We start from the raw sequence: 72,089 nt of genomic DNA, 5'->3' as shown, positions 1-72,089 counted from the left end.
AGGCGGCTGAGCTGAGCACATGCAACCACTGCTGTAGATTTAAGGGAGTGAGGTTAAAGGTAAATGAAATGCAAACAGAAAAACAAAAACAAAAGACAGCGATGCTTTCCTAAATTCAATACTATATCAACCACACAAGATTCCTCTGGGTAAGGCAGACAACTCAGCATTCCACAACCAGTCAGGATTCATAACCAAAAACCAAAACTAAAAAAATCCTGGCAGCCAGTCAGTTAATGCAGAATGCTGTGGCACGACTGCTGACATGAGTGAGATCCATTCAACACATAATACCTCCTCTCTGAAATCTGCATTGGTTGCTGATTTGCTACCAGGCCAACTTCAAGCTGTGCTTTCCATGTTACAGGTGCCACATAGTACTTGTTCTGCTCTTGTAAGAAATCAATTCTGTAATGTGGCAGCACCTAAGCTTTGGAACTCCTTGCCTATTGACATTAGGCAGACGCCTCTTTTCAACACCTGCTAAAATCAGTTTTGTTTAGGCAAGCCTATCTAGCCATGTAGAAGCTATTGTGTTCTTAAATCTGTTTTTAACTCATTGTTGGTTTTATTATTTTGAATGTTTTTAAATACCTGTCTTTAAGAGTTTTTGCCAATGATTTATTGTTTTAATTCTTTCTGTAACCCACTTTGAGATTTTTTACAATAAAGCTGTATATAAATGTTGTAAATAAAATATATAAATAAATTTTGGAGTCACTGTGGCCATTCAGTCTCTTCCCACTTTTAGGAACAAAGAAATCTGCCTTATACTGACTCAGGCCATTTGGTACCACATAGCTCAGTACTGATGACATGCACTAACATTGGCTCTCCAGGATTCCAGGTAACAGTCTTTTCCGGAAATTGAATTCTGGACCTTTGCATGCAAAGCATATGCCCTACCACTGAGCTACAACCCTTCCCCTGCTTAAAAAAGTATCTTTTAAAATAGTTCTTTTCAATTCACTCTTGAATGCACATCATACCTAGGGCAGATCCACACCATCCATTTAAAGCACATTCAACATCCATTTGAAGCACATGAATCCCACCACAGAATCATGGGAATTGCAGTTTGTTAAGGGTGGTGAGAACTATAACTATGAGGGGGAAACTACACTTCCCAGATTCTTTAGGGGAAGTCATACACTTTAAATGCGAGTTGGATGTGCTTTAAATGTATTGTGTGAATCTACTGAATAAATTTTGCCTGCATGTAAATTGTTTTAATTAATTTTCCAAAATGGAAATGAGCTATAAAGTGTAGTGGGTGACCATGGACTACTCACCACTTGTCAGCCTATCTGCCCCTCAGAATGAAAACAATGGAGACCCATGACCACCCCAAGGAAGAAGGGCACACTTAAAATGTAGAGTAAGTATTGTACAACCATAGTGTGAAATCAGATGCTTATTGGGACACAGTATGAAAAAATATTTATATAAGCATGACTATGAAATCTGTTTATTATTTGCACAACCTGTAAAGATATTTATAGTGCAATCCTATGTTTGTTTACTCAGAAGCAAGTCCCAATGTATTCAGTGGGGCTTACTCGAACAGGGAAATGTCCAGAGAATTGCAACCTCAAGTGATAAGGAACTTGTTCTTTTAACAAGCCTTTTGAGACCTTATCCCAGTCTGTGTCTGGGTTGGAATTGCTTTTTAATAGGTTTTAAAATATTTTCTTTTTTTTTAAAAAAAGATGTTTTTAAAGCTTTAAAAATATTTTAAAGATATTTTAAAGATATTTTAAAGTCTGTTTTTTTATTATTTTTAAAGTGTTTTTAGTGCTTTTGTTTGCCACCCTGGGCTCCTACAGGGAGGAAGGGCAGGATATAAATCAAATAATAAATAAATAATAAATAAACAAACTTCATTCACCCAACCCAAAATTCAAAATCATGCCACTTTAAGCTGTTTTGCAGCTATTTATACTTGTTTTATGGTTATTGGATTTTAAAGGGATTTATTCCTTATTGTGAGCTGCCTTGGTTTCCAATCACCAACCCTACCTCACAAGGTTGTTGGAAAGACTCCATACACACACACTTGCAGGTGTAAAAATACACCACATATAATAGTTTATTGTCAAACCAGTTGGTCATTGCAGAACATTTTTTTAAAAAAATCTGTATTAGTTTCCTACATAATAAAAACTGTGATACCTAAGTAAGCCCTGCCTAATTGCTTTAAAAATAGAATTGGAGGGGGAGAGAAAGATTTACAACACAAACACAATTCTTTGCTATGTTCACTCAAAAGTCCCATTAATTTACAGCACAATCCTAACCATGTCTACTCAAAAGCAAGTCCTATTAAAATCATTGGGGTTTACTCCAGGTACATGGGATTAGCATTGCTTTACTCCCAGAAAAGCAAGTATTGGATTAAATACTTTCATATTGCAAAGGTTTTCAAAGTACTGCCCTCTGCAACAGCCCAGGGTCTGACTCTTGCACACAAGAGAAAAAAACCCTGAAAGCCATATACTTACTTACTCAAACTGAAAATCTCATAACCACCATTTTCTGATGTTGCAATGAGGTCTAGACACTACCTGGGTCAACAAATCACAACCCTGGCTTCACTTATTGGCTACAATCCTGAAAGGGTGGGGGGGTTAGAGTTACGAGCTACTATAAACAGATTTAACAGTTGCGGGGGCAGCTGACATTTTCATGTATATCTCAGGAACCAGACCACCTAGAAACTTTATTTATTTTTTAAATGAAAGCTGAGGGTCTGGAGATTAAGGTGAGTCTCCCAGAGATCTGGAGGGGACCCCCAAAAGCCAGATTATCCAGCAAAAACCTGGACACCTTTTAACCCTACCTTGAACCCACCTCTGCAGGTAAATTATCCATTTGGTAGGAATACCCATAGGACTTGGCATTACACAAAAGTCTCTAGCTTGTTAGCTCCCTCCTATCCCCTTCTACTTCCCTGAGTGCTCTAGTTTCCCATTTAGTGCAGACCATCATTTGCCTTTACAGCTGAATCAGAAAACCATGGTTAGTGATTTCCCTCAAAATAAGCAATCCAAACTAACAACATTGAGGCATTATGTTATCTGCATTAAAATAAACTAATGAAGAATAGTTCAGGGTGCATGCACTGGCCCCACTTTCAACTTTCTTGGCTTCACTTCTAAGCTTCACATGATCAGAGTGAAGGCCTGAATGGGGCTTCTGAGTACATTCAGCTGAATATGATTAGAAGTCTCTGTGTAACTTGGAACCATGATAACACAGGGTTCCCAGCTGTGGCAAAGCTTCTAGGCACATTCAACCATGCATCCTTAAAATACTCCTTCAGACTTTTATGTGATCAGAAGTGAAGCTGGTAGGGATGGACATGTTGGATGCAGAAGCAGCATCAACCCACCCTCCGATCCCCTAAAGTTGCTTTTAACATAGGTAACATACTGGATGACTAAAGCTACTGTGGTTTCTAATTTTGGTTTGGAGGGCAAGTGCAAACTGTAGTCTGCCACTACAACTGTAATGGCAAAGTATGGTTTGCATTAATAGACGAATGGGGAGAGAATCAGAGAGTACAAATAGTGAAAAGAGGGGGAGCAGAAAATGCACAAACCTAAGACTTGTTCATGTAACATCAAACCATGGTTTTGGCATCACATATGAACAAAGCTGCTGAGAACCATAAAACTCCCTCTGGCCCAGTTTACATGCAACACTAAAACAAACCATGGCTTAATGTGAATAAGCAAATCTGTGGACTCCCAGAGAAAGGGTTACAGCAGCTTTTCTCCTCCAGTCCTATTGTTGCTGTGGTGCTGTGAGCTAAACCATGGTTTACTTAGCAATATATCTGGACCAGGCTCATAGTCTATCATCACCAGTATTGCTCCAATATTCATTATTTTACACTTACTTAATTTGAATCACATTTACTCTTTTAATGCCATTCTCCCCAATTTGGCGAGACCCTTTTGGAGCATCCTCTGCAAATTTGACCAGCACACTGCTTACCACAAACTCTGGATTATTTATGAATATTATTTAAAGCACCTAGGGGACCTCTCTTCTTATATCCTTTCATTGTGAGAGCTATCTATTCCTACTTCCTGCTTCCTGCTCTTTAACCTATTGATCCATAGGAGGGCCCATAATCTTATCCCAGCACGGCTAAATTTATTCAGGAGCCTTTGGTGAGGGAGTTTGATTTATCAATATTATAAGCTGACTTCGTTTATACATACAGTATAAATAAACAGAAACTTGTCGTTAGTGTGAACAAGCTCTCAAGATCAGTTTCTGTCTCTTAATAACTTGCATATTGTTAAAACTGCAGCTATAAGTTGCATTTTAAACATTGTTTGAACTAAACTATTTGTCATTTGAGTATCTTATTTCTAATCCACTAATATCACTAAAAAGGGATAATATCAAATCTACTATGTTATTTAATTTGATACTTGAGAACAGGAATATCATAGTATAGTAATCAGAGCTTGGAAGATTACTTTGAAAAAGTAATAAATTACAGTTACAGTTACATGGCCCCCAAAAAGTAGTAATTACAGTTACAATTGCTATGAAAGTAACTGATTACTTTACTTTTACTCAAAAGTAATTACTACAATTACATTTTAGTTACTTTTTTCCCAAACAAAATTGCCTACAAGGTGCTGGCCTTGGCTGCTGCACATCTAAGTAGTCTAAAACAACATTAAAAACAAGCACACACAAACAGAGGGTAGTAGAATATATATTTTTTATCTGTAAGATTAACAGAATGGCATTAACAGAATCTCACATCCCCTCACCCCACCCCCAGCAACGATGATACCCCAACACACATATTTTTGTATATATATATTGCCTCCAGCTCTTTTCTCCTTCCACTCCTGTCAATTTTTAAACAATTGTTTTCTCCACGCCGTCTCGCTCTCCACCCCTCCCTCATTGCCTCCTAAGCACCCACAGAGCATGAAGGAAGAACAACGCTGCACAGAAGCCCAATTTGAAGCACATGATTTTTATTCACAAATCAGAGGAGCAGAAGTCTTCCCCTGCTCCCCCCCAAGTAATGTGCAAAAGTAATGCTGGAAACATTACAATTACTCCTCAAAAGTAATGAAGTTACTACTCATTCTATTACCAGCAAAATGTAATAAAGTTACCCACTCGTTACTCAAAAAGTAATAAATTACAAGTAATTCGTTACTTGTAACTAGTTACTTCCAAGCTCTGATAGTAATTAATGTTACTATATAAGTTGTTACTATATAAGTTGTTGAGTTGTTTGTTAGCTATGCATTTGGACACCTCTCAAGATTTTCTAACCAAATTTTGCATGATGGTTCCTAAAATTGAGGAGCAGATTTTTATCTATGTTTGGATATATTTGGATGCCACTTTGAATCAAGATGGAGACTGAACCTTTGAAAACTGCCCTATTTTTTTTGTTATTGTTTCTTAGCATTCCTGATCACTGCCGGGTAAGGTCACTAGTATTATATAATATTATTTTACTATCTATATTAGTGGTTACTTAAAGGCACCATCAAAGAAACCAGCTGCTTCTTTCATTTTCCTGTAATGTTTTTAAAAAATGTATATAATCTCTTTTGGCAAATTAAAATCAGTACTAAGTCTATTCAATTTTTTCATTCGTTTATCTTAACAAAAGTATATCAAGTCCAATAGGATGATCTTAAATCCATTCCATTTAGTGGATAGATTGTCTTTCATCGATAAAGTGCTAAATGTGGAGGGGATGATTATACACAATTCATATAATAGAAAGGAGAAAAATGAAGAGAACTACATTATCAGAGTCAAATTCTCTGATGGGAGGGACTAAAAAGAAAATGCTTACATATAATTCCAAATAATTCATACTGTTATGGAATTCAATAATGGTGAGGTTGCTCTGTCATCTGTGAAATAAAGGGCCAGCAGACTGCAGCAAAGTCTTTTGGATTAGCTTTATCTCTCCGGACTTTCAGATGATGTGTAAGTTTTTCTGAGACAGCAATAAAAATAAGTTTTTTATACCATTTGTTCAATGTCAAATTATGTGCATCTTTCCAATGTTGTGTTATTACTAGATGAGCTGCAACCAACATAAAAATAACAAATTCCTTCAGTCTAAGATCCTCTACCTGGTGGGAGTATCGAAAGAAAGCACATAATGTGTTTTTGTTGATATTACTGCTAATTACTTAAGACTTCTAGAACTTCTTTCCCCTTCAAAGGCTCACTTTTGAACGTTTCAATTTTTCCTACAGTTGTCCCAGTCCTTTGTCTGTAGTAGATTCCTCTTCAAGTTTATTTTATGTTCTCGGAGAATGCAGTAAAGAAAGAATTTCACCCCCAAAATTAAAAAACCATTACCTGACAGTGACAAATTAATAGGGAATTAAACACACATGGTAATTTTAATCATCCACATTACTAGGAATAGATTTTTCTTTTGAAACTGCTTTCAAGAGTGGAATTTCTCAGCACATATGAACCATGGGATATATTTGAGGGAAGCCAGATTATGATTAGCATGTGTGTGCGCACACACATACACACACACACAGTGGAGACTGTGGCAAGGTGACGTCATTTGGAAAGGCAACAGCCTGTGAACCAAGTGTCAGAGGCTCTTAAACTGCTTCCGAAGTGTTTCAACACTAGGATAAGAACTTGGAGGTTTCTTGCTTTTTGAACATGTAATATTTGCCCAGCATGAGTTGAAAGCTGTGTAAGGATGATAGCTACTATGAGTGCTTGCTGCTAACTTTTTGCTTATGGTAATTTCCTAATAACCAATTGATTTCTGTAGCTAATACGGCAATTTGTTAAAGCTCTTGAGACAAGAAAAGATTAAAAGAAAGGAAACGAGCCTATGTGGATGTCCAAAGATCACATTTATGAACAGTGGGGTGGCCAACAACAGAATTTTCTGGAGTGCAGAAATGATGCTTTACTTTCAGATCATGAAGTTTGGGCACACCACAGAGTACAAACAACTCTCTGAGGGCATCAGGCATTTCATTAAACAGAACTGATGTGGCTTAATTTTAAAACCAATACTGCTGTCATTCTTGCACAGTTAGCTCCATTTACACTGTACAGGATTATTGAGGGCTGCTACTCATACTTAGTTTGTAAATTGGTATCCATTTTCAACAGATAAGAAAAACAAACAACTAATAGCATGATGCTAAGTACTGTTGTCTGAGGTCTACTCCATACACACTAGAATGAGGTGGTTGCACACTATGGTGCTGGAATGGACTGAATTCCCTCACACCGTGAGCAGGGGGAGGGTTGTCACATTCTTAATGTTTTCCCATATTAAAACTCAATGCAAAAAAAAAATCTCTAGCAAAGAAGAAGAAAAAGAAGCAGGCAAAGGACTGAACTAGAGTCCTGGTATACTAGTTTTCTATTTGTAGAGAGGGTTGTTTTTTTTTTTTAACTATGGGGGCATTCAAAAGTGGTATATCCCTTCATTGCTATCTGACATGGTACCAGCTCAGCATGGCACCTCTACTTTACCACTTTCATCTGCTGTTTGTGTAGACTTAGCCGGAAGCAGCAGCTCCAATATTCTAGCGACAGGCTCTTCAAATCCATCCAGGCACAAGACAGCTTGCTGCCCTGCCCAGACTCCACTTCAGCCACAGCAAAACAAGCTACAAGCTTGAGAGTCAGTGTGGTGTAAACGGAGAGGGCTGGGAACCTCAGGCACAGGGGCTGAAGGTGGCCCTCCAGGCCTCTCTGTTTGGTCTTTGGAACTCTCCCCAGGCCATACCCCTCACTGGCCCTACTTTGCACCCCACGTGTTTTTGCCTGGCTGGAATGTGTATTTGAACTCCCATAATGCCTCTTCTTTGTCTGGATGGAGGCTAAAGAGGAGCATGTGAGTGTGTGTATAAACTAGCCTACTGTACAAAAAGAAAATTAACATTCATTGCTCCATTCACTTTTGCCTTTGGCTCTGCCCACCCCACGTGGCCCTTGGAAGGTTGCACAGGTTCCACAGAATGGAATGTGGCACTTGGGCTGAAAAAGGTGGTATCAGAGTAGGACTGAGGAGACTTGAGAAACATCCACAATATACATTTAAAGCAGTATGATACCACTTTAAGAGTTATTATTATTATTATTATTATTATTATTATTATTAATAATAATAATAATAATAATAATAATAATAATAATAATAATAATAATAATATTACATTTGTATACCACCCCATAGCCGAAGCTCTCTGGGCAGTTTACAACAATTATTGTTATGGCTTCCCCTAAAGAATCATGGGAAGTGTACTCCATTAAGGTGTTGAGAGTTATTAGGAGACCCCTATTCCCCTCACAGAGCTGCAATTCCGAGTTCCCAAGGAAGAGGGACTGATTGTTAAATCACTCTGAGAACTGTAGCTCTGTGAGGGGAATAGGGGTCTCCTAACAACTCTCAGCACAATTATCAAACTACAGCTTCCAGGATTCTTGGGCCTCTCAGCCTAACCTATCTCACAGGGTTGTTATGAGGATAAAATGTCAAGGGGGAGAACCATGTTTTTATGCCACCTTGAGCTCCTTGGAGGAAAGGCAGGATATAAATGCAATAATAAATACATACATAAATAACTACTAAAGTGGTATAATAGTGTTTTAAATATAAGGTGTGGATGTGACCCCAGGTTCAAATCCCATTCAGCCATGAAGCTCATTGTCTGAACTTGGGCTAATTGCTAACCTTAACCCACTTTACAGGGTTGTTGTTAAATGGGGAGGGGAAGAACTATGTATACTACTTTGAGCTCCTTGAAAGAATGGCAGTGGAATGAATAAATAAATAAATAAGCCATTACTTTCAGCAGTGCCTCTTCAGACCAAGCACAGGCTGTTTATACTACCAGGCTCTTACAAAAGGCAGTAACATAATCTGTCCAACCATTACAATGTTGTTATGATAATATCCCATATCAGTTTCACTGTGTGGTTTTAGAGTTTCTGCAATGAGCCAATGAGAAAAGAAGAAACTCCTCTTGCCATAACAACCTCTCTCCTTGTCGTTCAGACTCCATTCTCAAAAGGTAGAAGAAACCTCAGGGGTTTTTTTTAAGTGTGCTGAAGGAAGTATTTACGACACAACATTTTTTTCTTCCTCTGATCTCTGTGTGTGCAGAGGAGCACGTATTTGGCTGGCTGTGCTGGATCTTTAATTACTGTGATTAGACATGGTAACAGATCAATTGTGCATGCTGTGATTATGAGGCTAGCTATACCAAACATGCACAAAACCACTGCAGAATGTATAACAGTGTGACCCTAAGGAAGTCACTATGATGCTCATGCAATATATATACATATAAAGGAAAACTCACAATATTACTATGAATGAGTGCTGACATATGCAGTTATCAATCTGGCGACTTACCCTCTCCTTCCCATCCTTTCTTTCCCCACTTTAGTAGACTATTCTTCGTGCTTACTTTCCTTTGTGTGCCTCTAGTTCTCAGAACAAGATCACAGAATGATGGTGAAGGATTTTAGGGGTCATCTAGTCCAGTCCCTTGCTTAGTGTGGGATCAGTTCAGGATTACATGAGGAAGGCCTCCATATAGGAATGCAAGCAAGTCAATCAATCACTTTTCCTTTACTGTGTTACTGGCCTGTTTTTTGCAGGTAACATAGCAGAGCCATTACAGTCTGGTGCTGACTCATGTTTTCCAAATTAATATAATGTTACTCATTATGCTGGGAGATCTATGATTTGTGACCTTTAAAAAACAAACTCAGGTCCAGAAGCAGCATTCCATCACTGAGTAGGGCAATGAGTTCTTGCCTAGGAGGAGCATCAGATCTGCCCATAAATCTCAGCGGGGATCAACTAAAAGCATTAGAAGCATTTTCATCAGTAACCCATCCCTTGAAGGCACATAACAACAACAAAACCCAAAAGAGCAGGCTGATGGCTTGGTAAGAGGCATTGATGTCCAGCGAATTGAAAAGAGGTCCAAGCTGTTGCGGGCAAATGCTTCGTAAAGTGTTGAAACCACTATATATTTAGAATATATACCTGTCTCTTCATCCTGATTGTCCTAGGAGCAGATTCATCTGTACCTTAATAATAATAATAATAAAAATAAATGGGAAGGCAGCTGTGTCCTTTTTGCCCATCTCAGGATGCTGCTTGAGCTGCCATGTGCACAAAGCAGTGCAATTCATACTGCTGAAGCTAAAGTACAATTATTTATAGGCCCAAGCTGCTACAGAAGGCTGGAACAATTTTTTTAACTTGGGGGAATCTCATTATGAGAAAGCTGAAGAATGTCCGTAAATGCAAATGTCTATAAATGCATCAAATTAACATATGATGAGAAGTAGCCATCATTTAGGCTTGTTTTTATGATTTGTTTTTAAGGCACCATTCAAAAATCAGTAAACAATATACAAGAGACTGGATGCATATGCAAAGAATACAGTAAAATAGTCCTATTCAGGCATTTGTCTTCGAGGCTAAATAAACATGCAAAGAGGAGAGTGGGAACGAGCACACTGGCTTTGCCTCCCCGTCACTGTCAACACTGCCAATGAGTTAGAGGGCAACTGTCTGCAATGGAGAACCTGCTGTAGTCATGTAGGCTTCCCATGTGATAGGCTAATATGCTACAAGTAAAATGCTTTAAAAATAAGTTCCCAAGTTTAAAAAACATATTTTTAAAAAACTATAATACTAGAAATGATAACCACCAAACTTTAACACCAGAAGTTACATTGGACGCCATCACACCATCCATGATACTTATAAATAGAGGTTTATTGGTGAAGTAAGTATGCATCACAGCAGAGCGGTTACATGCAGTGCCATATATCTATCAGTAGGATTTAGTGTTTGGTTTCTGAAACACTAGTGCACAATATGGAAGAGGAGGGTGTTGAAGAAAAGCATGTTCAAAAATAAACCTAGATCTTAACACAATCAAATGTGATTTATAGCAAGTCTCAATGTCTCTCTTTTCAAATTTAAGCACCAGCGCTGGGAGCTGTTCTTTGAGTTGCCACTATAAATCAAGAAGGACAGGCAAAACCCTTCCAAGACAAGGAAATACACTTATTGAATTTCAGTTGCTCAGAGTCCAAATTGACACTATTTACATACAAGACATGATTTATTCCTTGCAGATTTCCCCATTTAATGTGTTGTTACTTTTCAAGCCTGGAACATACCACTGTAAATAAGAACACTTGTACACCCAGGTGTTGTGAGATATGCCTATTACACACAGAGGATTATTTTAAGCATAACAGATAATTGAAATGTGAGCAGGACATTGAAGATCCAGAAGGTACATGAGGAGTGCTAGTGTCAAAGGAAATCATCACTCCAAATACTTTCAAGTTATAAGAGCAAGATCACATACTAAAAACTGTGGAGTTAGCAAATTGTACTGCAGCACCACAGTGAAAACTGAGAAGTTGGAGGCATATACTGTATCAAAGTATGGTCTGAAGGCACATGAGGCTACCTCCTTGCTGAAGATACAGAGGTCTGAATCTGGCCAGTGCCTGGATGGGAGACTGCCTTGGAACCACACCTTGACTTCCAGAATGGAAGCAAAGTGGGATACAAAAGTAATAGAATATGTTTTGCTGTGGACCACACTACAGTGATCCCCTAATGCACCATGTTCTGCAGTTGACTCAAGAAAAACAAAAACTGGGTGTGAACCTTGTCCATATTAGCTACTAATTTGCTTCATGAAAAACGAAAGCAGTAAAATATGTTTTATTTTATTTTTTTAAAAAGTTTGGGAAACAGTGGTGAGGCCTTGATAGTTTTTTGTTGTTCATTTTGTTTCTGATTTCTACCTCACAGGCATGCCACAGAATGGGATTATCTACACTGCCTGCGCTATATGCAGATGAATTCAAGGCCCGAATCCAAAGTATTGTTGCATCCAAGAGGATGCTCTTGTACTAAGGACATGTCAGAGCCTGGATTTGTTATCACTGAAACAGAATGACTATCAAAAATTCCCAATGTGATGGTTCCATAAGTCTGAAAGCCCAAAAAAGTCTAGGATCTTTCCTGGGTACAGATGAGGCCATAAGGAAGAGAGTGCCAGTGAATGTGCAGACTGCAAATTCCGAACTGCCTCCTTTCATTAAAGTTCGGCAGAGCTGATACAGAAGAATATAACAATTGGCCCCAACTTTGTCCTTTTGAAGTCCTGTCTTCAAGTAAATTCAAGGCACTTTTGTCGTAATAAATAAATGAGAAGTAATCAGTGGTGGCCGCATTATCGATTTCCAGAAAGAGCAATTCGGGACAGGGTTGGACAGGCCCAGATGAATTTTTTTCCTCGACAAAGACCGGGTCCATCCAGGTGAATGAATGGAGATAGCTCCAGTCAGCGTTTTCGAGCTTTTTTTGTGACTCACGTCTGTCGTTCCCAGCAAGAGAGGGCACGTAACAACCCCAGATTCCAGCCGTTCCCTGCACGTCCAGTGCTGCCCGGGAGCTTTTCGTGCGCTCCGTTGGATCCCGCGTGTTCCCAGCCCGTGTCCCCAAGGGATGGCTGGGGGAGGCGGCGGCACGAGAGGAAGGCGGGAGGCGGGGGGACGCGCCGCTCGCTCCCATTGGTACGTGTGCACGCTCCCGAGCGGCATGTCCTCGGTAGTATCCGGTAGTGTGGGGCGAACATGGCATTTCCCGCGTGGGGCTCGGGCAAGGCCAGAAGCAGCATGTCGTCTCCGTGGTAAGGCAATGCCGCCTGCCCGGGAGGAGGACCTGATCTGTCCGCCGATGGCCTCCGGCTGGGAAGCAGAACAGCCCCTGGCCAAGCTCAGTGGAGACTCAGTAGAAAACACGAGGAGGATTTTCATCCGTCACCCGCCCGAGAGCGGCGAGGAGGGCGGCCGCGAGGAGCAGCCCGACGGGCCGGTTGGAGACTGCCTAGGAAGCATCCTGTGCTCCTCGAACTCAGGGGAGGCCCAAGCCGTCGAGGGCGTCTTGCCCTCCGCCAGCCCCCCGCCTCTTAAGAAAGCTCCTCTCAGAGAGCACCGCAGAGATGCTCAGAGGCTAGTCTTACACTATGTAGTGCCTTGCATGAACGCCTATGGCTTGTGCATTGTTGACCACTTCCTGGGAGCCAGGATGGCCGAGAAAATCTTCCAAGAAGTCCTGGCTTTGCACCTGAGTGACAAATTCCAGGACGGAGCCTTGGCGAGTCAGAAGTCGGGCTGCAGCAAAGCCATTCGCGGGGACAAGATTTTGTGGGTAGAGGGCAGTGAACCGGGCTGTGAAAACATAGGCTACCTCCTGAAAAGAATGGATAAGCTCATCATGTACGGAGATGGGAAGCTGGGGCATTACAAAATTAGAGGAAGACACAAGGTTAGTAAGCCTCAAGTATCGAGGACCCTTGTGGGTCCCTACCAAAGTTGCCTCTTGGCTTCTCCAGAGTTTCTGATCTCTCTCGCTGCCATTTCTCGAACGCGGAATCTTAACTGTGTCATTCCTGGGCACTCTTGCATGCTGTAACTTAAGCTTGGCATCTAGGCAACCGCCCAATTCCTATCCCTACTTTGTTCGCTTTGTAAAATACATTTGAACCTTGGTAGGGCTCACAACGTCGCGGGTCACGTGGATTTTCATATCTGCGAACTGCACAGGTAGGGAGTAACCTCACGACACTAAGGGCAGCTTCCTCTGTTTCTACTTTTCTCTCCGCCTTCATCAAAAGCTCACCATGGGATTTCTGAACGATAGTTTTAAGGAGAGAGAATTCTGAAACACGTCGCGCGTGTGTGTGTATAAACCTCAAATGTCTGATTTAAATGACGCTGCCGTTTGTATTGTTATGTTGAAACAGTAGTTGCACACGGAAGGTGGGCATATTTTCCTAACTTTTAGGAAGGAGAAATGAGATTTAGAATCCAAGCAGTTACTATTCAGTGAATGCCATTAAGCACATTATCTGTAATGAGAGATTTTTAAAAGCCGGGAACTGGTTTTTCGGATGGAAGATCTTTGCAAAGCGATTTTCCGCAGTCTAATATGCTTTGTCAGCAGGTGTGGAGAAGGGAGAGGAAGTCTTCCGAAAAAAGACGGTGATAAGCACTTATAAATGAAAACTCGCTCCCCATTCCCGTAGTATTAGATTGCCAAGAGAAACTCCGCTGGAAGAAACTTAACGCGCTCACACTCTTTCCCCACCGTTTGTTTACATAGGCTCGTAGTATGTGACCGTAGTAGAAGTCAGTGTACATGCTGGGGGAGAATTCCTCAATGGCGGAGACCACACCCCCTCTGAGTTGTAGGCGGTGCTTGCCAAGAAACTGGTCAAGCCTCCTCCAGACACGCGGCTTTCTCTTCCCCCTCCCCAATGCATTGATTCCGGCCGTGAACTCTACGGGGGTTGAACGCTCTGCGTGAAGTCACGCCCCTTCTCCCTCTTGATTGGCTGGGTTCACGTTCCACGAGCCTGTGGGTAGGCTCGCGGAGACATTGTCCCTGGGCCGGGGCTCCACCCACGGGCCGTTTACTGCTGAAGTAGGAACACATTCTGCACGTAGCAGACGTATTAATCAGAGACGGGGCCATCTGCCGCCTTGGTAAATAAATTAAAGGAGTTTTGCAGGACTCGGCTCCAAAAAAAGGGGAGTGATCACATTAGAAATCGGGGGGTGTTCACTTCACACACTGCTGGTCCGGCCTCAAAGCAGATAGAAAAGGGCTTCATCAGCTTCCTTTTTCAACAAATGTTTATCTGCCAAGGTGCTGCTCCTGGTAGTGGGTGGAGGTCAGTTCGGGGAGGAGGGGCGTGCAGTCACCGTTCATTTCATTATCGAGCCTTGTGTCGCCACTGGGAGAACCTGGGAAGGTTACTGCTGACTACGCTGAAGACAAAGTATTACTTTAGCAAAACTTTTGGAAACGCCGGCTTTTTTTTGTTTGGCCCGACACTGATTTGCTTTGCTGGCTTCTTTTAAACTCAAGAGTTAGGAATGCTGCCGGTGTGTGTGGCTGATTCAGTTTGCTAGAATTACTGATACACACGAGGTCTCCTGGAACACTACAGCTTGATTTGCGCTCTTGACTTTGTACGGGGAGGGGGCGAAATTAATCGCATTTCTAAGATGCCATTGGGACATATCATGAGAATAGATCTAGAGAAAATTGCTCTGGACTACATTGCGCCTTGTTTACATGATATTGGCTTTTGCTACCTCGACAATTTTTTGGGTGACTTAGTAGCAAATTGTATCCTGGAGCGCGTGAAACAGATGCATTATAATGGGGAGCTGCAGGATGGTCAGCTAGCCGGCCAGCGCAATGGCATCTCCAAAAGACACTTGAGGGGAGACCAGATAAAATGGATCGCAGGCACCGAGGAGGGATGTGAAGCCATCAACTTTCTCTTGTCACTGATAGACAGGCTGGTGATGTACTGTGGAAGTAGACTGGGCAAATACTATGTGAAAGAGAGGTCCAAGGTAAGAACTTTAAATGGAAAACATTTCTAGTGTAATGGGGTCTTTTAATTTAGGAGTCACTCCTGGATGCTTGCTTTTAAGGAGATACTGTTTTCATTTGCTTTAATATTGCTGCTGGGATTAATATTTCCTCCCTAAACTGCAAAATGCAGGTAACTATGATACCAGGAATCATTTTTATGATATAATCCTCTCTTTCCACCCCCTAAGCCACAAACCTAAAAAGTTAATTGTAAATATGTTCACTTGTAGCCAACAGTACTTACTTACCTAGGGGTTTAAGAATCTTTCACTTTTAAGTGCCGATGACTGAAGGGAGTTATAATTCACACTGGGGTGGCCAAGTTGATTTAAGTGAGACTGTGGCAGTGTGATTGGCACTTTGTCTCCCAGAAGTGGAAATTCAGGATGCAATAAGAATCGGAATATAGCATTGATCATTCATCAGTAGAAGGGTTTTCTAGCACTGCATTGGCCAAGCAAAATGATTTTAAATGGTGTCAAAAGTTTGTATAATTCCATTGCATCATTAAATTAACAAGTTACTTTCCTGTCATTTTCTGCTAAGCCCCATGTTGGGTCATTGTGGTGTTCATATGCTGAACGCTTGTCAGGCTCCTGAGCAGTTAGTCTTTAGAGACGTAATAAAGTTGATACCTAATTTATGCACGTATGTACCAGCAGAGGCCACTGCACAGCTGAGTAAACAAACAAAATCCACAAAAATTAAAAAATCAATCTCTCCTGAAAAGTGACAAAAGTATGGAGCAAAGTATGAACTGCTTTAGGTTTGCATTGATGAAACTCCTGCACTGCTTCAAATATCTGTTTACTATCAATTTCTTACAGTCTAAACCTATGCATGTCAGAAGTAAGCCCTACTGAGCTCAGTGGAACTTGCTCCTTAGTTAGTGTGTTTAGGACTGCAACCACAGAATGCTAAATACATCTGGAAGTGACAACAAAATTCCTGATTAAACAGGCATGAGAGGAAGTTCTGTAATTGGTTTCCTTCTCTGTTAATTTTGGTTTCCTTCTCTGTTAATTTCAAACTTTGTTGAAAGCACTAGAGAACTTCTTTCAATGATTTTGCTTCCTTTACCATTCAAGAAGCAGAGAGGTAAAGAATGTCTCATATATATTTAATTGAACAAAAGCAATTGAATAATTAGCTGAACCAAAGCAAACTGCACTTGCTAGCTCTTGAAAAGTTAGTCCTCACTCCTCTATTGTTTATCAATCCAGGAATCTTCATGCTAATGAATGATCAATGTTACCAGAACTCAATTTCAGGTAGTGATTATGTCTACAGAAGTGTACCCATAGCTCTTCTTTAAGCTTAATTATTTACAGTGCAATCATATGCATATCAGAATTAAGTCTCATTGAGTTCAATGAGGCCTACTCCCAGGTAAGGGGGTATAGGATTACAGTCTTAAGACTCCCAAGTAGGACTTGCAACAAAATGTTGGACTGTGTCTATTCTCAAAATGCAGCCAGCAATGCTCTTTTCCAGGATGCTCCATTCCCCCTAGTTTTCTGTCTCCCCACACCCCAGTCAGTCAATGTTCCATGGCCACTGAACATGCTCAGCCAGCCGGTTTGGGGTTTTTCCTTCCCTTCCCCCCTCTTTTTTTGTATACTTTTTTTTCTATTTTGGCAAACTTTGGAACTTCCCTGAGCCTACCAATCCCTCCCTCTGTGTGATTGGTGCCCTTTTGGCTGCAGTCAAATAATGAGTTTGGTATCACTAGATAGGATTCTTTGATTTACTTCTATTTATCACAGGAGTAGAATTTAAGTTAAGTTAAGTCCTCAGTTCTCAGATTAACTGCATGTAAGCATAGCCGCAATCTGTTTACAATTTTAGCTACCTATGCAAAACAGTCTAATGTGGCAATTGTAAACGCACTTCCTAGAGAATAAATCCTGCTGAATTCAATGGGACTTACTTCTAAGCAAAGATGCCTAAGTGTGAAGTGTGGGAGATCAAACATAATGGAGGAATTAATGTGAATTATAAAGCAAACATACAATGCAGCCATGGTAGGTTTTAGATTCATTTTAAAAGTGATTTAAACCTCTGTTCTGAAAATACTGTATGGCTACAACCCTATACACACTTACCTGGGTGTTCTGTCCAACTGAGTTCAATGGGACTTACTTCTGAAAAGATGTGCATAGGATTGCACTGAAAGTTTGATTATTGCTTTAGACTGCAAGCCTATAGATGCTTACTTAGGAGTAGGTCCCACTGAACTCAGTGAGAAAAGGCCATAGGTCAGTAATAGAGCATCTGTTTTGTGTGTAGAGGTCCCAGGTTCCATACCCAGCAACTCCAGGTAGGACTGGGAAGGGAACCTTGCCTGAAATCCTGGAGAGCTGCTGCCAGTCAGTGTAGACAAAAGTAAGCAAGATGGACCAATGGTCTGACTCAGTATAAAGCAGCTTCCTATGTTCTTAGAGGGACTTACTTCTGAGTAGACATAAATAAGATTGCATTGCTACCTTTGCAATTAGGTAGGAAGTTAGGAAGCAGAGTTGATACAGATTTGATAAACCAAGTCACCAACCATGAGAAAACTTTGGAAAGACGATGAATACATTAACATTATTCTGTGCAGAAATGTACGCTAGTATTCAGTAAGGTTAATGTCAACTTTCCCAGTGCATCATGTGCCAGCATTTTGCGTGTCACACAAAGTAGTGGTAGAAGTAGCCATGAAGAGCAACACCCAGTCTGATTAAAGAGAATTGGCTAATTGAACTTTAGACTAATTGAAATCTATACAAATCAAATGGAGGTGTTTTTATAAAACTAGTATTAGCAACTAGTATTAGCCTTATGGTATTTATTTATTTTATTTATTTATTTTTTATTTATTTAATTACGCTTTTAAACCGCCCTATAGCAACGAGCTGTATTTGTCTCCACTCCAAGATTTCAAGGAAAAAACATGCAGGTATCATTTCAATCATCAGCAATTATAGATGGAAGGCAGACAACTCTAAATCTACTGCCAAACTAAACACTACTGTAGTTCAGGACTGCAGTTAAAATGTACAGTAATTCATGAAGTGGGAATTTCCATAAGCAGACTAAAGTAGATACAGAAGTTTAATCCCGTTTTCTCCAGTGACACAGTGATCCTTGCATTTGCTAATCAATATTTATGGTACATGCTACCTACATTATACTTAGGTTTTCATTTTTCCAAATGCAATTTGCGATTGTCACTTTAAACTTTCAAAACTCTGAACTATCCTCCCTCTCTCCCTCCCTCCTTCCCTTCTTGTGTGCTCATTCCCTTTTTCATACTTTGCTATTATATTCAAATTGGGCAAGTGGTGACATATGTTCATTACCCAATATCCATTAATTTCAGTGGAGCTAGCTTGGAAAACTTACTGATTTATTTATTATGCTTTATGATATATATTCTAAATGAGTGTGTTTAAGGCTTGCCTTGATAGGAAATCTTACTCCAAACTTTATTTTCCTTCTTATTGTTGCTGAGTATTGGGAGCTTATATTGGTGGGATTTATCTATGCTTCATTCGATGCCCAAACTTACTAACCCTTCTGTAAACATTTGCATTGCTCTGTTGGCATGTTGGAGCAGAATAACATCACTGCATCAGTGGTATTGTAACAGTCTATGGGCGGTATTCAACTAAAAAGTTGTGTTAGCACAATGGGATTTATCCCGTCTCCTCCCCCAACATCCATCCTACGTTGTTCCCAAATCTGCTCTGGAGAGCTGGAGAAACTCCCAAAACAGACTTATGGGGTGCACACGCGGGGGGGGGGGAGGAAAAGAGGGAGAATGTTCCATTGCACAAGGAAAAATCCTGGTGCCAATGGAACTATCTACTCAATGCTACATTGAATACCACCCTATGGCATTGTACTGTGTGGCTTTCGCTATACACTAAGACATAAGTGCCTAGGCCCAGCCATTGTGTCCAGTGGTGCCCTGTGACGATCCCACCTTTGGCTCCACCTGTCAGGTTCCCACCTGCTTGTGGCTACCGCCTTTCACTAGGCACCACCTCAGGACACCACCAGTCAGGATCGTCGTTTTTATTTTTTCTCACTCCGGTCTAGCACAGATCTCTCAAGATCCCACTGCTAGGCAGCACCACCAGCCACTCCCTGTAAACAATACTGCTAGAGACTTCGCCTTAGTCTCCCTATGGCTTGTTACTTTGTGTCTGGGTGCCTTGCTGTCCACAACCCCCCTGTATGTTTGTCTATAAAGCATACAATCCTGGGTTGCTCTGGATACTTGACGATGTTACAATTTCTTCCTTCACCCTGCCAACCATTAGATACAGTTTCCCTTCAGCCTTGGTAATTACCCTGCCCTCCCTTCTGGTCTGTATATCTGCACCCAAGGATCAGGCTGGTAAACCAATAAAAGTATTTATTTGATAACACTAGGAAAATACAAGATTACTTTAGGAATGTTTAACCAGCATATGGTTTCATATAGCGTCACTCTTATGTTTCCAGTTATATATATTCTGTCCAAATATCAGCCTAATAGAATCCAAACCTCCCTCAGAACTCTGTCAACTCAATCCCAACTGCCTCCCACTTCAACTCCTTTCCAATCACTCTCCTCTCAACAGCCCCCTGCTCAACTGTCATCCTCTCATTTATACCTTCAGCCATTCAAAACACTCAGCCAATCGATTCCAACGGAAGGAGGAAGTCGAATCTCCGGTCAAAGGGGTTGAGGTCCACTCAGCCTTCCATCCATCCGTGGTCAGTAAAATGAGTACCCTGCATACTCTGGGGGGTAAAGAAAGGGTGGGGAAGGAACTGGCAGTCCCACCCCATATATACGGTCTGCCTAGTTAACGTCGCAAGACATCAACCTAAGAGTCGGAAACGACTCGCACTATAAGTGTGGGGACACCTTTACTTTACCATATTTACAGTTTTTAACATATAAGGACATCACATGCCCCTCCACTGATAGAAAGCACTTTGATTCAGTATAGGCTTCTCTCAACAGAAAGGGGAGGCAGATGATTTTCCACAGTTCTCTCTTCTCTCCCCCCCCCCATCAGTTCCATAAGGTTAGGAAATGCTTCAGCACAGTGTGGGAGGTGGCAGTAGGAACTGCAGGAGGAGAGACAATTGGCAAAAGTTGTCTCCCCCTCCATTTTGCTGACAAGAACCTCTGCTGGGTCAAAGAGTCTTCTGCCAGTGAGAAGGATACCATTGGATACATACCCTGGCCCTAGGCATTTAAGCGTTCGTTGACATATTGCTTTATTTTTATTTGCAAGATTTTTGTACTGCCTTTCGATATAAACATCTAAAGCATAGCAAGTCTGAGAGGCCAATGACCAGAGCACATCACAGGGGAATGTACCGGTTCTATGCACACAGAGATCTGTTGCTCAAAACTCTGACATCAAAGCTTTCTGTAAATGGAAAGCAGTTCCACCAAAAATGAATGGGAGTGAGGTAGCGAGCGTATAAAAAGATACGAAATTTCCTTCTCAGAGAAGAACTGTTGAGCCAAAATGTACCTTTGTACATAAAGATGGTTCTTTCGAAGAAGCAATCCTTCTATGTGTATCTGAAGGAGTACAGGCTCCTATTGAACATGTGAATCAACTTTTAAGCTGCATCTGTGCTACAAAGTCGTTGCTTCCCTGCTTTGCATACCATCAAACCTTGTTAGCTGTGCAGTTGAACACTGAGTAGGCACGATGCAGGCTCCCCTTTTCAGATCTGTATTGACATGCACTGGCTTGCGAGAAAGTCCTAGTGCAGATAGAGAGGATAATGTTTGGCTAGTTTGTCATGGTAAGGAACCTCCTGCATGGGAGTCTACTTCTAGTACTACTCTTGCGTTGTCTTGAATGGGTTCCTCTGCTGTTATCAAGTAATGAATACACATAGGGCTGAATCCAGACTAAACAGAGCAGGACATGACAGAGCAGTGTAGTCACTGCCACTTTTGCAACCCTTCCGCTCGCACTGGCCAGGGTAAAAGGCAAGGGGCAGGCAAAACCCTACCGCACAGTACGTCGTGGTACTTCTGCCCACCCACACTTTCAGGGGGTGGAACAGAGAGAAGTGATGCTGGTGTCACTTCACGGGTGGACGCTTGTGGAGCTGCTTTGGGCTCAGCAGAGCAAGACCCTTAGCAGAGCGAGACTCAAGTGCAGTGGATTCGGGGTCTGGATTGCAGCCTAAGTTAATTGTACTTTGGTCCCATTGAAAACAATGGGACTTAAGTTACTCATGACTAACTTTTCACACTGATTTCAGTAGGATCTAAGTGTGACTAACTTAGTCTGGACCCAGTCTATACTACTGTCTCTCAAAGTTGTGAGTATATTCATCCCAATTGAGGAGGCAAATAACTGCTTATACATGTATCACATAAAAATACACGCTTTAGAAGTGCAAGCTTATTCCTGTTCTGGGCTTGAAACATCAGTGGCAGTGTGATTTCTTATTGAGTTGTTGAAGAGCACTGCCTTTGGAACTATAATTGCTTATTATAGGTTACAAAGGATTTTGATGATACTTGCATATCAGCATGCTTTCCAGTTAGTTTACGTTGGAAGGTCTGATGAAAACTACAATCCTGGAAAAATATACATAGTTTGTCTTTCTTTTTTTCTAATGAAATGCACATGTGGCATAATGGTTGGGTTCAAGTCTGTTCTCCTGGCTAACTGCCAGGATGCCCAGTGTTCATCAGACTGGGTCCAGAGCCACTGGAATCATAAATGCAACCGACAAGTCATTTTATGGTATCAGACGGAGGAATTCAGCTTTGGCAGAGATCTTGGAGCAGTTGCCATGGCTCTGTGTCAACTGACATTTAGATCTGTTTTCGTCAAGCAATATTAGTTATCTTGGTTGATTATATGCATGAAAAGGGGATTATTGCCTTACATAAAACTGTGTGCAGTTTCATGGATTTTTATTTTTCCTTGCTCAGGTTGCATTCTCAATTTTATTCTTTTATTCAGCTATATTCCTCTTATGCAAAAATATTCCATATACAACTTTCCAAAAGCATTTTTTAAAGATGTGAGTAGGTCTTAGGTTTATATAAGGAGACTCAGAAGACAGGGCTGTCCCTACCATTAGGCAGAGCCTCAGGCGGCAGATGCTGGGGACCGGCAGTGTAATGTTAGAGTGCAGCACTGTGTGTGCCACTCAGCCTGCCACTACCCCTTAAGCTAGCTTGCTGGCTTTGGGTGTGGTAGAGGATGCTATCCCATTGCCATTGTTGAAGCTGGTCCCATTAACTTCTAAATGTTGGAAGGAGGTACCATTATGTCCTTTGCCTTGGGCCGCAAAACGCCTTCAGCCAGTCTTGGAAAAACATGGAACTTTAGATTTGAATACAGGAGACATATGCTCAAATTCTTGAACTATCATTGTATATATAATGTCGGTATGCATGCTGTTTGATGTACATCACATAAGCAGTAACATAAGCAGAAAGAATAAGTTCCTACGCCCACTGTTGATTTTGACAGAAGAGAGATAATAGGGGAAAGGGAAGTCAGGACAGGCACAAATTAGGGTAGCAGAAAAAGATGCTTGAATCCACTTCCACATCCTCAGGCTCAGTTTCTGTATGAGATAAGGGCTAAGCCAAAGGCTTCACAGAAAGGGCGAATTTTAAAGAAAAAAAGAAAGATGGTACTATATTGATGTCCTGGGAAGGAATTCCAGACATAAAAATGAGTCTTGGGCAATCCTCTTCCTCTCCGTCTGGCATTTCTCACATGTTATTGTGGAAGATATATGAGATTATAATTTTAAAGGAATCTGTAGAGTAACATTTGCAATAGAAATTTATAGATAAAGCCATATACCAAGTTTGCATACTAATTTAAGAATTCATTCTCCTTAAGTAGTGTTGCATGGAAATGAAGCTACTTGGGAGGGCAGACCATGAAGTGAGACAATGAGATGAGGATAATGGAGAATGCTGTTGTAGGAACCTTCATGTAAACCATGATGGAGCACAATCCTGTCAACCATTTATGGGAATGCATGTGGGCATTGATGTAGGAGAATCTCCATTGCCCAAATATTATTATCTAACTTCATGATGTGCCCTAGTACCACAGACACCACATGTTATTTAAGGAGAACTAATTTGCCAGCTTTTCCAACATTCTCAGTGCCTACCCCCACAAAATCATACATGGCCCTTTTACTGTCATTCCATTTGATTCTAGTCTAAAATATTTGGTCCCTCTCAGCTTTGATCAGGGATATTGAAAATATGCAGTGCTTTTTATTCTGTTTCTGTTGGATCTAAAATATAGGTTGCCAAGGTTGCTTCAGCTAAAGCATGAAGTCACTGAACTATTTACATCTATTTCATTGCTTTGTTTTAAATCAGGCTGTTAATCAGGGCCCCGAGATTGGTCACATTGCCATTGCCAATTCTTCTTTTCTCTTTCCTCTGAAAAGGTATTGTGTAAATTGCTTAAACTTTATGTGACCTTTTCCTGTGAACTAGACTGACGGTACGCCTTTTACTCTTAGTCATTGTGGACTCTTAAATACTTGTAGGAACAGAATTTTTAGTATACCCAGGAGATCTTAAGTTTGAGGATGCAGCTACACTTTACCCTGACAAGCAGCATATTTCATAACCCACAAACAAACGCAGTGGGGTAGATTTGGAGGGGATAATTGGTGGGTGGGTACATCCTGAGTCAGCCAATTTCCACCTGCATTCTCTTCCCCCTAGGCCACTCCCTTTGCCACCAACTTGCTAGTCTTAGTTCCAGTTTTTTGAGCTCAGCTGGGGCAAAACTGGTGAAAATGGCCAGAAGGAGGAAGAACTGATGTGCAGGGTAAACACCCCTCCACCAATCCATTCATTTCTCACTGCAGATGCCCTTCTCATTCCACATTAATGCTACACGGCAAGCATGATTTTGGGAAACCCCCTGGTTGCTTTGTAATGCATAATTGCTCCCTGAACAGCTGTGGTGGGCAGGGTCACACAGCTAATTCTTAATACAGATAATAAATACTGTATTTGTTTTTATTTAGAATGTTGAAACTGCAAAATGGGATTCCTTTCTAATTAATTAGTTTTATACTTTACATGAATATCCTTTTTTCTCACCGAATTCAGCCCCGGTTTAATCCATTTTTTCAGCACCTCTTGTAAAAATCTCCAAAGCTTTCATTAGCCACTTTTTAATTTTAGAATTGCAGACTTTTCGTATTGGCTACGAACAAAAGATTTATAAGAAGGTGGCTGGCAGCACACTGAAAGGTCTCATCCAGGAGATTTAGCACTATAATCAATGGATAAAAATTCAAGGTTGCCTCAGTTGTTTGGGTGATGGTTCTTAATATTTGTATATTTGAATAGAAAAGTGAGATCTGCAACAAAATATTACAGGGTGAAGTGCTGTCATTCAGGATTCTGGTCGCTCCATTACATTTACTGGTTTTCCTCTGGCATTCCATGGGCATTGAGCACCTCAGTCCTCATTGGGCTGTTTTTTATTTCCCCTAACCTTAAGGGGGGGGTCCCTCTAAAACGTTTTTCATAACTCTGCAAACCTTGAGATTTCCTGGAGCCCACTGATACTTCCCTAATGTGCGTGGGTGGTGACATTTTGACTACATAACCAACTGCACTCCCAGCTTAAATGCTGGAAATAGAGAGGATGATTGCTCCTCCATCAGAAATGTAAGAAATCTGAAGCATATTTCCAGCAGTTAAAGCTGTTAGAGCAAAGGTAACTGTTTATTTTATTCTACAATATTTAGTTGACAACACACTTGCCTTGATTCATTGACCTGTAACACACACTGAGGGTGGTATTTAACTTTTTGAGTTAGGACTAGAGTTAGTGCTAGCACAACAGGATTCTCCCTTCTCCTGCCCCCACGTGTGCCTCACACCATCCCCAAATCTGCTCTGGAGGATTGGGAGAAACTCCCGAACAAATTTAGGGGCACTCAGGGAAGAGCAGGGAAGATCATTCTGTTGCACAAGGAGAAATCCTTGCACTGATGGACCAGTTGCCACACATTGAATACAACCCTGGACCTTGCTGCATGCCAGAGCAATGGCAGATTGCCTCCCCTACTCATTGCCACCCTAGACTCCTTTGGTGAGAAAGGGCAGGATCTAATTTTAATAAATAAATGAACATATATTTTCTGCCCCTTCAACCTAGTGAAGCCTTGCCTCACCTTTGTCCTATTGAGACCATCACTCAAAATAGAAAATTTGGAGTCTCTCTTGCTCATTCTGCTGAGTGGACCCTAGACTTCTGCCCCCCAATCCTTTGCTGGTGGCTGACCTTAGATGGGGTTTGAATCTAGGTCTTACAAATCTGTGTCTAATACACCACACAGATCTCACGAAAAGTCATTCTGGGAAGGACCATAGATAACTTCTTTGCATGCAAAATGTCCCAGGTTCAGTCCCTGGCAACTCCAGATACGCCTGGGAAAATCCATTGTTTGAACTAGGGCCAGCGCCAAAGGGTGGCCAGGTCGGGCCCTGACGAAGGGCCCCATGGCCCACAGGGGCCACTCGTTAGGGTGGGGGAGTAGCGCTACCCTTCCGCCTGCCTTGGATCGCAGGGAGGGAGCTTTCGGACTGCCTGCCTGTTTGCTCGCTTCACCTACCTCTCCTGTCTTCTGAGGCTGCATGCGCTGGGTTACCATCAACCAAGATGGCGTTGGAGGTTTTTTTAAGGGGCTAATGCTCCTACCACCATCTTGGTTGATGGCAGGCATTTGTGCACACATGCATGTAGCCTACTGCACATGTGTGCCATCAACCAAGATGGTGGCAGGGACATCAGCCCCTTAGAGAAGCCTCCACTGCCATCTTGGTGGATGGTAGCCCTGTGCGCGCACTGTGTGCAACAACAGGAGATGAGAGAGGTAGGTGAAACAGGCAGGAGCCGCGCACCTGGGGAAGGCTGATGCCCAAGGACCCAGTCATGCCTGGTGCTGGCCCTGGTTTGAAACCACGGAGAGTTTCTTCCAGTCTGTCTGTAGACAGAAGCACAATTTATGTGTTACTAGAATATTATTAGAGTGTGAAGTAGGGCTGCACTTTTAGGCTTGCCCATGACATCTCCCCCACCAATCTTTAATGTTGTGTCTGTAAAGAAATCCCAATATGTAAGCTCCTTGTGAGTAGTGGACACTTGCAGTTGGGACACCTTCACAGCCAGATGTTCCAGTCTTGTAGAGCCCTGACTCATGAGGAGCTCACGGACTGATTTTGTTGTTGTTCCAGGAAGCAGGTGTAATGCCAGGCGTGGGCCTAAAAATATGGCCCTGTTGCAAGGCAACATGCCATTGCCCTAGACATGAGTAAAGTGTGCATAGGTCTAGTCTTGAGGTAGATGGACCAATGGTCTGATTTGGTATAAGGCAGCTCCTTATCCCTATGTTCCAAAAACAGGATAATTTGCTTATATATTTTAATGCAATTATTTTCACCCCCAGAAATGTTTTTGAAATGAATAATGCATTACAAATATCCCTAATGAATGGAAAGGCACGGATGTTCATTACACTGATTGATGCAGGCAAGTGCGCCTGCTGAAAGGCAAACCTGTTTGTTTGCAGAAGGAATTCCAGGTGTCTAATTGAGTTAACAATTTACTTTGGTATCTTTATTTCCTTCTAGAATCAGCTGCTTCAGTAAATGTCATTCTTCAAAAGCTTATGGGCATGAGGGAATGGGGAAAAAAAAGCAGAGCTTGCTGGGGGCTCCAGTTTATGCATAGATCTTTCATCTTGGGTCAGACAGGAATTAATTGTATGTTCATAGCAGGTGAAATTAATTAATAGTTCTGCTATTTTAGGTTCTGATTTTGCAGTCACTGTTACAGGTATGGATGCCATTGGCAGCTTGAATGGAAAGCTGGGCCAACCCTATTTGCATTGCTCTACGTTGATGGACCTGTGCGCCTCTCCTTCTCATATGCCTATATTTTGTGTCTTAGGCTCTCTAACCCAGATTAGCAATGCACAGCTTCTTTTTCTATTTCTAACTGTGGTTTATAACATGATGTATGGAGTATAAAACAACCTGCTTATTGTGTTGGTAAATGAGTTTGTTGCTTTTTACTTGTGCCTACACAAAATATTTTGAACATTGTGTACTTCAACCTTTCCGCTTTAAAAAAGCTGCTCATGAAGATTTACAGGCCATAACATGTCGTGCTTAAATTGATTTTTTAATTATTATTACATTTATATCCACCTTTCCTCCAAGGAGCTTAAGGTGATGTACAAACATGGTTCTTCCCCTCCCAATTTTATCCTCACAACAACCCTGTGAGGTAGGTTAGGTTGAGACAATGACTGGCCCAAGATCATCCAGTGAGGTTCATAGCTGAGTGGGGATTTGAACCCTAGTCTCCCAGTCCCAGTCCGACACTATAAAGTGTACCGCTGCTGCCATTATTATCTATTCATACATTTATTAAATTTATAAAGATGCCCATCTGTACTCCTTGGGTAGCTTACAAAGAAAACAATATTACAAATAAAATATATAATAATTAAAATCAACAGCAATCAGTAAGAGAGAGTGAAAAACCTGCTTGCAATAGGGACAAAAGCTCAGAATTAAACTTCCATTTGAAAGCCTGGGTGAATAAAGCCTGGTGCCAAAGAGTCCATAAAGATGGTGCCAGGCAATCCACTCTGGGGTACCATTACCATCTTCCTTAAACTCAAGTTGTCTCCCATGTACCAGTAGCATAATCAATTACCTATTTTTTTCACATTCACTTACAGAGATTACAGTATTAAAGATCTCCTAACCATGAGTATGTATCATATTGGTGGTTAACGTTTTCTTCCAGCCCAGTTTAGGACCAGCATCTTAATGCATTAAATATTTTTTTCCATCCTTGGTATTAACCTTTGTAACCGATACCTGTTTCTAATGTTCCTACTTTCATGAAGTTTATGTTTTTGGACTAAAGTTATATCCTGTTGTTGTAGAAAATGTTGGGGAAAGACTGCAGCTCACCTTTTTGCATGCAGAAGATCCCAGGTTCAATCTCCAGGTCAGGTTAGGAATGTTCCCTGTCTGAAACCCTGAAGGATCACTGCCAGTCAGTGTCAACAATATTGCATTAATTGGACCAGTGGTCTGACTTGGTGCAAGGGAGCTTACTATGACAACAAATGCGGAATTCATAAAGATTGGCAATTAAAATTAGATTGTGTACAACACCAAAGGCTGCCATTTTGCATCCTTTTTGCATTCATTGCATGTTTCAGTCAAACTGCAGCATATGTAGGGATCCCCTTTGCTCATTGACTTCGATCCAGAGAAACGTGCTATTCAGTTCCACAGTCCTTTTGCCTTTGTTTTTCAAACAGCGATAGCTTGTGATATCTCATGGGCAGTGGAGGTGCTGCTGTTTAGAAAACAAAATCAGCAACCCTTTTCCATGTGGACCAGCTGTTCATGCTTTCATGGGCGTGCTCGATCACAGGTATTATTTTGTAATAAGTTTCGTTGAAACTGCTGTGACTTCCTCCCACGTAAATGGGACTTAATTCCACTTAATACATGCAGGCTCAAAGTCTAACATAAGCTTTGATTTGTAGCAACGAAAGCAATTTCTGACTATAAAAACCGATTACTGCTAGCTAATATTTTAATCAAAATAATTGCTTCACTGATTGCAATGTTTAGTTATAACGAGGTGTTTGGCGGCATTCGACTTAGATTCTTGTCTGAGATATATATGAAATACTGCCACTTTGTATTTGCAGTAGTGCCCAGGATTCAGGATAGATGAGGGATTACTTTGAACTAAACACTCCACAAATAGATAGGGAGACAGATAGGCAAACAGGCGTGCTTTGTGCCCTCAGTCTGATTCTGTAAGCATATAAACAATTGTCAGACACTTAAGTATGAAGCAAGGCCTTGATATGATAAGCCCCACCTGCCCTGGGGTGAAACGTCTGCCTGTTGAGATCTTTGAAAGTTTCCATAGGCCTTCAGGGGACTATACTGTGAAATGTGGGCTTAAGTGACCCAAGGAAACAAAAGCTCAATACGAGTTTCACTCGCCCTTCTCCAGATGGTGTAGTCTAGTCTGTTCCTTTGGAGGATGAGGCACATTTATCTATTTAGTGCCATTGTGAAAATCCATTTTCCCACCATTTACAGGTTGAGAAGCAGTGGTTCAGAAGAAGCAACAATTAGCACCATTCTAAAGCAGTCCAGGGTCCAATGAGCTACAATAACTACAGGCTGTTTCTACCATGTTTCTAGTGCCAGCACCCAAATCTTTTCCAGAACAATTGGTGTTTCTCCAGAAATAGCCGACATGTGCAGTCCCTGTGCACCCCATATGCTGGTTAGTTGAGATGGCCTGGGGTGTTTGTTTAAATTGCCTCAAATATGTTTTCTTAGTAGTTTGAACTCAAAGGGGAGAACGGGAGCTTTTCCCCCTGTGCTCACCTTGCCATATTAGAGTGCAGAAGAGACTGTCTCATCAGCCACTTTGGCTTGTGGATTCTTTGCTTGACTGGGCCTTGTTCTAATGCGATCTCTCTCTTCTTAACCTGTGGCATGGCCCTGTTCTCAAGTGCAGATGCAGTGTGAGCACATAAAACATAGTCGTCTTTGCTGTCAGATGGTGGCAGCATCTCTCCAGGGTCACTGTCCAAAGGACAAAGTATGTATATATCTATTGGAAAACACATCTTTGTTGCTTCTTGGCTTGGGAGATTAATACTGTTGCTTTCTTCGTGTAGCGGTTTCCAGCGTGATCGATGAACTAGGAAATAATCAGGATTTCTCCATGGTAGGTTATACATCTTAGGACATTTATTTCCCATTGATTACACAGGTAACACCAATGAGCCATTGATATAAATCTCATTGCATTAGCAGCAGACTTGACCCCCTATCTAGTCTAAAGCTGGATTTTATAGCATGGCTTTTACACAGTCTAAACAGTTTGCAATTGAAGGAGGAGAGGTTTATTATTAGCTACCAATATGCCCATTGTTATGATGTCTGTTTCATTGTTTTTCCTCTCAATGCTGAATGCCAATAGTTCATTTATGTGGGAGAAAGTAAGGGGGTGCACTTAGGCATACTACTGGGGCTAAACCACTTCCTTGCTCCAGTGGTGAGAATCAAACCTGCTTCTAACTACATAGCCACAAACAGTCTGCATCCCTTTATCCTGGGTTCTGTTTTGTGGTCATACTAGATGAGTGGTTCCTGTGATTTTTCTGCCTGTTGTGCAATTGTGGTGCCCTGTGCTAGATGCTGTATGATTTTTAAATGTATCTTTATTGCTTCTTTTATATTGTATTTTATTCCATAGAATTCAAATTGTAATATACAGTAGGGCCCTGCTTACCGGTGTTTCGTTTTGCGGCATTCTGCTGATGCGGCAGCTTTCAATTAGGGGAAATGCCTTGTTTTAAAGCCGATTTTGCGTTTTTGCGGCATTTTGCGACATTTTCACATCATTTTCATGTGATGCGGCCCATTAGAGTCAATGGGTTCATCTTTATGGCAATTTCCGCTTTACGGCGGGGGCCTGGTCCCTAACCCGCCGTATAAGCGGGGCCCTACTGTAAAAAAATACAAATAAACCTTGTAGACCACAGTTTGGGAACCCATGTACTAGTCTGTATCAGCTTCTTAATCAGATTCAGTATCACACTCTAGTGACTACTAGAGTGTAACACTTTGAGTCTTGATTAAGTGGCTTATATACTGTTTTGCTCTTCCTAACATAGAGCTGTAGGAACTATATAAAGTTATAGGAACTTGTGATGTGTAGTGTTCAGAGATCAGATGTGATTTGGTTCCTTTCCTTGTAAAGTTGTAACCAGTAATGCAAGTCCCATTGAAATCAATCAATATAACTTATTTTCAAATGAGTCTGCTTAGGATTGGATCTTAAGAACATGGATGGAACAAAGGCAAAAAACAAGGTCAGGGATGGAATAAATGAGGACTGTGGACCTGTGCTCCTTCAAATGTTGCTGGACTCCATTAGCCCCAGCCATCATGGCCACTGGTCACAGATTATAGGAGATGGAGTTCAATAACATATGGAAAGCTACAAGTTCCCTATTTTTGGAATAAAGGATTAGCAAGGATGAAGGAAGTGGTGGAGAAAGAAGTGAAATTTAAGGGAAGACTGAAAGTGAGTTAGAGCTGATTCATGCTTGGGATGTAAACTCAGGTACTTTTTGTACCTAAGTATAAACAGAAAAAAGGAAGACACGCATCACTGTCAATTGTGCACGCCACCTATACAATTAAATGGCCAGATTTCTTTGCTTTAAACAGAGATGGAAGGCTTCAAATCTTTCCCAGTTGCTGTTTCTATGGTTAATTGCAAGTGTTGCCATTCACAATAGCATAGGTACATATATACATATATTTTGCCATTTAAGACATGGGGACTTGGATCCACCTTTAAAAAGTGAAATGCAAATTAACTGTTACTCATGTGTATCAGGCAATTTTTGGATAGAGCCTTTTCACATAACATTTGTGAAGACTGCAAATGTGAACTTCTGTGATTTTTTGTGTGCACTCTACTATGTGTAAAATTTGGTGTCACATTTTGCTATGTTCAGTAATCTTGGCCAGTGGCTAAAGTACTGTTTCAGGAATCATCCGTTTGCTTTTAGACACTTGTCGCTAGCTTGTTGAAAAATCGCTTACTTTTCCTGGGTTCTCACCTCTGAAATCATTAATGATAATCAATCACAAGAAGCCCTTGGGAATTGCTTTGTACTTATATTGCTTTCTGAATCTGAATATTTCAAAGGTGAGCACCTGGATTGTCATTTTGTTGTGCTGGTTTGTTTTTTCCTTTATATTTTCATGTCTTTTGCTCAAACTTTCTGTTTTGCTGAATGAAGACTATTTGCATGATCCATGATCCTCCACATATGGAGAGGGATCAGCATTGGGATCAACAGAGCCCTTCTTTTCTGTCTCCCTCTCCTTGCTTGGCTCTTAACTGTATGTGTTGAGCCTTCTGCTGATTCACTTCCATGTACACAATGGCATCTACTGGTGAATGGATCAAAACAGGCACATGGGTTAAAATAAAACATAAGAAATCATTGATTAGTTTTCTATTAACTGAGGAATATCCATTAACAATATCTCATCATTTAGGTGCATTCACACCAATTGTTTCCCTCCCGATATATATCCTAGGCACAATTAGTGTAATTTGTAACTTAACCTGGTAGCATCTCTCATATGGAAAACTAGAATTCTCCAATGAAAAATGACCTAATTGAACATACTGTAGTGATGTTCCAGTGAACACTGGCCCCCTCCCTGCCTGCAGTTCTACTCAGAAGCAGATTGCAGCATTATATGGCCTGGAGACTGGCTTGTAATGGCTAGCCTTCCTCCTGAGTAAAAATGCTGGCAGGGGCATCTTAAAGGCTGACACTAAAGGACCAGTGTCCAGCATCTTCTCCTCTTCCTGGGTGGATCTACTGGTGCATGGACCATTTATAAACGCCACTCCCAACTTCTTGAAATATTCCACCAATGCTGCCTCCAGAAAATTCTGCAATTTACTTGGGAAGGCAGATGGACTAATGTTAGCATTTTGGAATAAGCAAAGACTGAAACAATGATCCTTCAACATCAACTTTGCTAGACTAGCCATGTTGTCTGAATACCTGACCACCGTCTTCCAAAGCAGCTACTTTACTCCCAATTTAAGGATGGAAAACGGAATATCGGTGGACAGCAAAAGAGGTTTAAAGATGTTCTTAAAGCTAATCTGAAAAGATAATAATGCTGGGAAAAACAGAAGGGAGTAGAAAAAGAGGAAGGCAAAACAAGAGATAGATTGATTCCATAAAGGAAGCCATAGACCTGAACTTACAAGATCTGAGCAGGGTGGTTCATGACAGATGCTCTTGGAGGTCGCTGATTCATATGGTCGCCATAAGTCGTAATCGACTTGAAGGCACATAACAACAAAATCCTAGACACATGTTATTGGAAGCGACTCTCATTTATTTCAGCAGATCCACTGAGCTAGTGCTGTTGACCCATTATATCATAATTCACAAATTAATCATCACTGTCTCAGTCACCCTAATCAATCAGTACAGATGGACATCTGGATATGCACCCTTTTCTCCACCTCAGTGTTCGTCTGGTCCCTCTTGAACCAACTGGATGCATTAAAAAAAATATTTTTTTGCTAATCCAAGAAGTTTTGAAAGACCTGCACAATTTCTTGATGCATGGAGAGATGTATATCCCCATGTAGTAACTGATCCACCCAACAATGCTGGTATAGCTCATGTATGAATTAATCAATGTCATTACCTAGAGCTATATCAGGGCTAGTGACATTTACTCATTTTTTTCTGAAACGCAAAACCTTATGGTACCATCTCAAAATATACATATTTAAAATACTTTAAAGTTGTAGTCTATAAGGTATTAATTAATTGGTACATTAGCTACACCAGTATTTATTGGGTGATTAATAAAATAGAATTATAAAGTTTTAAGTGCTTGCAGGGACTGCTGAAAAATTCGGGAACTACACATTTCTTGCCGCCATAACTTATACATATATAGATAAAGCAGATTCATTTTAAGGTTATCACATCTCTATTCCCCATTGAAACAGGGAGAACATCTGTTTCAGATGTAGGTAATGAGCATGTACTTATACCTTTATTTTCTTGCAAGTCTTAGTCCATGGACACATATCTCATGTGCCTCATTAGATAAGACTCTCTGTCTAGATTGAGTAATATAGTGACAGTGTTGAGGACAATCCAGTGGGAAATTCTTCTGCACAAGTCCCGTTGAAATGAATTGGGGCTGCATTAGGGCAGAGGACATGCAGAAGTACTTACTTTTTCTATATATTTTCTGCATTTTGATCCCAACTTTGCTTCCAAAAAAGGAAAATCCAAGGCAACTTACAAAATATTTTTTAAAATACCTTTATTGAAATAGAGTAGAAGCAGTAACACACTGGTGTTTTAGACCCTCTCAACCATTAGAGTGTCTGATTAGAACTGGGAAGACCCATGGTCAAATCCAGACTAAGGTACAAAACTCATTGGATGACCTTGGGTCAGTTACTATCTCTCAGCCTAGCTTACCTCACTGTGTGTGTGTGTGAGAGAGAGAGAGAGAGCGCACACGCACAAGAGAGAGAATCCTTGTGTGTGTCCATCTGTGCGTGTTTGGGGGTGCCTGGGTTGTGTGTGTGTATGAGGGCAGGGGGACTTTGTGACCCATCGGGGGATGGGCCATTAGCAATTTGTGGAAGGGAAAAGGGTGTTGGTGACTCAGTGGGGGGGCAGGGAGAGCTTCGGCAACCTGTGTGAGGAGCTTTGGTGACCCTAGGCAGGGTTGGCAAGTGAAGTGAGCAAGGGCGGAGCGCCTAGTACTTTATATTAGCATTTTTAATTTCCTACCCCTAAGTGAACTTGTGGACATTATTCATCAAAGGTGATCTAGAGATAGTCTCAATCTCAGTTGTTCTGTAATTGAGGGAAGGCAGCATTTTGCGTTTGGCTTAATTTCTACTTACTGATTTATAAAAGATATCTTTACATACCACATTTTGGTCCTAACAAGGGAATCCAAAGTGGTTTTAAAAATGAATTTAAATAACAGGATGAAAGCACAGCGTTACAAAACCCATGAAGAATTAAAACCTTTAACCTAAAATTAAAAACAAAAGTCAGCCATAATTTTAAGAAAAATTCACTGCCTGCCTAAAAGTCATCAGGGATGGCAGGAAATTCCATACCTGGTGTCTGCTATAAAAAAGATCCTGTTCCATGTTCCCATCACTAGCTGAACCTCTTTTGATGGTGGGAAATCCAACTGGACCTCTGATAATCTCAGCTCATGGGCAACTTCATATAGGAAGTAACAGTCTTTCAGATATCCTGGACCTAAGCTACTTTTTTTTCTTACAAATTCCTTTGGCAACTGCACGACGGACAGAAATTCAACAGGAGCCACTTTTCTCCCAGCAGGCAGCAACAGTGATGAGAAGAAGTGTTTAGCAGCTGCTGAAGAGACGGAATGCCTGTGAAAAAGAAAGGTGGCAACTGTTGTTTGAATGCTTGAAAGAGAGTGGCTAACCTGTGGCCCTCCAGCTGTTACAGAACTACAACGCCCATCATCCAAAGCCAGCAACGGGCAGTGGCCAGGGATGATGGGAGCTGTAAGAGAATAACATCTGAAAGGTTGTAGGTTAGCCATCCCTGTCTTCTCCCAAAGAATCCTGGGAACTGTCATTTGTTAAGGGTGCAGAATGTTGTTAGGAGACCCCCTTGCAGAGCTACAGTTCCCAGCACCTTTAGCAAAGTACAGTTTTCAGGATGCTTTGAGCAAAGCCATGACTGTTAAAGTGGTGTGGATGTGACCACTGAAGGTAGAAATGGCCAAAACAGCACTTGGGGATGGGGAATCAGCACCTTAAATATCAGCTGCCTGTATTTCCCCTCCTGTGTTCTGCTCTGAAAGAATGTGTGAGAGACACAAAGAAGCTGAAGGGTTTTGTATGTGTGTTCTTGTCAAGGAGAGGAGGGCAGGAAAAAAGGAAGCTTCAGCGAGCATCAGAAATAAGAAGTGCTTAGACTTCCGGGAAGGGTGACTTCGCTTGTGCCTGCTTTTGAGACGGGCTCCCGCCTCAAAAGAAGCTTATTCAGATATAAATCAGTCAGAACATTTTTTTTTTTGACTGATGAAATTTCTCCCGGGCAGGGAGAAATGTAGAGATCAACCTCAAAAGCCTGTTTTTGTTGGGAGGACTGGATTTCATTAATTTATGAGAAAAGGTCCTGCCAGCAATGCCGGACAGACTTCCGAACAAGCTCTATCTGATTAATGCGATACGTTTATCTTTTCTTCAAAGAGAAAACGGACTAACAGGCAAGCACCCTTCTTTCTATTATTTTTTTTACTTGGTTTAAATTGTTGCAGCAAAAAGAGATTTGTCAAATGAATCAGCTTTAAAGAACTTCTGGGTGAGCTATAACTCTTCTCTGTTATTCACGAAATTAACAGCTTATCTCTGTTTCTATTGCAAAAAGCTGTCCTGGAAGTGCATTCTAAAGATATAAACAGAAGAGGGATTTCTATTCCGAGGAACATTATATTGTCTGGGACTATTCTCTTTTTGGTCTATTTTATTTTGACGAATCTGCTTCTTCACGACGCCACTAACTGTTTTGATGCTGGGAACTAAATTTGTTTTGTGTTCTTGAACATAGAGAGATAAGGCAGGCTGCTCTGTTTATACTGTGATGTCATCAAGCCTGGAATATTAACCCAATTGTTGCTGAAATAAGAAGTGGTTCTTTATGTTTGTTTTGTTTTGTTTTCGTGGTTTTAAAAATGGCAATCAAGAAAGTGGCTGAGAATCTGGAAGTAATTATGTTTCAGAAAATAATGGATGAGATTGAGATAATGAAACAAACCCTGCGACAGGGCAGTAAGGAGCTGAAAATTGAACTGAGCAAAATGACGCAGGAGCTTAAAGAAATAGGGGATCCTGTGAGAGAGGAGAATGAGATCAGAGATGAGAAAAGAAAAAATAAAGGGAAGATACAAGCCCTGGAGATTGGAACAAATGTGGAATTGGAAAAAGATCTGGAGTTTATGGATATTAGAAATAAAATCTACTGTTTGGAATTTAACGTTATCTCTGAAGAAATTAATGAAGATATTAGAGATAAAGTTATCAATGGCTTGGATAATCTTCTGGACTGGAATGACGTGATGGAGCTTGATATAGAGAAAATCTATGGAATTAACTGCAGCCATGTGACAATGGAAAAACTCAAGAGATGAGCCAGTGCGTTTTGTAAAAAAGAAGAACACAGATATGACTTTACAACAATATTTCAGCAACTTATTCAGAATTGATGGCAAGAAAATATTTGGGATAGAGGAAATTCCCATCAGACTCTTATTATATGACTATGGCTATGACAGCAAGATTATTATGGAATACTGATAATGGAAGATTGGACACTGAAATTACTGGACTTAACAGGACTATTGAAGATGGAAGATGGAATTAATATGGATAATGGAATAATGGCTATTGAAATTATTGGACCTAACAGATTTTGATGAGATGGATTAATCGATATGTTTATTTGGACTATGGTTATGACAATAAGATTATTATTATTATTAACGAGATGGGTTAATCGACATGTTTATTTGGAGAAAAATTGATAGATATATTTCTTAAAGAATTGAAACCTCTCTTTGACTTTTTGTGGAAAGAATAAAGTAATGTTTGTGAGATTTGATGATTAATTAAGATAACTACTGGAGGAAAGTGATTTTATAATATAATTTAAGAGACAGGATTGTTATATATTGTAGACCTACAACTGATTTGATCTGCGACAAATGGGAAGTCAACATTTTATTTTTTTGTTTAATCATTTTTGTTTTGTTTTGTTTTTTGTCTTCGAATGTTTTATGATTTTGTTTTGTATGTTTTATGAAAATTTGAATAAAAATTATTGTAAAAAAAAAAAAAGAAATAAGAAGTGCTGTATGTTTTGTATGTGCTTTCCCTTCCGTCGATCGCTTCTCTATGAAGTGTACTCTGGAGTGAAGTTTGTGTTTGATTGCAGATAGCCTCACGCACCGCACGTAGCACTGTCATTAAGCCATCATCTAGCTGGCAAGGAGCCAGATCACACACACAGCAGTTCTGAGGAAGCCTCCCTGAACCGAAAGAGCTTCCACTGATCTCTGTGTGTGCAGACGCATTGATGCACCAGGAGTGTTTACTCCTGCTAATTGGAGGCTGACTCGTGACTACTCCTGAAAGAAGAGAATTAATTTTCAACAGCCTCACACATTGTCAGGTTGTGATGGCATGGCTGCTCTTGGCATCCAGTCAATCGATTTCAAAATTATGGCACTTCTAGGGACAGAAAGGGGGATGGCTGCCACATGCAATTTCAACATTAAAAAAAAAGGTGGGGGAGAAGTTTAAGGTTCAGGATTGCAAGAAAACCATATGAGAGGGCATGAGGAGAAGAGGCTTGCAGATAAATATTCACGACAGAATAAGCTGAATTACGGGGAGGGGGGAGGTAAAGAGCAAGAGGACGCCCTTCTTACCAAAGAAAGATTAATTGTTTTGATAATCAGAAGAGACTCAGATGTTTGCTGCAAGCAGAAATCACACTTCTATGGCTAGAGCGTTTCTCTCTGCCTTAATTCCAGCCCCCGTAGCCGTTTCTCTTGCTTTCTGGTGAAAAACAATGTAACAATGCAGCCTGTTTGAGAGGACTATTTTATGGCCAAGCGTGCAGACTTTAATTTATTTATCCATTTGTTTTACTTATTTCTAACCTGAAAATAAACTCCCAAGCTTAGGATATGATCCAGCCAAAGTTAAGGGATGGGGAAGATCATCCAGTCTTCCCCACCTGTCCCAAATTCATCGGGAAATGAGCTGGGTTTTTTCCCAAGAAAATAACAAGTGAGAAATCAGCTAATTTCTCAAGCCAATCCAGGTGGCTCAAGAAATTGAGGTGGGGGCAGCAGCACTCAGCCATTCTCTCCGGGAAAAGGGAAGGGTAGAGAAGGTGCTTTGGGGGTGGAGAGGGGGCCTTTCTCTGGCACAGATACTGATCTGTGTGGGAGTTCTGCAGGGACAGGGTTAAAAAGAAAAGGTTCGCCATTGGTGTGGGCTTTTTAAGAGCCCTAGACGTTCCTTTCCAATCCAGCTCTGACAAACTTCTCCAACCTTTCCTAGCTGCCGTTGACTTAATTGGTTTAGAAAAAGAGAACATAGCTACAGTCAATATTTATATAATACTCTTCCTCAAATTGATTGATGGATTGATTTCATAAAGGAAGCCACAGACCTGAACTTACAAGCAGGGCTGTGAAGTTGGTACGTCAAACCTTCGACTCCTCCTTCTCTATTTTTCTACTGTCCGACTCCTTCATAAATGGCAAATGTATATTATTTATTTGTTTTATTTATTTATTATTTGATTTATATCCTGCCCTTCCTACCAACAGGAGCCCAGGGCGGCAAACAGAAATGCTAAAAACACTTTAAGACATCATAAAAAGACCTTAAAATACATTAAAACAAAAAAAATAAATTATTAATTTTATTTTGAAGTCGGAGTCAGTACATTTCTTCTGACTCCGACTCCACCCAAAATTGTTTACGACTCCAACTCCACAGCCCTGAACTTACAAGATCTGAACAGGGTGGTTTATAACAGATGCTGTTGGAGGTCGCTGATTCATAGGGTCGCCATAAGTCGTAATCAACTTGAAGGCATATAACTACAAAACTTCATCAGAAATTTATTTATTTTATTTATTTATTTATTACATTTATATACCACCCCATAGCCAAAGCTCTCTGGGCGGTTTACAGCAAAGAAATTGACATCACAACAATTAAAAATACAAACCAAATTACAACAGAAAACAGCCTAACAGGAGATGTACAGTATTTCAGTAACTGTATTTTATGCATTGGTATCAAAATGTAAAGTGAGCAGTTTGTTTTGTGGGATTGGTTCAGTGTGTGTGTGTGTGTGTGAGAGGGTGGGGTACATGCTGGCTGTTTCTGCAGCTGTTCCGGTGGTTACCAGTTACCTACATTTACATTCAGATGTTCCTACTAGTCCTCTTTCTTCCACCCTTCCTTATTTTCTTTTGAATTAACCCAAAAATGGTGTTGACAGCTGGAAGCCCCACATGGAACAGCTGCATCTTTTCTGGAATAATTCCAACGAGAGCTCTGATAAAATATGATACTGTTTCAGCAGGCTCTAGCAAGGTCCGCAGTAATTTCCCTTCATTGTTTAAACCTTCATCCAAACGTTGCATAGGGGTTGGTGAAAAGAGATGATGTTTCAGCACTTCTCTGCCCACAGTCTGCTACAAGGACTGTCATTTTTTAGCATAAAGATCTTTCAGGTTCATTGTTCTACTTACTCATTTTTTGTGAAGCTGTATATTTCGTACATAGTCATATGCTTTTAAGTATTAAAATATATAGCCCATCCCCTCCCTTAAGTTGGGATCAGAAAACAACTATAAAGTTTCCTGTTAAAATCCCTTTGCAAATTCAAAATAAGTTTAGTTTTTTTAAAAGAAAAATCCCACAACCCTGAATGTCATAATCCCAGATGTTAGAAACGATTTGGAATAGTGTCTTGCAGCATTTACAGGAGATATTTGGATTCATTTTCTGTAGCTGTGATAGTGTAAACAACAATTGATTGAGAACTCCTAGTAAAAATATGAAATGTTTGTTTATATCCCACCTTTTCTCTAAAAAAAAAATCTCAGGGTGGTGTACATGCCCCTCCCATTTTATGCTCACAACACCCCTGTGAGGTATGTTAAGGTGAAAGATAGTGATTGTGCCAAGGTTACCCACTGAGCTTCAAAAATTTAACAAATTTATTATGGCATTTGGCATAAGCTTTTGTGTGCATGTATCATGGTTTAGTAAGGTTTTGAACCCGGGTCTCCCCGCGTTGTAGCGTGACACTCTAACCACTACACCAACCTGGCTGTATCTAAGTGGCCTAGACATTAGTCATCTGTGGGATTTCAAACTGCTTAACTTTAGCTGGACTGCATGCAATTTTTTTTTAATTTAAGAGTATGATCTCTTGAGGGTAACATGTAGTAAACTGTGTTCCAGCAAAAGTAATCCATGCATTCCAACAGGTTCCTACACATGGATCACCTTCCTGATTGGCTCTTGCACAGGGTTAATAATGGTTCACAAACGTTATGATGATCCTTGTGGATTTGGATCTCAGTGTGCAATCGCCACAGAAGCTGGTCAACTTTGAATGCACCTGTCATCTGTTAGGAGGACTGAACTGAGGCACTCCTCCAGTCAGCACAATCAAGGTTTATAGTGCCAAACATCTGTGTAGCTAGCAACATACGCAGGAGCATGTGAGCTGGATTTATAATTAACCTGTAGTTGCTGGTGATTTTATCTCGCTTTTGATGAAAAGTAACTTACTGGCCCGTCATGTTGCAAAGTTTCTATTGCTTCTATTTTTTGTATATGTGTCCAGAGCAAATAAAGTAAGATATTCACTATCAATTACCAAAATCAGTTTTTGGTTTTGTTCTCTGACCTCTACATTGCAAGCATTTATTGGTGAGTGCCAACCAGCACTGAAGATAAAGAGACTTGTCTGACTAAACCACTATTCGGCTTGTATTTGGAGGTAGGGGTGAAAAGAAGGGCGGAAGAAATATTTTGCCCGCTGCATCCTTTCTTTGATTCTAAATCAAAAGGTTTAAAATATGAATCCAATAATATCTCTCTGGGCAGGGCTGTATGAAGTGTAATTTGATTGGGCATGACAGTGTGCCAAGACCATTTCCTTTGTATAGCCGGTGAGCTGGCTGTTACTGTGTCTTGGCTGAAGTTATCCTACAGTGCATGTGTAAATTTTCTTTTCCTACATCAGTCAAGACAATCAGATTATAACCAGTGATTTAGACAACAAGTCTTTACTTGTTTTTAACCCATTACCAAACCTCTGTCAATCAGCCCTCCAATCTAAGACTCTTTATTTGCGTAGTGGCTTGGATGGGGTGATCCTGTTGTGTATAAAGAAGAGAGAGAACACAGGAAGATGCCTCATACCAACTCATGAATTGTGTATGTAACTCAGTAATGTCTGTTCTAACAGGCAGTGGCTCCCGAGGGTCTCAGGCAGAAGTCTTTCACATCACCTTCTACTGGAACCTTTTAATTGGAGATGCCAGGGATTGAACCTGAGACCTTCTGGATGCAAAGCATGTGCTCTTCCACTGGGCTATGCTCCCTCCAGCTGCACCTTTTCTCACAGCCTCCTCACCAGATAGTGGCACATGGTTTTAATGCCAGCTGCTTCAGACTCGGGGGGGGGGGGCTCCAGGTGGAATACATTCTCCACAGAAAGAGTTGAGGTGAGAATGTTCCCTTGTAAATACTAGCACCTGCCTCTTCAGAGCAGGAGACCCTTGGCCTCCAGCAAGAGGCAGTGGTGGTGATGACTGCGCTCATGAAGAATGGCCTTAGGCCTCTGATATGTTTCTAGTTGTAAAAACAGGCTAAATGAGTACGTGCTCTGAAGAAGGACCTTTTTCCTCCTGCCGGGTACTAAACGTGCATTCTCCCTTGTCATCTTCAGTGGTCCTTTGTGGTTCTTGTGGGGGTTTCATATTTGTTGTTCTGGTAAACTGAACAAAACGAGAACAAATGGTTATATTGGTGGGTCTGAAAATATTCAGAGCAAAAAGTATATGGTATGCTTTGGCCAATTCTGCGGCTTGGTCTCAAATAGTAAGCGCATGTTGGCTCATTGTGCAAGCTCCAAGAGATTTGAAAAGCTTAGCAGAAGAGCTAAGAATGACCTGAGGCCATGGAATTCTGCTCCTTTCAAGGCATTAGATATCTTGAAGGAAGGAAACTGATCACCTGAACAGTTTGAAAAAAGAAAGAAGGAGAAAGCATGGCAGGAAAAAATATGGTATTATGGTAATGGAAATAAGTGGCTTTCATAGTATTCTGTGGAGAAGTGATATTCATTTAGGGATATTCCTTCAAATAAGAGACATCTGGCAAATTCAGAAGCAGATCATGAAAATGGAGATAAACTACATTATTTTTATTTATTAAATTTATATCCTGTTCTTCCTCTCAGAGGGAGCCTAAGGTGGTAAACAAAAACACTAAAACACCCTAAAACATCTTAAAAGCAGACTTTAAGATATATTAAAACAAAACATTTTTAAATCATCTTTTAAAAAAAGCTTTAAAAACACCTTAAAAAGCAGATCCAACACAGACACAACCTGGGATAAGGTCTCTACTTAAAAGGCTTGTTGAAAGAGGAAGGTCTTCAGTAGGCGCCGAAAAGATAACAGATAAGGTACTTGTCTAATATTTAAGAGGTGGGAATTCCAAAGTGCCAGTACACTAAAGGTCCACTTCCTATGTTGTGTGGAACAGACCTCCTGATAAGATGGTATCTGCAGGAGGCCCTCACCTGCAGAGCGTAGTGATCGACTGGGTGTAAGACGGTCTTTCAGGTATCCTGGTCCCAAACTGTATAGGGCTTTATACACCAAAACTAGAACCTTGAACTTAGTCCTGTAGCTAATTGGCAGCCAGTGTCGTTTCTTTCAGCAGTGGGGTGACATGTTGGTGATACCCTGCCCCAGTGAGCAGTTGTGCTACCACATTTTGCACCAGCTGCAGCTTCTGGTCCAATCCTAAGGGCAGCCCCACATGGGCACATTACAATAATCCAGCCTGGAGGTTACCATTGCATGGACAAAAGTAGTCAGGCTCTCCTGGTCCAAAATGACCGCAGCTGTCTTACCAGTCAAAGCTGGTAAAAGGCACTCCTAGACACTGAGGTCACCTGGGCCTCTAGCGACTAACATGGATCCAGGAGCACCCACAGACTACGAACCTTTCAGAGGGAGTATGACCCCATCCAAAGCAGGCAGCTGACCAACTATCAGAACTCGGGAACTACCAACCCACCAACTCTATCTTGCTAGGATTCAGACTTGGGCCAATAAACTGAGTCCAGCCCACCACAGAATCCAGGCACTGGTCCAGGGCTTGCATAGCCTCTCCTGATTCAGATGTTATAGAGAAATAGAGCTGGGTATCATCAGCATACTGCTGACACCTCACCCCAAATCTCCTGAAGACTGTTCCAGAAAGCTTCATATAGATGTTAAACAGCATTGGGGACAGGATGGTACCCTGCAGCACCCTACAGCATAATTGCCAGGGGTCTGAAAGACAATCACAAAAAGCTATTATCTGAAAATGACTCCGGAGATAGGATTGGAATCAGTGCAAAACAGTGCCTTTAAAACCCATCTCACCAAGTTGGCCTAGAAGGATATCATGGTCAATGGTATCCAAAGCCATCGAGAGATCAAGTAAGAATAACAGGATCACACTGCTCCTGTCCTCCGAATAAAGGTCACCCATCAGGGCAACCAAGGCCAATTAAGTCCCCTAACTAAACCTGAACCCAGATTGGAATGGGTCAAGATAATCTATTTCAGCCAAGAGCACTTACAATTGCTGCACCACAACCCTCTCGATCACCTTCCCTAAAAAGGGGATATTTGCAACTGGGTGGTAGTTGTCACAAACCAATGGATCCAGGGTGGGCTTTTTCAGGAGTGGTCAGATCACCGCCTCTTTCAGGGCGGTGGGACCACTCCCTCCTGCAACAATGTGTTGAACACACCCTGGATCCACTCGGTCATACCCCCTCGGCAAGCTTTAATAGGCCAAGAAGGGCAAGAGTTGAGAGGACACATTGCTGGCTGCATCATCACAAGCACTTTGTCCACATCATCATGCCGCATCAACTGAAACTGATCCCAAGAAGGTGCAGCAGATGTTGCCCTGGACACGTCACTGGGACTACAGTAGATGTGGATGGGGCATCAAGATTGCTACGGAGGTGAGCAACTTTACCCTAAAAGTACCTTTCAAACAATTCAGTGGGCCTTTAAAGGGTCTACATTTCCTCGAGTTCATGTCAGCAGACTCCTGACAATACAGAAAAGCTCCACTGGATGGCTACTTGAGACTGTGATGGTAGTAGAGAAGTGGGCCGTCTTTGCCACCCTCACTGGCACAGTCTGATGTTTTACTCATGCCTGATCAGCCTTTCGGCATGTCTTGCACTCTAGCCAGTGTCCAGCCTGTTTCATTGCCCTTAGTTCACTGATTTACCAAGCCGCAACCCAGGCTTCACAATGCCGGAGAGGACGCTCAAGGGCAACTGTGTTAAGAGCCCAATGCATCGTTCCACAGCATGACAAGAGCTTCAAGAGGGTCAGTTGCTATATCTATTGGGAACTCCCCCAGGCATTCAGGAATTCTTTGGATTCCATTAGTCTCCAAGGGTGGAGCATCTTAATCTGCCCACCACCCCTGCAGGGGAGGATCTGGAATAGACTATATCTGTAGAGCATCAAGATTGCAGCCTGTTTGCCACAGGAAAACATGCTCTGTGGCTATATACACCTATAACAACTTTTAGTTATATGCTCTGAAACTACATTCTGGGTACTGATCTTGAAAGTTCTCTTGTGAAAGTCCCACCGAAATGAAAGTGAGCTATGCAAGTGCTTTTGCACCTTTGCCATTCACTTCAGTGGGGTTTGCTTAGGAGAATTTTCTGGTGCATTGTGTCCTGTGATTAAAGGGCACCCGAATAACTGAGGGCTGAACTGGATATTACACAGAAATACAGAGCATAAACCCTCTAGTCCCTGTTGTCTCGAGGAAAGGCAGCTTTGGAGTAATTCATGGAGGATAGGATCATCAATGGCTACTAGCCTTGATGGCTGTGTTCTACCTCTACTGCTGGAGGTGCCTCTGAATATCAGTTGCTGGAAATCACAAGTGGCGACAGTGCTGTTGGACTCAGGTTCTGCTTGTGGCCTTCCCATAGGCTTATGGGTGTTCACTATGAGAACAGGAATCTGAACTTGGTGGGCTCTTATTTATTTATTTATTTGATTTATATCCCGCCCTTCCTCCCAGTAGGAGCCTGAGGTGGCATTCTTATGTTCAAACCATGTGAATAAGAAACAACAGCACTGGGTGCAGGGGACACCTAATCCTTTCTCCATCTGCTATATTTCTGCTCAACATTGCCTCCTCAATCAGCTACCCTCTTGCTGCTCTGGTTCAAATGCAATTTTTGTGAGGATGATAACGTTTCTGGTGGTGACGGGAAAGCAATTGAAGGTTTAGTGCAAGTGTTTTCATGGAATGTCAAGTTTGGCCCCCCAAATCCTAGCACTGTAGCACTGGAAGGGACTAGAAGGAAACCAAACCATCCAACCTGCTGTGCTCACACACAATGCTTGCTCCACTTTCAGTGGGGGCTTATGCAGGCAGCAGGACCAGTGTCATGCAGGATTGTGGTGATCATTCCTACATTAATCCTGCTGAATTTTAAAAAATGCTGTTTAAATTCTCTGCTGCAACATGATTGACTATTCCTCAATTTCACCTTCTAATCTCCAGCCTAAAATTATTAGTGAATCAGTTGAGATAAAAATTAGTTTCACATTCTTCTCCAGGAGCATTAGTCTTTAAGAGCGTTGCTCTTGATTTCATGGGAGCAGGATTACCTTGGAGAATAGGGTGTGTATGAATAATCTTGTTAGCATCTACAGAAATCATTCAGCGATCAGTGAAAACCTTGACGTTTTATTTTGGTTGATGGCATAAAGGGTAAGTAGAAAGCCTGGGGAATTTATGAAAAATCGACCTGGTGCTCCTTCTCTTCATATCTAAAGCCCTATACAGCTCAGGACCTCATTACCACAATGACTGCCTCTCCCCATATGAATCGGGCTAGACCCAGCGGTCCTCATCAGAGGCCCTTCTCTGCAGAGCCCCATCCAAAGGAGGTGCAGAGGGTGGCCACAAGAGAGCAGCCCTTTTTAGTAGCGCTGCTCTCTCCTGGGAGACATGCCTGGCACCATCCTTGGCAATCTTTATGCACCAGGCTCAGACCTTTCTGTTCACTCACGTCGTGGGTTAATGTTGCCTTCTACTTTGGTGCCCATCTTTTAGTGGACTGGGTAGAAAGTGGTTTTTTCTAATATGTTGCTGGATGAGCATTTTATGGATTTTGTATTGTCATTGTTTAAAAAAATTGTAAGCTTTTAAATTGGTTTTTATCTATTGCATTTTATTTTGCCAAGTCTCTTTGAGACCTTTTGATTATATAAAGCAACTGATAATAACAATAGTAGTAGTAATAATAATTGTAATTATAATATTTCATTACTTAGGCAATGGTAGCCTGCTACCCTGGGAATGGAACTGGCTATGTGCGTCATGTAGACAATCCCAATGGTGATGGGCGCTGTATCACTTGTATTTACTACCTGAATAAGAACTGGGATTCAAAGGTAGGAAGAGCATGATATTTTGAAATGCACACACAAGCATGATTTCTCCATTTAGTTGCTTTCTTAGTCTTTCACACTTTTCTGAACTATGTGGAATATCTTAAGCCCAGAGTGCCTGGCAGGGAGGGGCAGTGCCATGGACCTGGCCTCCCAACCATGCACGGGGGTGTGGCAGGTGGCAGCAAGGTGAGAGTGATTTGGGTGCAGTGGTGGGAGCACAGAATTGGCTCCACTGGTGCAACTGCCCTGCCCTGCCCTCTCTGCCTCACACTATACCGGTATGTGGCAGTGATGCTGCTGTCATGAAGCCACGTCCACAGGGATGCTCCTCCTCACCAGCTGCTCCTGGTCTAAGCCAGCTGTCCCAACCTGATGTCTTCCAGATGTTTAGGATTACAACTTCCTCAGCCCCAGCCAGCACAACTCATGAGAATTGTAGTCCAAAACATCTGGAGGGTACCAGGTTGGGAAGCAAACTGCTGTGTAATTTTACTACAAACAATATATAGATAATTGTTCAATAAATGAAAATAACCCATAATACCATTGCTGTTTACGGTAAGCACAAGGGAAATATGAAGCCAAAACTCATTTCCTTGCATTATTTTCATTTTCAATTGACACAGTTTATGGAAGACAAGTGGTTATTCAGAGATTCTGGGCTGAGGATGTGGCTGCTGTTTAAATAAATGGATGAAGAAGGTTTTAGCTTGAGGAAAACAAAACGGCACCACAAAGAAACGAATGCACTCTTGACAGCTGCAGCAGATTAAATAAACAATGACAGGATAGTTTGTGGTCCTCTCATCCTTTGAACTATCCCTCTCCCATGAAACAACCTTTAAAGAATGTTAAAGGAACATTTGAGCTTAAGAGCGTTTTCTCTTTGTCTTGCATTATGAATAAGAAGATTGTGCAAACTTGTATTTGTCCATGTTGCAGAAGCCTCCCCCTTCCCATGCCTTAACCATAACCTCAGAAAAGTAGTGGATTTGCTAACATACCTGTTTGGGGCTTGGAGGCAGTTTGCTGCTGATATACCTAAAGAGAAAGGAGTTGGCATTTTGCCTTTAGGATTGCTATCTGTGAAAAGCACTTTTCAAAGCCCTGAATCTGAAAAAATGTCCACTACAGTTAATAGTAATGTCCAGCCATTGTGGCTGATATTGACAGAATGGCGCAGCTTGCACATGATGGTAAACCGTAGTTAATCGTTTACAACAAAAGCATCTGAAAGGGCTCTTTCACTCCTCCCCACCTGTGCTGTGAAGAAAAAACACACAATCCCTGGCTTAGCCTTACATCTGAACTAGGGATTGTGTTTGTTTTGCTCCAACAAACCATGTTCAGTAATCCAAGAACAAATTTAGCTACTGATTGTGGTTTCTTGGGAACAAAACAAGCCATGTTCCCTGATTTGACCATGACTGTCACCCAGGGTTTGTGATTTGTTTTCTCATAATGCTAGTGTGGGGGACTGAAATAGACCAGAATGGTTTGATTGTGGTAAACCATTAATTATGGTTTACTGCAATGTGCAAACAAGGTCCATAAGGTCCCAAAGTCTCTTTGAGTAGGAAAGTGAAGAGTCCTGTCTGCATTTTCCTTTCAAAAACCCTTTTCTGTTCAGACTTTTATTTAAATATAAGAGGTATATATAAATTGTCCAATGGATGAAATGGCTTGCTGCCTCCTGGAGAGTTCATTATAACTTCCAATTATTTTTCATTTAACAAAAATGTAGAATCTGCTTGATTGTAACAAAACCTCTAAGTGGTTTAGAGAATAAGAGAATGTTCTTTAAGCATACAGAAAAGTCACAAACACACATATCATGCAGCTCTTGTAGCTACATCAGCTCATCAGGAGCTACAGTTGGATGCAATCACTATTGGACATGCATGCCCTATTGAAATGTGTAAACCTGGGCTTATTTTCGGAGCTTTATTGGTGGCTATAAAATGTTTGCGAACTCTACCGTCTTCATGTGTTAAAGTCCTCAGCCAGCACTGTTGCCCTGCCCTTCTTCATGGCTGACTATGAGATTGTGGGACCAGAGCTGGCTTTGAAGTCTGTATGGTTCAATTCTTCATGTCAGTGTCGGCATTTCCCAGGAAAAAAAGTGCCTGCTTTTTCCATTGAGGCTTCCCATGTTCCTTGTGAAGTAAAAGCTCTGAACCAAAATCATGAACTGCTGTATTGTGGGTGTGCCCTAAGGCTTCCAACGGGGCTTTTGTATAAGTGCCAATGGCAATACTGAGAGAAATAAATAAACAGAGGGGTAAAGTACTCAGGTTTAGTGTGCCAGTGACTAAACAGTAAGCAAACTCTGTTGTAACAGTAAAATCAACACATGGACCTCATGGAAGTTTGTGGGGAGGGGTGAAATCTTTTTTTCTTTTCAGGAGAAACATGAGGTTCTGAAGGCTTAGCAAAAAGAGCATTCGTCCAATCCACCCCTTCTCCATTAAGAGTTCATTCATTTAAGAAAAATACAGCCAAACGAAGTTAAAAAACACAAGTGTACACTTAAAACATTCTATGGAATTGGTATGGAAGCTTGCAAGTTACAGTGAGCCCTCCAAGAGGCAGCAACCTTTAAAAAAAAAAAAACACCATAAATGATAGAAGGGCATTCTATAAAAAGGGAGACAGAAAAGTAACAGCTTTCTTGATATTATCAGGAAAAGTCCTTGATATAGCCTACTTCCCCCATGTCGCCTGTATTTGTCATGTGGCTAAATACAGCTGTACTTTGAGAAACATTTCTGTATTTATCCTATTGACAGTCAAACATCATTTCTAACCCCATTAATGGTACCAGGGAGGCAGAAATTGTCAGCGCTTAAAGCTTCTTTGTGTACCTTTGCCACAATTTTCCCCCAGTAATATTTTTGTTTCACTTTACATTGAATCTTCCATTTTGCCCTAATTTTTGCACACGTAAGAAGAAAGCAAGCCAGTTTATGGTGTGCTTGTGAATCATAAGTTTAAAATGAATACTATTTTTCTCTCTGTGTCTCTCAAGCTGCATGGGGGAATTCTACGAATATTCCCGGAGGGCAAATCTTACGTAGCAGATGTTGAACCGATATTCGATAGATTGCTTTTTTTCTGGTCAGACCGAAGAAACCCACATGAAGTGCAGCCCTCCTATGCAACAAGGTAAAGGAGATGTGAGTGTGTTTGTTTTTTTAAAAAAGTATCATTGGATTATACCCATCTGTGGAATCTATGAGTGGAATGGGCTTCCACTCCGGCAATGGAGCTTTCCCTGCCTCTTCTCCCTGCAGTGCCCTGTGTGCCCTCCAAATCTGCCCCCAATGTTTGGCAGAGTAGATTTGGGGGCAATGCAGAAAACTGAGGTGCGGGGGAAGAGCAGTGGGAATAGGAAGGGAAAGACTGCTCACATGATCCAGGATTTCACCCTTGGATAGTTTGTATTTTAATATCCTGCTTATTCTGTAAGATTGGCGGCAGTTGATTGGTTTTAGCTGTTGGATAGGCGCTCTATTGATAGCAATGTGGTTGCTTCACTGTGTCGATTTTATTATTGAATTGTGGTTAGTTGGACTTTCTTGGTTTTGTTGATTTGGAATATTGTTTTAATTCTTTGTATTATTTTGAATGTCACCTAGAAAACATTTCTATTTGACTAATAAATAGTAAATAAATCCAAAGTAATGGGTCCACTGGTCTGTGACAGGCTACATAATTTCCATGCAGAAGATCCGAATTCGAATCCCCAGCATCTCTAGTTGAATGATGTGGAGAAGCATATCTGAGAAGGACCTTTCGTACTCTTCCTGAGACCTGGAGATTTGCTACTAGTCAAGCGAAATGAAACTGGGCTATATGACAAATATTCTGGCCGTCATTAAAGTCACGATGAACTTTGCTGATGAAATGAGCAGGGGGAAGGGAATATCACTTGCTTCCTTGTTGCTGCTCCACAATACAAAATTTACTGGATGTCTTACAATATATACATTTAAATACAAAATAGATAGAAAATGCAAAATAATTTAAGTACAAAGTAATGTATAAGGCCATCAAACCAAAAGCAACATAAATGCAACAAAAACAAGATCCAAAACTAGAACAAAGGATCACACTAAAGGGTTTATTTAAAAAACAATGAGAAACTGTTTGAGCGATCACAAAACCAGTTTTAATTCATTATATTTACCTTCTGATGGCATCTCTTTTGTTTTTGAGGAAATGACTTTCGCATTTTGACATTTCGAGTTAAAAAATATGAAAAGCGAGCTGTTCTTGTGCCAGTGATCTGCATATGCATGGCTTTGCATAAAATAGTATGCAAATTCATGTTGGCCTCTTGACGCAACATGTGCTTCCATTGTCTCTCTGGATGCTGAACATGTTGACCTGCCCTGTTCAGAAGAGTACCTCATGCTGGGAGATTTTTCTAACCTGATCAGGTTTGGTACATGTAAGCAAGCAATAGTATAATGGATTCTTTAAAAGCAACTGCATAACGGTTGAGGCATATAGCAAACAGTTTGTTGACAGTGACTTTCCATTTAAATCTTGGTTCAGAAGATTGAGATCTCAGTTTAATGAGCCAAGATATGCACAAGCTTCAGGCACCTGCATGCACCCTCTTTGCTCCTCACTTCACGCAAGCAAGTAAATGACCAAGGAACCACAGTTAACCATAACTTCCAGTTATGTCCAGATCAGGAACCTATGGTAATGGCTTTCAAACAAGCCAGGATCTGGAAGCCAACTTTAAACCATGACTTCATATTCTAACTTCCTGGTTCAGACATAACAAGAACCTGTGGCCAACTGCAAACCCTGACACAAATCATCACTTGTGCAAAAGGAGGAGCAAGTAGGTGTCTGAAGCTTGTGCCTATTTTGGCTTATTAAGCCAAGATCTCGATAGTTCAAAAGCAGCCTATAAAAAGTTTTCCAATCGCTGACTTGAAACCTTAGATTACCACCACCTTTTTCCACATGCCTTTGCCCCTGTGGTTACTGCTGCATCTGCAATTGCTCTCACTCTGATCTGGGTATGCCTAAAAGATTTCTGCTTATATATTTTTTTTCTGATGGCATTTTTATGTTAACAACACCTGCCATCTTGGGAGGTTTGCTTTAGACAGTGTATTGGGTAGCTATAGCCAACTATCTTCATGCTTCAGAATATTGGCATACGCTACCAAGAGACAATTTAGGTAAGTTGCTGCATGCTCTTTTAATCTCTGGAGATGTCTCTAACTGAACAGAGATGAAGGCATAAAATCCAGCTATATTTTCCTGCCTATTTATATCGGCGTGCCTTGTTTGCAAATGAACAGAGTTATTATGTGCATGCCTAGACTGTCACCTACTGACCAATTTGGTTGCTTTTTAATCTATTTCTAACGTAGAAGTAAATCACTATTTCTGTATTATTTTTTATAGGAGAGAAAAGTGTAGTTATCTTCTCTCAGTAGGGTAGCATTCAGAGGCATAAATCAATTTCTTCTCCTTCGCAGGTATGCCATGACTGTGTGGTATTTTGATGCTGAAGAACGAGCAGAAGCCAAAAAGAAATTCAGGAATTTAGTTGGTATGTTCATTTCTTTACACGATTATCAGATCTGTATAATTACCACTTACCATTTTGTGATATCACAAGCACCATAGAATTAATTATATGGGACTCAATTTATGCCCAATCCAGGAATTCAATCCATATTTGAAAATAGGTTCTGCTGGTAGATATGCTGGGTATGCAGTAGCCTGCATTCCACAATTTGGGTAATGCATCCAGAATGGTACACATTTAGCCCCATGCAGAAGCTTCTCTGAAATGTTTGCATTCTCACAAGGAGCAGAGGCTGACAACCTCTTGCCCTGCCTGTCGGTCCCTTGATTGAGCACTAGTCATTAAATAATTCGGATAATATAATTTCTTCATAGGTGAGATCCAAACTACACAATGGCCCAGTTCACACTTCACATTAAACCACAGTTTAGAACAAACTATGGCTTAATGTGAGCGAGCAGCATCTGGCGCATGCTGCTCAAAAGTATCTGTGGTGCTCCTCCTCCTCTGCTGCTGCTGCCACCACCGCATCACAGGCAAAATAAACCAGAATTTGGCTTCCCATGTCTTCTGAACTGGGGCTTATGGTTTGTTTCCTCCAAACAGACCTTGACTAGTAAGCCAAGAATAAACCTTGGCTTATGGTTTGTTTGGAGAAAACAAACCGTTAGCTGGATTTAGATGACATGATCAGTCAGACTGTGGCTTGTTTTGTCTGCATCAAGGAAGCAGCAGGAGTTGGTCATGAGCACCTTGGGAATGTTTGAGCAGCATGCACCAGGATGCTGGTCCTTCCTATTAAACCATAGTTTGTGTTGAAATGTGGCTTAATGTGATGTGTGAACTAGGCCAAGTTAAAGAAAGGATGGCTGCTTGCACTCAGGTCCTGCTTGTGGGCTTCCCCCAGGCACCTGGTTGGCCACTGTGAGAACAGGATGCTGGACTAGATGGGCCACTGGCCTGATTCAGCAGGCTCTTCTTATGTTCTGGATGATGTGATGTCATTACACACGGGGGGGGGGTTGCATCCTGCAAGCAGGACCCAATGAAGTGGAAGGTGGGTGGGATAATTTGATGCACAATCATATCACATCAAACATCATCTTAGAATGAAACTTTACCATGAAGGTGGGAAAGAGATACAGCTGTACATTCCTCATAATATTTTGTTTCGGCCTAGCCAAAGTTCTCTTCTGATTTCAGATTTAGCATTTACTGAGGGGGCAGTTGTGATAAGTAGCAAGATCAGGTTTTGGTCTGGTTTTTCAAGCATGTGGCAGTGTAGTTAGACTGATTGTTGGACTTCAAAGGTCAGGGTTCGGATGCCTGCTCAACTGTAAAGCCAAACAGTAATGTCAAGAATATTGGGCATTTTCTCTAGGAAAGGGACATACTGAATATTTGAGTGTATGAACATTATGTAGGTCTGCCCCCTGTATCTCTTCTGCCAGTTAACTATGTTTTCAATTTTTCATTGTAGATGCAGGGAAGACAGAAGCAGTTCTTAATGAAGACTGAACAGTGGTTTATCCAATGCAATTATTTTGTAGTGACAATTTTGGGACTGTTTGCAAGCAATAAGATCCAAAGACGAGGTCTGTTTCCAGTGCTTATTGGATGCTCTTCTTGCAAAAATGCACTATTTTTTGGCACTGCCTAGCATTTGCATATTACAGTGATGGTACTCGTGGCAGCTTCCTATCACACCTATTTGTCATAAAGCACCCCTATTTTCTACTTGCCTTTAAGTGAAGAATGCCATCAGGGTTTTAGAAAGTGAAGAATATCACCAAGCCTCCAGCTCATGTCAAGGTCAAGTTGGCAATACTGCTAATAAAGATTCTAAGCGTTCGAAATAGTTGAGGAAGCCCATGTCTTAGTTGCACTTCATGTACATTTTTTCTAGTTCAATGGGAAAGAGCTTTACAAAGGATCCTCCATGGCAACACACTACAGATGGGAAACAACACAAGCAATCAGAGATGCAAAACGGAACGACATATTTGTCAGAAGCCACGTTCATTATGCGCAACTTGGGGCTTTTTATGGGCCGCTTTGTCACTTTGCTTACAGACTATTGGCTTCACTGGCCTATATCATTATTACTATTTTTTTAAAAACGGTAAGCCTATCACTTACCATAAAATTGCCTGGATTTTATCCACGTTGCTAAAGCCAACCAGCAGCAGCGGTTCCATCGCTTTGCCTTTTAAAGCCCCAGGGCAGAGGCAGAGGCAGTTGTGCAGCTGTCCACTGTTTTGTGACAATCATTTTCTTTTCTGAAGTATGAGGGATATGTGTATGATTTTCATTTGCTTCATTTTATGAAGCAGCCAGTCCCACTTCCTATCCAAATTTGTAAAGGTTTTAGGAAACGTTGATGGCCAACTACAGGCATATATGTCAAGAGTTCACCTAGTCACGCTTTATTTTAATTTTATTTTTTTAAACTGATCTTCCACCAGCCATGCTTTGTAAAACAGAAATAGAGCTCTGTATGTTTGACTGGCAAATCACGGCAGATAACTGGGCAGCTTAAGAGACATGGGATGCCATCGTGAATTAGTTTAAATCTGTGATTGAATTTCTTATCCGACATCAATGGAGTCTAGACTGTACAACTGAATCTCAAATTTAACACTGTTTGTGAATGCAAGAAAAAGTATGTTCAACATTGTAATCTTAGAACTCAGTCCTAAGATTTGTTGTGCGAGTAAACTGCTGAGGCAGGTATGGTAATTATCAAGCACACCTTTTCTTACCCAAGTTTCACTTTTTTAAACAAAATATATATATTTAACAAATAACTTTTCTATTCTTAGTAGCAGAACCAAGACATTCAGCACTTAGCATGGATTGTGCTTAGGGTGGGAGCAATACAATGGTTATTCCCCTCAAAATATTCTTGTTTTCACCAACTATGTAACACAGGGGTTTCCAAACTGTGGTCCATGGACCACCAGTGGCCCACAAGCTTCATTCAGATGGTCCGTGACATGTCCTCATTAAATGTTAATATTGATTTTAATTGTATTTTGTTGCTTCTTTTATTTCTTATATTGTATTATAATTTGAATTCTGTGGAATCCAAATTGTAATACAATAAAATGTAACATGAGAAATAAAAGAAGCAGTAAAAATACATTTTAAAATAATCTAACACAGTGCTTCATAATTGCTACAACGGGTAGAAAAATCATTAAGTAGTCCACGGAGACAATTAGCAAGTTTCAAGTAGTGGTTCATGAGGGGGAAGGTTTGGGAACCACTGATGTAACATAAACATCCTCTGGATAGGAATTCACTCTCTTCACTACCCATAGCAATGTTGTGAATCTTGCTTTGTTCTTCCATGTGTACATATTTTCTTCCACGTTCCATAGCCTTCCAGGAACTTAATTGGCTCTGGCAATTTTATTTTTCTTTTCCTTTTCTTGGTCACTAAATTTTCTGCTATTACGCTTTATACAGCTAAAGAATGTTGTCATATTCCCTTATTCCTGGATAAGCATGCTGCTTCCCAAGAACTAGAGCCTGTGAACAAGACTAATATTTAGGCACTGTTCAGCCTTAGTACGTATCTGTGTGAGAATATCTAAGCCATTTAACAATACGGTATGTAAAGGCAATATATTTCATAGCAAAATGACTTTGTTTCAGAAAAAAAAGACGTTTACTGTCTGTATTTGAAGTCTGAATTTTAAGATGCTTCTGAATTATTCCACTTCATACATTTTTCCCTTGAATTCCTATGTGATCAGGATGGATTTATACATTTTGGTGGGATGCTGTGTGACTTCAGCACACACAGTCTACTTAATTTCAGAAAGAAGTGATCAGCACAAATTAAGACTCGAGTAGATAAAGCATAGAAAGCCAGTTCATCCCATCTCTGTTAGTGAGTGATAACCCCCCCCCCGCAGATAACCCCTAAATAGCTGGTCAGTTGGAAAGGAAATGTATGTATACCACACACACACACACACACACACACACACACACACACACACACACACACACACACACTCTCTCTCTCTCTCTCTCTCTCTCTCTCTCTCTCTCTCTCTCTCTCTCTCTCTCTCTCTCTCTCTCTTTTATAAAGCTACGTCCTCACCAGTCATTGATAAGCAAAGTCCTGCCTGCTCATCCCTTTTAACCCCTAAGCATCTTAAAACTTGAAAAGCCTAGGCAGGAATACTTTAGGGGGGACGCTTATATGCCGTTTCCAACTCTACTATTCTGTGAGGGCTATGGTAGTAAGGTTGGTGCGTTTGAATGTCTGAGCATTTTACTGACTTACATTTATGCAACATTTATGATAACTTTCAGATTATTATAAAAAGATAAAGTGTTTTGAATGGCTTTGAATCCAATTTCAGCAGTCAGTAATTGATCTATTAAGAAACTGTCTAGAAGTCAAAGATACTTTTGATATTATTCAGGCCCCCACCAAAGGGCACCAGCTGAAGACTAGAACTGGAAGGAGTGTAAAATAATTTCAGTGCATTTAGTATTAATAAAGCATGTTTATTAGACACTTGAGTTTCAACTCAGATGCTTTTACCTGAGGTAAAATAATTGCAAGTCACCATTCATGGAGTGACAGCATAATGTTCTCTACACAAAAACATGGTGTGTACACCATTAAGTGTATGGGATTACAGCCTTCATTGATTAGTCTAATAGTTAACTCAATTAAAAGCATGCAGTCCAATAATTATCTTTCCAAATCCGATTCCTTTGCACATCAAGCACACCATACAAAGTTGTTGTTCAAAGCAATTGTGTTTACTGTGGAATGAAATTCTGTTCTTGTTTTTGCATCTCATACTAATGTTTTGTTCCTTCCATACTGATTAGATAATTTTGGTATTACTTTTCAACATAATCAGTTCTACTGTTGTTTGCATGGAAATTGCACCTATTTGCTGGCAAATTTCTCTTTTTTTTCTTCTTTTGTGACTTACTCCCTAACAATCTCTCTGGGAGTACATTTTGGGCATACATTTTGCCAGGTTGCATGCTGGTCATTGTTGCTGGCAGGTGGGCTGGATGCTGAATGATTCTGTGGTATTTTGCCGTCATACCCACATTTTGTGTTCATGTTATTTTTTTAAAAGTGGAATGAAATAAAGTGTTGCAGGAGTCAATAAACACTGGGTGACATCCATCATATTCTGTACTGGCTCAATAATTCCGTGTATTCTTATTAATTTCTAGTGATGAGCTGAGAGCATACCTGGGTTTATAGCGCTGCAAATTTCACTCAGAATCATCGGCTTATCGTGAACTGTTGTGGCTGGACCTTGGGTTGATAGGCAACTCAGGGAAGCTGCCAATACAAAAACAGCTACTACTATTGAACTGCTTTTCTTTAGTTTCCTCCTGTGCAATGTTCTGGGGGCCACGTGTCAATGGCAGGTGCAGCCGAAGGCAAAAGTGGGTGGAGCATTAAATGTAAATGTTTCCTTCGTACAGTAGATTAGTTTCTGCACACACCCACAAACCACTCTGTCCTCCATCCAAAATAGGGCTGGTGAGGGATGAGTCCTGGCAAGAGGGAGTGTGGCTGGGGAGGGGGTGTGGCCTGGTGGAGAATCCTGAAGGCCAGCTAGAGAAGCCTGGGGGGCCACATTCAAGTCTCTGGCCTGAAGTTCCTCACCCTTGCTTCAGTGTGTTTCCCTCACCACCAACTACCTCCTCAAAATGTTGATGTTACCACGCTTCTGACAAACATTTTTGCATCAATTTGATTTGATACATTTGAGGCGGATGAAACCCAACATATCTTTGTTTTCCAGACATCCCATAGGTTCACATTAATATAATTTGGTATAACTCCTCCATGTGCCTCCCTGAACAAATCCCCTGCCATTATCCCTTCTCTCCAACACGTTATCCCTTCTGTCTCCAGAGCTTCTTTCAAGCTCTGGCTCCTTTCATTGTGCATTCAACACCACTGTTTCCTCCATTATGTTTTTTAAAAAAACACTGCTGTTTATTTTAACCGCTAGTTAAGGGGCAGAGCAAACCAAAGAGGGCAGATGGAGAAGAACTCAGGGCAGAGGAACCACCAAATCCAAAGCCTTGCTGGGGTCACACCAGGAAAGCAGAAGGTGGGGGAAAGATTTTCCTTCCAATTGGTTGCATGTTGGAAGAATGGAAGGGCTTTGGATCTAGCAGATGTAAAGCCTCCACCAGGACATTCCCCAGAATGCCTCCTTTTTGCCCTCTCCACTATTGGAGCACCTCTGGCGGAGTGAGAGCCTGCAGTGAGGAAGCCTCCACAGACAGGCCTCCGCTGCCCACAGAGATATGCAACAGTCGTATGGCCTCTGGGATGCCATCCCAGTGAACATAGGAGCAATAAGAAAAAATCCTTCGTGGATACACTTCTGCAATTTCTGTAATCAACAAGCTCGATTCAAAGTGCTGGTTTTAACCTATAAAGCCTTACACGGCTTGGGACCACAATGCCTGATGGAACGCCTCTCCCGACACGAACCCACTGTACACTACGCTCAACATCAAAGGCCCTCCTGCTGGTGCCTACTCCGAGGGAAGCTGAGAGGCTGGCAACAAGGGAGAGGGCCTTCTCAGTGGTGGCCCCCAAATTATGGAATGATCTCTCTGATGAGGTGTGCCTTGCACCAACACTGTTATCTTTTCAGCGCCAGGTCAAGACTTTCCTCTTCTTCCAGGCATTTTAGCATGTGTTTTTAAATTGTTTTTTTTTATTGTTTTTAAATTTGTGTATTTGTATATTTGTTTTTAATGTTTTTAATTGTTGTAAACCGCCCAGAAAGCTTCGGCTATGGGCAGTATACAAATGTAATAAATAAATAAATCATCATCATCATCACAAAGTGGCAACTGGGAGTGTGCTTGCAATTTTCTGGCCATTTCCTGTACCTAGGAATGATTGCAAGGGATCACACAGAGGCTATTTGATTATGTGAAACAGCTTTAAAACACTCCCCACTGTAAACATTTCAATGTGAAGGGCTGGATTAAGAAGCTCTGAAAATTCTCAAGGGAGAAATCCTCTTAACATTGAGGGACCTGCCCTTTTCAGTATTAATCAGCATCCATCCAATCAGGTTTTAAACAAGGTTGGGCATTTTCCATGGAAGCATCTAAGCCTTAGAGCAGTTTCACAGCTTTTGGGGTGATCTTAGGTTCATGTATATGTCAGACGTCACAGTAGTAAACTATGGCTTTGTATCTCTTCTCTTGGACTTTCTCCTGTATAGTCTCATACTGAAAATTTGCACGTCACTTAAAATGTAGCATAGGGTAAGAGAACTATCTCAAAACTTTACTCAGTTCTAGTAAAACAAGCCTTTTCCCATATAGATAAAAGTCTGTAGAACATTTCTTTTTATTTCTGAAGGGCCAACTGCACCCCACCCCACACTGTGTCCCTCTCAATTTTGTGCCTGCTTGGAGGAATTGAAAATGCCCACTATTTGTAGTCCGTTCCTATTTGTTTGCAGGAACACCCTAAAAAGAGATGAGGATACGAATATTGCTTCATTACAGCTCTCTTGCATTCAGTGTCCTTTTTGCACACTGTACCTTTATCTGACTCTAACTATAGGAGCTCCAGGAAAGTAAAAGCAAACACTGTTGACATAGAGAGGAGAGAGAGATTTAGAAAGTGATAATGGGGGAACCGAGGAAATTCAGAACCACCTGTGGTGGGGCAGAGAGAAGAGAGAGAACGAATGCAATGTGCTGCAAGAATAAAAGGGAATAACACAATCTGCAGAAAGATGTAGGAAGTTGCTTTATACTGTGTTAGTCCATTGGTCCATCTAGCACAGTATTGGCTCTCCAGACCTTCTGCATACAAATCAGGTGCTCTGTCAGTAAGCTACAGACCTCCCCAGAATTGTGTGGAAAGAGGAGGTACCTGAGAGATGGAAGTGGACAAAGAGACCAATGAATGGGGGAAAGACCAGTAGCTGAGAGTTTAATGGAATGAGAGCACAGACCATGGAGTGCAGAGAGGTTCAGAAGACTTTGGGCAGCTGAAAAAGAAAGATAACCAACGGGGCTGCAGGGAGACCTGTGGGTGGGAAAAGCAAAAAAGAGGGGGGGAGCTGAGAGATGGGGCACAGCGAGAGAGAGCACAGAGCCTGCTCTATGGGATTGAGAGAGAGGAGAAAGTGCTATGGAATCCAGAGAGAAAGTGAGATGGTTGGGAGGGGGGGTTGGTGTGTCAGAAGGGAGCCTGTGGTGATGCAGAGAGTGAAAGAAAAGTGTGTTCTGCCCCTAGGTCACAAAGAGGAACAAGGAGTTAACAAAGAACAGGCTGGAAAGATCACACTGAGTTACAGAAAAACTTTTCCACAATGGATCTAGACATACAGCCCTGCTGAGTTTGTTAAAAGAAATATATAAAAGTGGTCCTCTAACTGACGTGAATTGTACACTCCTGGAGCAGAGAATGCCTTTCTTTCACCACTCTTGTAATAACACACTGTGAAAAGATAGAACAAGACTTCTTATTTTTAAAGTTAGGAACTATAAGAAATACTTAGGAGCAGAACTAAAAGATCTCAGTATAGCAATTCTCTCATGCTGACAACCCTAGTTAATGCCAACATCTTATTCCATCCCTCTGTTGAACTCCCACAGAGGTAAATCCTCCCACTACAGCTAAGAGATAAGAGATTTTGGTCCTTGATCTCAGCCAAAGGGCTTTTACACAGTGGAGGATGATTTCTCTGGAGGAGAGTGAGAGATGAGAAAGTGACTGGTTTGTCTCTGTGCTGCTGTGGCGGTGATATGTTACATCTGGAGCAATCTATGTACAGCTTGTGATTAAGGATGGAGAGTGTCAACCTGTGGAGAAGATTAGGCCAGGCTGAAGAAACATTTCAACAATCACTGAAATATTACCTTTATTGTGTGGTGCTATTCTTGATACCTTTAGTTCTGAAAATTCCTGTATCTTTAGTATAAATAAGCTAATCAACTTTTGGAGAAAGTTTAACAGAGCCCAGTCATATGATGCAGGTTTCTCTAACCTGGCTCATGTTCTGATGTAGATGTCTTGGATTACAACTTCCATCAGCCCCATCCTGCATGACCAATGGTTGGGGATTATTGATTATTTTATTTTATTTTATTAGATTTATATCCAACCCTTCCTCCCAGTAGGAGCCCAGAGCTGCATGATAGTTTGTTTCCCATATTTTTATATGCCCTTCCCCCAAGGGCTATTGTGTCTTAAAACCACAATAAACAATATATAATCAATATTATTAGATCCAGAGTGACAAAGTTTCTGGGGTAAAACAATGGTTTGCAAGCTCAATATTCAGTGCTAATGATGAATCCTGTGCTGATCTTCTGATCACACTTATTTGTGTATTGCATGTATACTCTGCCTTTCATCAATGGAGCTCAAGGCTGCAGTTCCCTGAATATCTCCCATTTAGAACTGCTAAGCCTAACCAAGGTTGCTGCATCATTTAACTTCAGACCATAAACAGATACACTGCAAGGCCTACTGCAACTTAAACTTGGTGCACATACACTAACAACTTAGGGTTGCCAGATGTCTGGTTTTTGCCCAGAGACTCTGGGGGGGGGGGGTTTTGGTCCTCTCTGGGCTCTGGGTGAGTCAACTTAATCTCCGGACTGTTAGCTTTCATTTTTTAAAAAAAATAAGTTTCTAGGTAGTCTGATTCAAGAGATATACACCAAAACGTCAGCCCTCCACACAACTGTTAGAAGTTGGTTGCTCTAATCCCCACCCTTTCAGGTTTTTAGCCAATAAGTGAAGTCAGGATTGTGATTGACAAGAGATATCCTGACCTCCAGGCAAGAGCTAGAACCCACTGCAAATCCTGAAAACAGTTTCCTTTTCCTTTGTCTGCACATCAGAAGTTGAGTGAGTGTATATTATGTTATACTTTTCTAATTATAAGGAGTCAAACAAGTTTAAATTTTACTGTTTAAATTGCCCTGCTGTTGAAGAGGGTAGTTTATTTGTCTGATTCATAGCCTGTTTTGAAAACCTTCGCAATATAAAATTTTAATCCATTACCCACTTTTCTGGGAGTAAAGCTGCAATGCTAATCCCACAAACCAGGGAGTAAACCCCATTAAATTCAGTAGGGCTTACTTTTGAGTAGACACGGTTAGGATTGTGCTGTAAATCAATGGCACTTTTGAGAGAACATAGCAAAGGATTGTGTTGTAAATCTTTCTCTCCCCCTCCAATCCTTTTTTTTTTTTAAAGTAACTAGGCAGGGCTTACTTAGAATTATTATCAGAATTAAAATTTATTACCTGCCCTTCACCCAAAGGTCAATACTTTTATTTGGTAGGAAACTAATACTGATTTTTTTAAAAAAGTTCTGCAATGACCAACTGGTTTTGACAATAAACTATTATACAGGTGTATGTATTTTTACATCTCCAGTGTGTGAGGAAGGGTTGGAAACCAAGGCAGCTTACAACAAGAAGTAGATCCAATAACCATAAAAAAGCATAAAACAGTTGCAAAACAGCCTAATGTGGCACAATTCTTAATTTTGGGTTGGGCGAGTGAAGCTCCTTATCATTTAAGGTTGCAGTCCTGTGCACCCTTCCCCGTTTGAATACAGTGAATACATTGGGACTTGTTTCTGAGTAAACATGCATAGGATTGCACTAGAAATATCTTTACAGGTGGTGTAAATAGTAATAATCTTTGACCCCTCAATTGTTTTCACCCTGAGGGTCAGATTAGGCTGACATATGGTGAGTAGCCCATGATCACCAAGTAAACTTCGTAGCTGATTTCCATTTAAAAAAATAATTAAAATGATTTATACGCAGGCAAAGTTTATGGAGTAATGCAAATCCACACAATACATTTAAAGCACATCCAACTCTCATTTAAAGTGCATGACTTCCCCCAAAGAATCTTCCCCCTCACAGTTATAGTTCCCACTACCCTTAACAAACTACAGTTCCCTGTAGTGGGATTCATGTGCTTCAAATGTATGTTGAATGTGCTTTAAATGCATGGTGTGGATCTGCCCTGGTACAAGAGAAGTCACATACTGGGAAGTGTGGATGAAATGGTTGTTTCCAAGCTGCTGCCTGTGAAGGTAGACCAAACCTTGGGTGTTTTCTCTCTATCCGTTATTATTCACTGGAATTGGGTTGGTGTCAAAGTGAGTTTATAGCAGCCCACAGGGTAGACAGAAAAGGGTAGAGAATCTTCTTACTATTACTCATTTCTCAAATCTCTTTCTGAAGTGAAGAGTGAAATCTATAAAGAAGTTTGGAGCAGCCATGTTAAAAGGTAGGGACAGGGCATTCCAGGTAGGGGGTTGCCAACACTGCTTGGATATGGATATCTTTGCAGAGGATCCCTAGGCAAACTCAACAACAACAAAATTCAAACCTATCTACTCAGAAGTCAGTCCTATTGAGTTCTATGGGGCTTAGTCCATTAGTAAGTGTGTTTAGAATTGCAGCCTTCAGGGGCATCCATCTTTACTCCTGAGTGCTCCCATGTAACATCTCCACAACACTAGGCTCCTTTCTTCCTACAATGGCGTTCTGGTGACTGACCTGGCCTGACGGCACTTAAACCTTTTCTGCCAGAAGCAAGTAGGCTAGATTAAATGTTCCCTACCCAGGCTCCATCTTTTAGCTAAGATTTGTTTTAATTTCCAATCAGATTTTTTTAATTGTATGCTCCAAGCAACTGTGATTGATGCTTAAGGTATCATCCTTAATGACATCACTTGGGACCGCCCCATGACATCACTCAGGCCCACCCCATGACATCACTAGGGCCCGCCTCCATTACATCACTAGGGACCACCCCTGAAATCTCAGGGTTTGGGATGCTTCTGACCTGGCAACCTTAATGCCTACGGCAAGAACGGTTTAAGTGCCTTCAGGCCAGGCCAGTCACCAGAAGGCCACTGTAGGGACAAAGGAGCCTAGTGTTGTGGAGATGTTAGATGGGAGCACTCAGGAGTAAAGTTGGATGCTCCTGAACGCTACAAATCTAAACACACTTACTAAGGGATTAAGCCCCATAGAACTCAACAGAGCTGACTTCTGAGTAGATATAGTTTGGATTGTGCTGTTGGTAAACCTTGACTAGGGATCCTCTGCAAAGACATCCATCTCCAAGCAGGGTTGGCAACCCCCTGCCTGGAATGCCCTGCCCTTATCTTTTAACATGGCTGCTCCAAACATCTTTACAGATTTGACCCTTCACTTCAGAAAGAGGTCTGAGAAATGAGTAAGAGTAAGAAGTAGCTTTTAAAGTTGTTCTTTTCAATTCACTCTTGAATGCACATTATACCTAGGGCAGATTCACACCATTCATTTAAAGCACATTCGACGCCCATTTGAAGTACATGAATGCCACCACAGAATCATGGGAACTGCAGTTTGTTAAGAGTGGTGAGAACTATAACTGTGAGGGTGAAACGACACTTCCCAGGATTCTTTAGGGGAAGTCGTGCGCTTTAAATGCTAGTTGGATGTGCTGTAAACGTATTGTGTGAATCCACTTAATAAATTTTGCCTGCATGTAAATTGTTTTAATCAATTTTTCAAAATGGAAATGAGCTATAATCTGTAGTGGGTGACCATGGGCTACTCACCATCTCTCAGCCTATCTGCCCCTCAGGATGAAAACAATGGATAACCATGACCACCCCAAGGCATACTTAAAATGTAGAGGAAGTACTGTACAACCATAGTGTGAAATCGGGTACTTATTGGGACACAGTATGAGAAAATATTTATATAAGCATGACTATCAAATATGTTCATTATTTACATAACCTGTAAAGATATTTATAGTGCAATCCTATGTTTGTTTACTCAGAAGCAAATCCCAATGTATTAAACGGGGCTTACTCAACCAGGGAAAACTGTACCCTCAAGTGATAAGGAACTTGTTATTTTAACAAGCCTTTTAAGCTGAGACCTTATCCCAGTCTGTGTCTGTGTTGCAATTGCTTTTTAATATATTTTTAAACCTTTTCTTTAAAAAAATGTTTTTAAAGCTTTTAAAAATGTTTTTAAAGTTGTTTTGTTTTAATAAATTTTTAAGTCTGTTTTAATGATTTTTAAAGTGTTTTTAGTGCTTTTGTTTGCCACCCTGGGCTCCTACGGGGAGGAAGGGCGGGATATAAATCAAATAATAAATATATAAAAATAAATAAATAAACTTCATTCACCCAAACCAAAATTTGGAATCATGCCACTTTAAGCTGTTTTGCAACTGTTTATACTTGTTTTATGGTTATTGGCAGAGCTTGGAAGATTACTTTTAAAAAGTAATAAATTACAGTTACAGTTACGTGGCCCCAAAAAAGTAGTAATTACCGTTACAATTACAATTGCTCTGAAAGTAACTGATTACTTTACTTTTCCTCCAAAGTAATCACTACAATTACATTTCAGTTACTTTTTTTAAAAAAATGCTTACAAGGTGCTGGCCTTGGCTGCTGCACATCTAAGTAGCCTAAAACAACATTAAAAATAAACAGGTAGTAGAATAATTATTTTTATTCATAAGATAGCAATGGTGGTCTCTCTGCTGGTAAGGGTGGTGCGGAGGGAGGCTGAGGCCACTACTCAGATCTTTCCATGCCAAACCAAGTGCAACCCCCCCCACTCAGCCAGCCAGCATAATCTCTCTCACTTAACCACCTCCCAGACCCTGCCCTGCCACCAACTAAGGGACACTCACTCAAGCAAACATTTCCCCCTGAGATGCAAAAAGGTTAAAATACTGCAAATGCAGCACAGTAGGCAGAGAGGGTGGTGGAGGCCACTTTGTGTGCCAAGTGCAAACACAGTTCTCTCTCTCTCTCTCTCTCTCTCTCTCTCTCACACACACACACACACACGCACACGCACACACACACACACACACACACACAAACGTCATCTTTCACCTCCACAGTTCTGCTGCTGCCTCCTTCTCCTCCTTTATCCATGTTCTTGACCTCCGGATCCTTTTCCCCTCCACTCCATTCTTCACCACCACTATCCATTTTTTAAAATAATTGTTTTCTCCACTCCACCCCGTCTCACTCTCCACCTCCTCCTCATCGCCTCCTACCCATCCACAGAACATGAGGAAAGAGTGACATCAGCCCAGTTTGAGGCACATGATTTTCATCCACAAATCAGAGGAGCAGAAGACTTCCCCTGCTCCCCCTCCCCAAGTAATGCCCAAAAGTAATTCTGGAAACGTTACAATTACTCCACAAAAGTAGTAAAATTACTCCTAGTTCTATTACAATCAAAATGTAAAGGAATTACCCACTCGTTACTCAAAAAAGTAATGAATTACAAGTAATTCGTTACTTGTAACTAGTCACTTCCAAGCTCTGGTTATTGGTTTTTAAAGGGATTTATTTCTTATTGTGAGCTGCCTTGTTTTCCAATCACCACACACACACACACACACAGAGGTGTGAAAATACACCCCATATAATAGTTTATTGTCAAACCAGTTGGTCATTGAGGAACATTTAAAAAAAAATCAGTATTAGTTTCCTACATAAAAAGAACTGTGATACCTAGGTAAACTCTGCCTAATTGCTTTAAAAATTAAAAATAGGATTGGAGAGGGAGAAAAAGATTTATAACACAAACACAAGTCTGTGCTATGTTTACTCAAAAGTCCCATTAATTTACAGCACAATCCTAACCATGTCTACTCAAAAGTAAGTCCTAATGGAGTTCAATGGCGTTCACTTCAGGTACATGGAAAGCAAGTATTGGATTAAATACTTTCATATTTCATAGCCCAGGGTCTGACTCTTGCACACATGAGAAAAAAAAAGTTAAGCCATATTACTTATGCAAACTGCAAAATCTCAAAGCCACCATTTTCTGACGTTGAAATTAAGCCTAGGCATGCCTGGATCAACAAGTCACAACCCTGGCTTCATTTATTGGCTACAATCCTGAAAGGGCAGGGTTAGAGCCAGAGCTTGGAAAAGTTACTTTTTAAAACTACAACTCCCATCACCCCCAGCCAGCATTGCCACTGGATTGGGCTGATGGGAGTTGTTGTTAGAGCTAGGAGCTGTTATAAAGATCTGTAAAACAGATTTAACAGTCGCGCAGGGGGCGGTTGACGTTTTGGTGTATATCTCGGGAACTAGACCACCTAGAAACTTAATTTTTTTTTTTAATTTTAGCTGAGAGTCCGGAGTTTAAGGGGTGCCAGAGAACCAGAAGGGGCCCGCAAAAACTGGAGACTCCGGCTGAAAAACAGGGTTCTGGTAACCCTAGCCCTTGGCAAGGATGATGGGTGTTGCAGTGCAACAAAAACTGGAGGGCCACAGGTTACCCATCTCTGTTTTACAATTGTCATAATCTCTAATACTCTGTAGGCCTAATGCAGAGATCATGGATAGATGCACATGGTATTGTGGCACCACATGAAAAACTTGTACAGAGGCTTAATACAGACCTTTCTGCTAATGTCCTAGCTCTGTCCCCAAAGTGATTCTTTACTAGCCTGCATGGCTCATTAAGGATATATAAGAGCCTGCTGGATCAGGCCAGTGGCCCATCTAGTCCAGCATCCTGTTCTCACAGTGGCCAACCAGATGCCCATGGGAAGCCTGCAAGCAGGATCTGAGCGCAACAGCACTCTGCCCTCCTGCAGTTTCCGGCAACTGGTTTTCAGAAGCATTCTGCCTCTGACTATGGAGGCAGAGCACAGCCATCATGGCTTGTAGCAACTCTAGTTGGGACAGAATTTGATGACTTCCCTTCCCCATAAGAAGATCAGAGCAATTGCACCCATGCTGCACCCATCAGATATATAGACCTAAAAGCCTTAAGGTGTTCTCTCAACTTAGTTATCGTTTTCTACCTCTCAGCATTCCAAAGCATTAATAGAATACAGACATCAAGGCCACAGCAACTCAGAGCTGAACAGCAGTCAATATGTTATGATGTTTTAGAGTGTTTTTAGTGATTTTGTTTGCCACCTGAGCTCGTACTGGGAGGAAGGGTGGGATATAAATGTAATAAATGCAATAAATAAATAAACAAACAAATAAATAAATAAATAAAGCATATGTCCTAATTACTTTGCTGCTGTAGTTACAAAGAACCCATATATGAGTCAGATGCAGACAGTTCTGAGGGCACCTTTCATTTTTGAACAAAAGGAGTATTTCTCCCCATGAATTGCCATCAGAATACAAATAAATCTTCATGTTCTTCCCTTTTTATCTCACCCACTTAGGGATCTGTAATAAAATTGCTTTGCTGTGAATACTTAGCCATCCAGCATGCTACCCACTGAATACTCTGCAGGTTGTCCTCTTTCAGCATCCAACTTGCCCACTTCATATGCCTCACATGAGCAACTTTAAAAGCATAGCATTCTCATCCCATCAAATATACCAGTAATTGTTTATAGCTCAGCGTAGTATGGAAGATCTACTAATTTAAGACTTACCTATTTGCCCAGGCATTTTAGATGACATTTTAATCTGAATTTTGCCTTACTCTGCTCTTTAGTTTACACATTTTACTCTTATTTTGCTGAATATTATCATATTTAAAATATTATATTTATATGTTGTATGACTATTTTTATTCACACATTTATATACTGCATTTAAGAAATAAACCCTACTAACAATTTACCTGTTAATTCTGTAATAAGTTTTTTAGCCTTTGCTTATCTTGCAACAACCCTATAAGGCAGGTCAATATCATTCCCGTTTTTACACAGAAAAGAACTAAGGCCTGGACAAGTGATGCTGTTGGGACATGATTTGGGGCAGAATCCCAGGACCTCATTACTGAGAATAAGCACAAGGGTCCCCAACAATACAGGGCTGGCTTACAACATTCTGGAGTAAGTATAGTAATACAGTTCCCTCACCCTGCCCTGCATAAGACCAATAAGACCAAAGTCTAAAAATATCTGGTGACTTTTCCAAAACCACACAAAGGATCCATGGAAGACGTAAGTTTTGAACACCATTCCCTGGACTCCTTCAGAACATTCAGTATTAGCAATCATCCACATTTGCTTGCACAACGCTTATGCAGAGACTAGACTATATGCAGGCTTTACTGAGCATTTGTTCTGATTTATTTGCAGGGAGGTTATACAACAAAGAGCCCGCATCCTGAATGCATCCTAATTTGCTTGCACAGTGTTCACCCATTAAATCATTCATTTATCCCACACTTTTCAGTGTATTGCCCTGTCACTTGCTAATTGCAAAAAGTTTAAAGTCTTTTTTTAAAAAAAGTGGATTTGCTGCACAAGGGCAACAGAGCACTTTCACCCACTTTAACTGAGCAAACCTAAAGTTTTGGGTTGCACTTGAATCCTTTCACCAAAATAGTGACAGAAAACCCACTCCTGATGGATTGGATTGTTCTTTGGACATGTGCGCCTCTGCTTTTCCGAGTTTATGATGGGCAACAATTATATCCTGTACAAATACATTCTGCAGAGAACTGACATTTGTAGATAGAACAAGCAATGAAAGAAAACCAGGGACAGATAATTATGTATATAAGGAGAATACAAATACATTCCATGTAATCAGCCTGGGATTATGATATCTATAGGCTTTCTTCCCTGCCTATCCCACCTGATGCCAGATTTCTGTGCTGATAGCATTATGTTATAGTGTGTCACTGGATAGAGATTAAGAGGTAAATTGCTCACATTTCAAAGGCACCAGCAGCTTCCATCATATTTTTTAAAAGACAGTTCAAAAGCTGTCTAATTGGCAAAGGGAAAGGCTTAACTAACTTAAGCTCCTCAATCTTCAGAGAGTTTTCAAAAGCTCACTGCAAACACTTCTGCGTCAAAGCTTACCCTGCTTTATCTATGAGAAGCTAAACATTGGATAATTCTTTAATTAGTTCCCAACAAGATGCTTTCTCTGCAGCACAGGCTTGCAACAGGGTAATTATGTCCTTAGTTTTAAAACAAGTGTCAATACAAATGGTTTTCTGGTTTCTTGGGTCCCCCCCAGCCCTCAACATATTCTTTTCCCCATTTGATTTAACTACCGCACTGCCAGCCAGCAAATTGCAGAGTAGACTTAGGGGCTCACTCTACACTTTACAAGCAAGTGCATGTAAAGGTAACAAGCAGGGCATGCTCCTTTGGTGCAAAGCAGCGTCAGGAGGGAGAAGGTGGTTTGCAACGGAGAGGGGAAGGGGTGTTTAACCTTTCCTTCCTCAGCTACTTTGCTCTACTCAAAATTGCTTTTTAATATGATTTTAAAGCTTCTTTTAAAAAAACAATGTTTTAACCCTTTTTTAAAAGATGTCTTCAAAACTTTTTAAAAAAATGTTTTTAAAGACGTTTTGTTTTAATGTATTTTAAAGTCTGTTTTTATGATGTTTTAAAGTGTTTTTTGTGCTTTTGTTTGCTGCCCTGCTGGGAGGAAGGGCAGGATACAAATAAATAAATAAATAAATAAATACTCCCTCCCCCCAGGAGTTGCAGATGTTTGTGCATACAAGGTAAAATTTCTATTGGGAAACTCACAGGTAGGGAAAGCGGACAGGGGGCTTGCAGAGGGAAACTTGCAATGTGGGGTAGAAGAGTTAAATATCTGTTCCCCTGATGCTGCTTCTTTATGGCAAATTGCTATCTGCCAGGGTGCTTTATAGTGCAGAGCAGCCTTTCCCAAATAGTGTGCCTCCAGATGTTGTTGGACCACAACTCACATCAGCCTCAGCCAGTATTGCCAATGGTCAGGAAAGATGGGAATTGTGGTCCAACAACATCTGGAGACACACTGGTTGGGAAAGGCTGGTGTAGAGTTTTCAGTACACATCTGCATGTAGCATGTGGCTAGATGTTTAGGCTCAGTTCATACATAACGGGAAAACTTTTGCTTTCCATTTCAAGAATGGGCTATGGCAACGTGTTCCTCCTTCTCTCCTCCGTTGTGCCTATGAGGTGGAGATGGAACACTTCTGCTTTCAGTTTAAAACATGTCAGCACTTGAGAAGCTGTGGTTTGTTTAAAT

The 72,089-nt window shown here is 41.0% G+C and overlaps 1 protein-coding gene across 4 annotated transcripts; it reads left to right on the top strand.

Moving 5' to 3' along the window:
• Nucleotides 1-12,629: 12,629 nt before the first annotated feature.
• Nucleotides 12,630-58,237, top strand: EGLN3 (egl-9 family hypoxia inducible factor 3). Of its 4 annotated transcripts, none has more exons than XM_061611622.1 (5): nucleotides 12,635-13,378; nucleotides 47,385-47,504; nucleotides 50,533-50,669; nucleotides 53,012-53,085; nucleotides 54,545-58,237. In XM_061611622.1, the coding sequence occupies exons 1-5, from the start codon at nucleotides 12,650-12,652 to the stop codon at nucleotides 54,580-54,582; spliced, it is 1,098 nt and encodes a 365-aa protein (XP_061467606.1). In that variant the 5' UTR covers nucleotides 12,635-12,649; the 3' UTR covers nucleotides 54,583-58,237. The 4 variants fall into 4 exon arrangements, with proteins under 4 accessions (XP_061467607.1, XP_061467606.1, XP_061467608.1 ...); XM_061611624.1 differs by lacking the exon at nucleotides 12,635-13,378 and adding an exon at nucleotides 14,605-15,480; XM_061611625.1 differs by lacking the exon at nucleotides 12,635-13,378 and adding an exon at nucleotides 15,612-15,632.
• The last annotated feature ends 13,852 nt before the right edge of the window (nucleotides 58,238-72,089 follow it).

This window comes from Rhineura floridana, chromosome 2, assembly GCF_030035675.1.
Source record: "Rhineura floridana isolate rRhiFlo1 chromosome 2, rRhiFlo1.hap2, whole genome shotgun sequence".
NCBI lineage: Eukaryota > Metazoa > Chordata > Lepidosauria > Squamata > Rhineuridae > Rhineura > Rhineura floridana.
This window is presented reverse-complemented; position numbering and strand designations above follow the sequence as displayed.

Excerpts from the sequence above, each read along its gene's own strand:
- EGLN3 (XM_061611622.1), top strand. The coding sequence starts at position 12,650 with ATGTCCTCGGTAGTATCCGGTAGTGTGGGGCGAACATGGCATTTCCCG. Across the intron at positions 13,379-47,384 it reads AAATTAGAGGAAGACACAAG|GCAATGGTAGCCTGCTACCC; the intron begins GTTAGTAAGCCT and ends TTCATTACTTAG. Across the intron at positions 53,086-54,544 it reads GAAATTCAGGAATTTAGTTG|ATGCAGGGAAGACAGAAGCA; the intron begins GTATGTTCATTT and ends TTTTCATTGTAG.